Here is a 72,089-nt window from a genome sequence, read left to right on the forward strand (position 1 = left end):
CTGGAGCTATGGGTTCCTCCATGTGTACTCTTTGGTTGATTGTTTAGTCCCTGGGAGCTCTGGGATACTGGTTGGTTCATATTGTTGTTTCTTCTATGGGGCCACAAACCCCTTCAGTCCTTGGATCCTTTCTCTATCTCCTCCATTGGGGATTTTGTGCTCAATTCAATGGTTGGCTGAGAGCATCCTCTTCTGTATTTGTCAGGCACTATTTAAAACACAGAATGAGGTTCAGAAATGCTGATGAACGACAAATCCCTCCCTCTATCAGGCTCGGTCTCAAATAACTTCATTTTCATTATTCAAAATGAAAAATGATAATTATTTAAGCTTGTATGTGTGTGTATGCTGAAAAACTAGATTGTAACTGTTTAGTGAATATTCTTTTTGGTTTATTCTTGCTTTTATCTAATGTTTTGAGTGTAATCTTAAAAATACAACATGGTTTAGTGTTTATTATACTGGACTTTGAAAATATGTTAGTTTCTAGCTAAATGAGTTCCTTTCTGTCTGTAAAAGAGTAAGGGGGTAGATAAGGCATTCTAGTTGCTTAAAACTCTTTGAACAATTTGTAAAAACAGTAGAGTCCCAATAATCTGAGTGTCCCAGACGAGCATTTGTGATTCACTTTGGACACAGCACATCATCTCAAAGTTTTCTTTTTTCAAGATATTCAAGACAGTGCCCAACAACTATTTTTGTCTGTTTGCGTTTGTGTGATGTATATCTGACTCTGCTGATGACTATGGACACACCCTGATGAGCCAATGGTAACAGGACCCACCTTCTGTACTCAGAAGGTGTTCCGCCTCATTCTCATCAAAGCAGACCTTGATGTTTGTGGCAACTGAGGTAGCTGGCTACAGCACAGCTACATATTCTCACAGAATGTACTTTCAGACTGAAACTCCCTACATTTCCACACATGTCCCACTATATACTCAGAGACCAGTCATTTCACTGGTACTGGGTACATACATTATATCACAAGACAGATTTCCTGGAACATTTCTCCATTAACAATTACAGCTTTGCTGAGACAGAAGCCAGTGACCACAGCTAGGGAGAACAAGGAATCTACAACATAATTTTTAAATTTCATGTCATTTGAAAATGGTGAATGCAGAGAAGATTTTCTTCTTGTTTTTCATTCTCATACTAACTTCTTATGGAGAAAAATGGTGGTTACTCACTTTAAAACACAATTCCTATAGTTTCAAAAGCAAAATCTATTAAAATTTGATTTGGAACTATCAGTTTTTAATCTAATATTATCTGGGGAACATTGAAAGTTAATTTTATTTCACTTTTAGCAATTACCCAGGCCTTAAGTTGGAATTCTTAGTACTGCCTCAGTACTAAGTTACTATGTAGCCATTATTCTTGATATTAAAGAATCATACCCAGGGACTTACTTAATTTCTAGAAATTAATAAAATACCAATTCTAATTGATATTATTATTAATTATTTAATATATATTTCAATCACAGAGTGGCATGGTGTTTATTTAGAAGTTCATTGCATTGGTTGTGCTCTAAAATAAGAGATTTAAATCAACCATTATATCTTTCTCTAGATCATTTAATTCATGCTTCAGTATTTTTTTCAATGGTCTGTTCTGAAGATGAGCTAATGACATTTATATTACATTTGTTCTTAGCAGCAATGATTACATATCACTGTTTTCTGGGATTCATTAACTAGTTGAACACACACACACACACACACACACACACACACCAATTTGTGCATACAGTCAGTGAATTTATTTTTCTAAAGAATTCACTTTAAAGAAATCCAATTTAAAGAAAATTGGAATAAAAGAATTAATCAGAATAGGTGATTTCAATGACTACAACCAAAGAAATAGTGAATGATGATATTTTACCTTAAAACTCTATGGTAAAAGGAATGAAATAGCTTTGTAAATTAATTGGAAATATAAGAAAAGTTATATTGTAAAATGACAAAGGTCAAGAACATTCTCCACAGAGCAGCTTTCCCCAATGGACCAAAGTAGGCATGCGTGAGGGAGGGCTGTGCATCTCTTGCGTTGTTTCATTGTCAGAACACAGAAAAGAACACACTGTTACTATGCCACCATTGCTAATGCTCTCTCGTTTCAGCTTATAGGCATGAAAAGTCACAGAGAGGTAGAAAAGTTTTCAAAAGAAAAGAAAGAACCATTGGAAAATCATGAGCATGCTGAGAGTGCCTTACCCAGAAGAGCTGGTTTATCCAGAACTGTAAAGAAAACTGAGTGCCCTGGAAGCACACCGCTAAGAGTTTCCATACCCTCCTAAGGAGGGGATCAAAGTGCATGCCTGTGGTTTCAGTGTCCCGTAAGAATGGGTTTATAGGTACAGGAGTGTCCGTGAGCTATTTCCCAGGTAGCCGTGTTTATGTTTGTAGTCACTAAAGCCCTCTTATCTGGGCCTAGGTTTTTTTGTTTCATACACAGCTCTTTTCAGTATGATGTTGTTCCTTTGAATATCGCAGTTCAGGTTGTCAACATGGTAAAGAATGCTGACCTCAAAAGTAGAACTGATGCCAGTCACGACACTCTTGTTTGCTAGTAACTGACTTAAGCTTCACTTTGAGATGCACTCAGCACTTCTATGCCCTACCATTCTTAATTATATAATTATGAGGATGAAATAAATGCCTATTGGAGACTTCATACACAAGAGTATGTAAAATATACTGGGTACTTAACCTCGAACTGATACTGCAGAGGGGATTTTATTTCTTTAGCTTCAGTTTAAAAGATATTATAGTGACATGTTTGAGGAGGAAATGCTAAGCTGTCAGCTATGACTCTGTCTTCAGTGTCATTTAAATGCTCAAGGGTCACTTGGCTAGAAGATACATTTCCAAGTGACCAAGGAGAGCCTACACTGACTGCCACAGTGACAGAATTCTTGGCAAACAGACATTTTATCTATACCACCAAATAAACATACATTATAAATTCACACATTACATTCAAAACAAAAGTAATTGTAAATGTTCCTTGTTTGAGTTCTCTTATAAATATAATGAATTATTAGTAAATAATTTGTATTCTAGCAAGTACAGTTTTGATATTCTATTTTGTTTGAATATACATCATGATTAGGCTTTCTTTCTGAATCAATACTTGCCTTCTCATTCTTGGAGTTATTATACAGTATTGCTCAGCAGAGTGTGAATAAAGCATCCATACAAGAGCCAATGAAAAAGGGATATGGGATAGCCATGTCCTGTGATGGAGATTTAATGATGTGCCTACTACTGCAGCATGTTTAAACTCCTTTCATTTAAATATTGATAAACTTCATAATATCAAAACCTCTAAACCATTACTGTCTAAAAACCTTAGTGTGGGGTGAATATTAAATTGCATACATTTATACATAGACACTCACTTCCACAGGTTCATCTGTTCTACAGCAACACAGAGCCAATTCAGTTTTGTAATGTACATGACCAAACCTTATTATGTAGGGTAAAATATATCTATTCTAGAGAAGAGCGGGTCATGGAGAGTGTGAGAATTGTTCACAGCCTGACATTGATAGGAACAAGCTGGACTGACTTAGTCTTCATGTGCCCCTTTTAGAGAAGTTCATCCTTGCCCGAGGGATCTCAGTATGCCTGAGTACACACCAAAGGGTGAGATCTGCCGAGTTTCTGTCTCAAACCACAAAGAATGCAGCTAGTCAACCAAATGAAAACACTAACACATTATTCCCCTGCCATCTGTCCATCCGGGCACCATGCCATGTAGCTTTCCTTTAGAGTTTCAGAATCATGGGTACAGAAAGATTGTTGATTGATGGGAGATGGAGACAGCATTGAAGAAACAAAGAGAGATAATTCAAGTTTCTATGGCACTGTCTCTTCATCCATTTGATTCCAAGCAGCTTTGCCCTAACCCCCAAGTATCTACTCAGCAACGTGTCCAAGCCAGGCAGGTATCAACAGTAGTGCCTTTGTCCTTGATATCTTAGCTCTTCACCTGCTCGGCTATCTCCCAGTCAACCTTTTGTTTTAATTATACCCAGAGTTATTTATTTATACTTTTAATGAGATCATTCTCTACCCCATTTGGTCACTACTAAGGTTGTTGTTTAAATGACATGTCTACAGCAGGTTATTAAACTAGAAAGTCATCCTTCATCTTTGTCATCAGATCACTAACAGTGAGGAATTTAATTTTCAAAGAGAAAAAAAAAAGAGGACAAAGAATGTTAGAATGCTGAAACCAAACCTCCAATGGATTGCACAGATAAATAAATGTTTTCCATATCTGTTGCTTAATCATGGAATTTCGATCATATTTTGGAACTGCTCAGTATCAGCTCCAACAGTCATAGAAGGTTTCCTTTCAGGAAATATCATATTCCCATTAGTGGAGGGTAAACCAGATAGTCCTGTCTGATTATTTATTACTACTGACATCCTGTCAATGAACTCATTCTATGAGAAAGAGAGACATGTAGTCACTTATTGTGTATTTATTAAGCATTCATCTATTTATTGTTTGTTTTTAGGTGTGGTTTCATATTGTTTTTTCAATGAGACTCCCACATCAATCTTCCAAGTAACTGTGCTAATTAAAATATTTCTTTGTATTACAAACCCTATCTTTTCTAGGTCCAAACCAAGCAGGAGGTTCTAGTGAGTTCAAAACACAGTACATTTGGTTACTTGTATTGTTTCAGGTACAGGTCATTATCTTCACAATACCAACCAAAAACTTGTTTGGAATTTTATTTTTATTTTTTCAAGCTGGAGATGTGTCACTGTGGAATGCAAGAACAGGAATATTGGCTGCCATACTTAAATATAAAAACTGATCTGATAAATACAGTATAAGAGCGAAATAATGAAACTTCTAACAACATTCTAATTTCTGATCTTAAAATAATCTGGGAGCATCTAAACCTTGAGTCATAAAATATGTCGAGTAATGTTCTAGAACGTTTTTCCCTAAGGTTGTGTAATGCAATAGTTTCTTCATATTACAGTGAGGTATGATCTGCTAAAACTGTTACATTCCTGTAATAATTATACTCTCATTTTCTCCCAAGAAGTTCCTGTAGTCTCTCTGTTATCTAAGTTGCAAGATATTCTATCTCTCTTGAAACCACTTCTCTACCTTCCTCATTAGTTATTTATTATAACTCAGTCCACAGTGAAAGCTGTATTGTTGAAACCACTACTGATGGATTTAGGTTACTTATTTTCTGATCTATCTTCTCTATGCGTCTATGTCTCTCTTTCTTGTAGGATATCAGTACTCAATCTGACTTTTATTTTTGTCTGCCATATTGACAATGTCTTGATATTTCCTATTTTGAGACAGGGTCTCATTATGTAACCCTGGCTAGCCTAGAACTCACCGTGTGAACTAAGATGCTTTCAAATTTCCAGAGATCCTACTGCCTCTGCCTCCAAGTGCTGGGATTATGAGTACATGCTAATACAGCTCAAGACAATAGCTCTATCAAAGGCTTTCTTTCCATGGCCATTTCCTGGACAAGCCAGGATCTTCATACCATGACCACAAAGGATAGGGAGTTGGATTTGGATGCTTACAGAAGTCATTAGCCTTATGCTGTAAATTTTTCTTTGAAAACTGAACATGTACATGTGGATAGGAATGAGTTCTAAACAGATTAAATCTAGTGAGGAAAAATGATGATAAGAAATAGACTGAAATTCTAGCTAATGATTATGTGTCCAAATTCCAATGAACTGTCTGCGTTCAAGAGCATCTTCCTGCAGGCTGGCAAATTGTCTGTAGAGGACTGGTTTTTTAGCTAAGCCTTAAAATAGAAAAAGGGGCCCAGCAGAGAAAGAATCAAGTCAGGCAGAGCCCTGCCCTACTAATCACTCTAAAGTCTCTTCCTAGCCTCTGTATGACTTGCAGACATAAAGAATGCTGTGTCTCAATGGCTGGAATGATTGCTGTCATTTGTTAAGCATGGTAGCTTCTTCAAGTATTTAAGCAATTCGGAGTGTTCTCCTGTTCTCCCTTGGGGAAAATGTGCCTTTATCTATTCTTCTTTAAGGAGAAATGAGAAATTTGAAAGGCATGCATCTGCGTGTGTGTTTAAGACTTCATATTTCAGTTCATGTATGTGCAATTTTTTTTTATTTGTGGTGCTATTTTTCTTTTTGTTGGGTTCAGACAGAACTATGCAATCTCCCACAAGTTTCCCTCCTACTTCCCTACCGCTAGGCAAATTTTAAAGTTGTGACTCATGAAACTCCATGTAGACATCCAAGTTTTGTAGCTCTGCATAGCAAGATTGTCCACAAAATGGATTCCTCACTGACTTTCCTCAGAAAGCTTTATTTATGTAAGTGTCCTTTACTCTTTGCAACAAAGTACTCCCTTTTCCCCCACAAAACTCAGTCTATAGAGTTTTATTTAAAGAATATATCTTATATTCCATTAAGCTTGGTACACTGGAACTGCATATAAATGTAACTTAGATGTTTCAGTTTCAAGAAAGTTCAGGAGACCTTGAGATTTAAGAAGTACATGAAGCAGTTTTTCTGATCTGAATTTCATTTCCATATTGCAAATATCAAATGCTGTAAAGAATATTTGCCCAAACCATCATTTCTAATCCCAGGGAATTTTCTGTGTTCCCTCTTTACCCAGTTAAGCCTTTATTCTCTTTACTCTGGGCATTCTCTAAGCAAACCTCCTTGTGTCCACAGCAAATAAGCCCTTGCCCCAGGCAGCTGACTTCTTGTTCACCCAGATGGAAATTAAACTTCAATGTGCATATTGCAAGCACCTGCCACCACCTGTTAAAAATGCAAAACCTGAACCAGGAGGCAGGTAGAGAGCTTCAGATGGGGAGGAGGGCTCTCTGGGAGCCTAAGACTCTTTAATTCTCAGGATGGCCTCCTGTAAACCCACAAGCTGAATTTGAATTTTCCACTGCTGTTCTGACCCTGGAATCACAGGTGGAATTTAGAATTGTTCCTGTTTTCACATTTTGCTTATTTTAAGCCTCTCCAAAAAGATTCCTGTTTATGTATCAGATTTAGAGAAAATGTTAGAATTTGCATGTTTGGCTTCAAGCTTAACGACAATCATATTTATGAAGAGACCATAAGCCCTCCCCTGTCCTATGTTGTATTTTGATGCCCATGTCTGGCAGCCTCAAGCCCTTTCATATTTGTATGGATATATAAAAAACCATAAACAACTGAGGAGTTAAGGATGGACTTTCTCTCTACTGAGTTACACTGATGTTATCTCCAATACTTCTGGGATACTGTGATGACACTCTGAGATCGTCTGAGTTATCTAATTTTTAAAATCAGTCTAAGTTTCCTGTCCTCATTTGCTACACTTTTTTTTTTAAGAAAAAGATACTGTGTTATGTAAACCTCAACTCATCTGTTTTCATTGAACTATAGTGTGCTTGTCTTTCAACTAAAATCTAAAATGAGTTGCTTTAAGTAACTTGACAAATCAGAGGTAGCCATATTCCAGGAAACATATACAACAATAAATATTTTTATGACACCAAAAGATGGAGATCAAAGGGTTATATTTTTCCATTTGTTCTTTACAAAACAACAAAGAATCTCTTTCCTCTAAATGTATGTAAAAAAACCTTCCTTCAGCAGAAAACAGATCTAGGCCTAGGCCTACATGTTTCTTGAGATGCACATTAATGAGTATGTTGCAGGAATCTCTACGTCCTATTCTGCAAATGTGACAAGGTAAGTGCTTCGTGGTGGAAACATTCTGACCTATCACTGCCTCCCAAAGCTTTACAGGAGCATTCACCTACAACTGTACACAGCCCATAACCCACAGGATTTGTTGTTTTCTTACAGCTGTAAGGAAAGGGTTTCTCTGAGCCACAGTCTTTGACTGGTGGGTATCTCTCTTCTCCCTGGTCTTCCCCATCAACCTATACTTCAGTGTCCAGTGCTGGCTAGTTTTAGCTGTCATCTTAATATAACTTCAATCTCTTGGGAGAGGGTATTAATGAAGAATTATCTAGATCTGACTGCTTTGTATATATGTGGCTGATTTTCTTGATTGTTGATTGATGTCAGGAGACTAAGTCCATTGCTGGTGGCTTCTTTCCTTTCTCAGATTAAGAAATGAAAATTCTGGCTGAGAGCAAGCAAGCAAACAAGCATGCAAGTATGCATGTGTGTTGGCCTTTCTCACTTTACTTGACTGTGGATGGATTGTGATTAGCAGTTTAAGTTGCTACTACCTTAACTTCCCTGCCATCATGGACTGTAACTTGGAATTATAATATAAAAACCAACCATTTCTTCCCTAAGTTGCTTTTGGTCTGGATACTTTATGAGAGCCACAGAAAGGAAATGATAATACAGAACTACAGAACACATAACTCCAGATGGTCAGCTCCTTTGCACTTCTCAACCCTTTCTTCGATGTGTTTTCCAAACTCCTACTTCTAGGTCTACTATCTCAATTGCTAAATTCACAGCCTATTTTGAAATCTTTTAAAATATGACCATATTGTTTCTTTCTGTTGATGTAAAACAGCCATATCCATTTCAAAGGAGATAGGAAATCTTATTCTGATATCAACTATGAGTGACCCTGGCCTGAGGAACACTAATTTAGGTCACCCCAAATTCTATGGTCCAACATGAAAGCAGTTTGATGAAATTCTTATAGTAATGAAGCAAAGAAAGTTATAAATTAAGATACTTTTCAAATATGTTGGTACATGTAGCGGTAAGTTAGTTAACCTGCTCTGTGCTCCCGATGGGTCATAAACATGCACCTGCCCAAGAGCTCTCTGGATTCTCAAATGAAAGACAGATAGACAGACAGACAGACAGACACACACACACACACACACACCAGTTATTTTTGATATGCCTCAACTAGATTAATGATTGGGCACTTCAAAACTTCCTCTCAGCTAGTAAACATTCCCCTCTGGTATTCCAGAGTTAACATCCCTTAAAATCTGTATTTTGTCTTTGCTACTCCAGACGCAGTTGGGGAATTGGACACTAGGGTCACTTACCAGAATTCTCCCGTGAGTAGCCAGTCCTACACCGCTCTCCTGGTGATTCTGCTTCTTCCTCTTCTCTTTCTCCTAAGCCCAGGAATCCTAAAAGTCCTGCCTTTGTCTGTCCTACCCAGCCATTGGCTGCTTGCATTTTTATTAACAATCAGAACCAACTGGGGGCAGGGTTCCTCAGTGTCTTAAATTCATACCAAAATTAACATTATAACACAAGCACCATTAGGCCAAACCTACTTCGGGTTCAAATTTTTGGAAGGCAGGTTAAGCAGGGGAACCTCTGATCTAGGCCTCAGTCTTTACTTTTTTAGCCTTTGGTTGCTTAGAAACTAGTGCTCTGTCCATACATTCCAAATGACTTCTCTAATGGTCACGAAGTGGTTAGGTCAGGCACAGTGGAGGGCAAGATATGACTCTTAAGAGGGCTCCAAAGATGACCTATGACAATTTGGCTCTGGATTTGCCACATTCCAAACTCTCTGAAGTCAGTGTCATTCTAATCAGCGAATGAGCAGTGCAGAAGGAAGAACTAAAGACTGCTTCACATCCAGGAGACTGAGCCTTTATTGACACTTGCCTTGCTTTTCCAGAATGGATTCCTTGTCATCACGGATGCCTCTCAACTACACTCTTCTGTTAGTTTTATTTTAGAGAGGTTGCCAAAAGAAAACAAACACAGGTGATGTCTAGAACATTTATGGCTTTAGATAGCTTGACCTCTCCAGTTTTAAGAAAATTGAAGTTTTGCTATAAAAATTGAACAGAAAGTCTTGGATCTTCACTAGTCTGGAGTTTTTGTTATTTTGTTTCCTCTCACTTCTTTCGAAAAATGTGTATTTTTATGTGTATTTTCATGTGGCCAAGTTTTCAAGTGCCAGTGGATGCCAGAAGATTCCAGACCTCTGTAATTTGAATGACATACTTTTGACACACAAAGAATTTGCTCCATTCATTGCCCTGCCCCTGCTCTCTCCCCTTATAGATGTCTGGCATTGATATGGTACGTTTGCTGCAGTTGTGAACCAGGGTTAGTACATTATCATGGGCTGTCAGCCCCACTTCTGTTAGGTCACACTTTTCATGTTCTGTGTTTTGCCAAATGTCTGCTATGTATACATAATCACAGTCTCACACACAATAGTTTTACTTCCACAGTAGGAACCTGGCCCCTCATAAACCCAATATTCCCTATAGCCGCAACTCTGCAGAAACCATACTGTTGAAATTATACATACTATACTTGTATTTTTTTCATGTTGGCATTCTTCCAATAGCCATATATACTTAAAATAGATTAATTTGGGTCCTTTTCTTGGTTTGATACAATCATGCTATGCAGCCCAGGCCAGCCTCAAACTCAAAGCAACAGAGTCTTACCTCAGCAAATCTAGTCTTCTCTGATGCCTCTCAACTACACTCTTCTGTTAGTTTTATTTTATAGAGGTTGCCGAAAGAAAACAAACACAGGTGATGTATAGAACATGTATGGCTTTAGACAGCTTGACCTCTCCAGTTTTAAGAGAATTGAAGGAATCAATATCTAACTTCTAACATTCATTTTAATTCTGAGTAGTACTTTGTATGAGTATCACATATTTTATCTCTGTGTACAAATTATTTCTAGAAATGTATACATGTAGACCTGAAAGTAGAGAATGTCTGTTGGGAGGAGGAGGTGGAACTGCATGAGAAGTGGGAACAAGAGCAGATTGTGGGCAGGAAGTTTAAACAGCAGATATGAGATCATGGCTTAGTGATGCTCATTATTTGGTAACATTAATATATACTAGCTGAAATGTTTCTAATTAAAAATCTGTTGATCAAGCAAATGCTGTCTGCTTTGAGTTCATTTGTTTGTTCATTTTTAATCAAAGATTCTGCCACAAGTAGATTGGAATATTATAGAGAAAAACTTTAAAGGAACAGATAAAGGTTACTAAAGAATTTATATCCAGGATCTATGGAACTTAAGCTACCAATAAGAAAGTTGGAATTCCACAATTTTGGATTTGAATAACAGTTTTGCTCTTGGAGAACCAAAATACTGAATTTGACCACTTGACTTACTACATATCTTACTTTTCTACCCCCAAATTTCCTGGGAATTTATCAAAATGAAATTTATCCTAGCACTGCACATGATGAATTCAAATAGTACATGGGGAAATATGGTAACCCATCCATGAATAAAAGGACACCTAAGAGTTACAGATTATAGCCTGGTCCTGGTTGTGGCCACTGATAACCAAAGCATCATGACACTTACTGGCATCTCCTAAGCTTCCCCATAAAAGATAGTAAGCTGTCAGAGTTGTTATATTCTCTGATATTCTATTAATTCTTTTTCTGGAATAGGAAATGTACAGAGACTGAGAGAAAAGATTTTAGTACAAATGTGTTAGTTATTTTTATCTGGTAGTAATTTGACTTATGTTATTAGAATAAATGAAATATAACACTCCTATATAATATAAATGAAATTAAAATTACATTAAATATTATGAACTAAGGACCATATCAATTTCAATAAAAATGAATTTATGCTTGTTATTATTATTACTATTATTACTATTATCATCATGCTTTATGTCACAACAAATGCTGAGTTCCAGAAAAAAAATAATAAAAACTAATAAAAATTCCCAAATGCATCTTGTTTGAAAATGCTCTCAGTTCCTGGTGATAATTTGTCAGTGAGACTCATGCTCAGGCCTGAGACATTGGGTGGTTGTGGTCATCACACACTGTGAGTGTGACCTCTGTTGAGACAACACTAGAGGGAAGGCACATGATCAGGTTGAAATGTACTCAAAGGAAACTACTTTGCCTGCCTGTCCTATCGACCTAGGACTGCATCAACTTTGTTATCGGGAAAAGTGAGCTTTTACAAAATGAATATACTCTTATTAACAGTATCTGCATTTAAAACCAACAACTTAATTACCTTAGTCTCGAAAAGTTACCGCCAATCTTACTGCTAATGTTAAAGGTATTAGGAACTTATGAACACTGCATAAACCATTCTGAGTAGACCAGTAACACAATCTATAGGAAAATTGCTGAAAACTTGAAATGCCAACTCATAATAAGAATAGAGCCAAAGAAAATGTCAATGACATATGTGGTTAATACGTGTTCTTGTGTCAAAGAGTGCTTGGCTTTATTAGTTACTGGAGAAAGGCAAATTATGACAATGTCACAACAGCAGAATACCTAATGTGAAAAAGAAATGACTAATAAACAGCCAGATTTCTCATTCATTGAGGATTGGATGTTTAACTTGTTGCGATAGCTTTAGAAAACACTGTGATAGTATAGACTAGAGTTGAAAGTATATATACACAACCCATTACCTGGAAACAGTATCAAAGATACACATCAACGTCTATAGCAGCATAGTTTATATTAGGCAGAAGTTAAATGCTGCCTGTATTCGTTGAAGGAAAACACATTAAGTAACTTGGGATTTTCTTATTGAACAGAAGCCGTGGAGAAATGTTAATTAAAGACATAATGTACACACCATAATAACATTCATAGCAAGCATGCACACACTCTTAGGATACATGAATATATTGTATGGAAATGTGGTATGGGATGTGTAACTCCTTTATTACATACACTTTTAATTTTATAAGATATGGCAAATTACAGAGAAAGCTGCAATGAAAACTTTTATACAACAGCAAAACATACTAAATGTTGCTTGGCTTCAGAATGGTTTTGTTTGTTTGTTTGTTTGTTTGTTTGTTTTATAAAAGAAATATGTAAATGTGTAGAAAAAGCTGTACTCATACTCTGTCATTCCTTCTTTTAATTGGAATAAATTATAGATTTATAACACATGCTATTGTAAAACAAAATTTGTCTGCCTAACATGACACTGGGTGATTTTTATTACCTTTGTGTTATTATATTTTCTTTCTTAAAAAAAGGTTTATTTATTTTATGTGTGTGAGTGCCCAGAAGAGGGCACCAAGTGCCATTACAGAGATTTGTGAACCACTATGTGGGTGCTGGGAATTGAACTCAGTACCTCCAGATCAGTCAGGGCTCTTAACCACTGAGCCGTCTTTACAGTCCCTTGTTTTCTATTTTTAAACATTTCATTCGACAGCCATTGTCAGTTTGGGTCTTGATTTTGAAACACTTTGCTCTCTGTGGATGTCAGCCTTCTAGTCCTGTTGTCTTCTCATGACCCAACTGTAATGATAAACTATATCCTTTTTGGGTTTTTTTTTTTTTGTTTTTTCTTGTTTGAACATGACCAAAGCCTGGCTCATTTTGCTGGGGACAAGGCAGTTTTCATTCATTCTCTTTTGTTGAATCCATAGTCAGAAAACAAGAGAGTTTATGAAAGGACCATTTGGCAGATTTCTTTTGGAAAGTATTCTTTCCCCTTCAGATTTATTTAGAACTGAAATTTTCTTTCTTTAACTTGGTTGCATGTAGGTGAGCTGTGATTTTCTTAAGTGAGGTTAGGTAAAGAAAAGACCCTACAAGGTCTGAGCTATACTCGTGACCTCTCTATTAGGTTAAAACATGTTTGTTTTTTTTTCTGTTATGTGATGTTAATAAAACTGAACTATACCAATATTAATAATAGTGTCACTAATTAATTCTGTGAGGTATGAAAAGACAGAGGACTAGCATGAGAATAAGAGAGGGATGGAAATGTGGTATGGGATGTGTAACTCCTTTATTACATACACTTTTAATTTTATAAGATATGGCAAATTACAGAGAAAGCTGCAATGAAATATTTGCCTTGTATTTGACATATGTAGAAGGCAAGGGGGAAAAAACATTTGGAATGTCAGTTCCCAAGGCTACTTTATCTTGGAATGTGAGAAACTGAAACAGTGATTTTCATCAGCTACAGACAGTGGGTAAGAGGAGGCTGTGGGAAGTTGGGGATCTGCGTTATGTTCTTTGTGGTTCTGTATGCACCCCGTCTTCCAAAGGAGCCACAAGAATCAAAGAGAGCTCACCAAGAGCCAGGAAGCCCTGCCCTAAAGTCAATTTCCCCCCCACAACTTTGTTTCCTTGCCAGATTTTACCTTAGAGGAAATGAAATGAATATGCTGTGAAAAAGTATTCCATGTGGGCTGCTCTTCCGTCTTCCCTTGCCTTTTCCTCCTGTGTTCTGTGTTCTGGCTGTTTGTGAGTAGGTGAGGCTGGTGACTCACTGCCTTCAAGAAGCAGCAAGGCTGGTGAGTCATAGCTTTGGAGCTGGGGTTGTGGTTCACTCACACGGACTGTTTAACCCATAGTTGGCCCCTTAGGGGTCAATGGAAACATCCTTCGTATGGTCTTAATTTTCATAAATCTGCTTGAATTGCAGTACCAGGCAATGCCTGTGTCCTGGCAAAAGCTCCACTACTGTTCTCAGGACATCCCATTCCACATGACTAATCTTTTCCCCTTTTTCATTTGAGAATTTCCTGCCTTCACATGATAGCTGGAAACTATTTTGGGAAGTTTTATTTTAAGCATCATTTTTCCCCTTAATTCTACCATAAGTACTGGGTTCAGCTTTGCAACTATGAATTTCCTACTATACCCTAAACTCAAATATATCAAGCATTACAACTTGCTTTATGCCCTAGGAAATAAAAACCAAACAAAAGAAGACTATGTGTCTCTTCTACATTGTGAACTCTATTTAAAATCCTTGGATGTTTTCATTTCATAAGGCTGTCAATGTGCAGGAATTCTCCAGCATTCCCGTTACCAAAGTTAGTATAAATAAAAATAGATAAAAATGGAAATTGCTTTGAGTTTATGTAATTATCTTATCCTTCTCGGTTGACAACATAAATATGAGGCTGGGAAGCCAGTTTGCATCTGTCAGGATCAATTTTCCATTATGTCAGTCATATTAATTACTAATCTATTAGTTGATTTTTAGTTTTGACATATACATGCAGCATGTATCAAAAATATCAGTTTGTTTTTTCTTAAGCATTTACATTAATGGCCATAGTATTTTAAAGTCACATTGGCTTCCTTGACAGTGCCGTTGAGTTTTCAATACATGTCATAAATATTGCTAATCTTAAGATAGCATCTACTTTGACTTTCTATTTTCTCTTTTTCTTAGACTTCCTTTTTTTTTTTTTTGAAAAGAACTTACACTGTAGTTCAAACTAGACTATTAGCCACTGTGCAACCCAGGCTGACCTTAAAATCATGGGAATCCTGCTGTTTCATACTCCCCATTTCTAATGAGCTATCATTTTTGGCCTGCTAATTGATTGATTTATTAATATGTGTGTGTGTGTGTGTGTGTGTGTGTGTGTGTGTGTGAGTGAGTGTGTATGTACATGTGGGTGTTTGTTTGTGTGTGTGTCTGTATGTATGTGTGTGTGTTATGTATACATATTTATAGCAACGAGAAGTAAAGCTTAGGTGTCACCTACCTTTTTTTTTTTATAGACAGAGTCTTTGACTTGGTTCAGAATTCACCAGTCAGACAGAACCAGTGCTTAATAAGCCTCAGGGATCCATCTGTCTCTATGCCTCCACTAATAGGCAACACATGCCTCTATGACAAGTTTTAAATTTTAGCTTCTGGGTATCAAACTCAGGTTATTTTGCTCACATGAAAAGTAGTTTACTCAAAAATCATTTGTTGATTTTTATAAGCATGAACTATATAATTACCTGAAAGCCATGTGAAGGAAAGAGAGGACAAAGTATGAAAGTACAATGAGGGCCGGAGAAATAGCTCAGCAGGTAAGAGCTCTGGCTGCTTTTCCAGATGGACTCAGCTTCAGTTCCCATCACCCAGATGGCAGCTCACAACTGTCTGTAACTCCATTTCCAGGGGATCTGACACCCTCACACAGACACGCATGCAGACAAAACACCAATGCACTTAAAATAAAACAATAAATCAGTTTTTAAAAGTACAATGCAAGCAAAATCTTAGTGTGCAAAGTAGTTCAGAGGAAACAACAAATACTATTTTATTCTTTCTTCCTTTCTTCCTTCCTTTCTTCCTTCCTTCCTTCCTTCCTTCCTTCCTTCCTTCCTTCCTTCCTTCCTTCCTTCCTCTCTCTCTCTCTCTCTCTCTCTCTCTCTCTCTCTCTCTCTCTCTCTCTCTCTCTTTCTTTCTTTCTTTCTTTCTTTCTTTCTTTCTTTCTTTCTTTCTGTTTTATAAAGAATGAAGTAAATCACATTGAGGTTCCCGGAAAGAACTCCCTTCATTGCATCAGGTGGGACGTTTCCTATGAGATCTGTTGTGTGGTCATTGCTAATCCATTAATCCTTACAGTTCACAGTTCCGGGTCTTTGGTTATTGTTCAACTCTTCTACAACAGCAGGCCTCTGCTTTTATTCTGTTTATCTGGTTTGGGTCTATTCAAGAATTAAGGAAATAGGCTCTTCTTTAATGCTAATGTTTTTATTAAATGTCATTATAATAACATCTTTAGCATCTATTATTGAAAATGCCAAAAGTAATCTGGCCCTTCACATATTTCCTGTGTCTTAGTTATATGAGTTCCAAAGGCTTGTTTGGAAGGCAGGGGCATTGCTGATGAATTACAAGTACACATTACAGCAGGTACAGGTCTTTTAAAAACCTACAAATAAGTTTTATTTCAATTGTCTACACTTTCTTGAAAATAAGTAGAGCCTTAAAGATTTAACTTCAATACATAAAAATGGTAACAAATTCAGAGAAATAAATTAAGACCTTTAAGTCATGTAGTAATAAGTATTATGGCTGAAGTCAATTCCTCCTCTCCCATCTCCCCCCCCCCCTTTTTCTTTTCTGTTTTAATTTTGTGGTTAATGTGTTTTTTATTTTAATTTCTGTGGTTAATGTGCTTAATTTTAAAGGAATTCCAGTAAGTTCCATCAGATAGGTCAGGGAGCTCAACATAGAGGAAACTGGACTGTGTTGTACCATTCCGGGGAGAAATAAAACCTCAGAAGGAAGAGCAGGGGTGAAATCCATGATCCCTTTTTCTTTCTGTAGCTGAGTTGGTTCCGGGAGTAGTTTTGCAAGACTTGTTTCTCCTTGGTTTTGACCAGGGCTGAGCCAGTTCTTCAAACAAAAGACAGCCAGTTACTAACTTCTGGTTGCTAGGTGTGGCTTCAGCTCATATCCTATAAAATCAGGAGTCCAACCCTCCACTTCCAGTCTGAAACCATTTGAGCAGAGCCTCTCCTCAGTTCCCGGGAAGACAACTAAAGACAAAGGTAAGGCTTAGCTTTTATTTTACAGAGTTCTGCTTGCTGTAGAAACTAGAAAATCAGTCGGGTAAGAACTTCTTGCTTGGTTCGCCTGGGGCTTCACAAGGAAGTGCTGTTGACTGCTGAATTCAACTACAGGATTTATGGCTTGTTTCATTTACTATGTCTTACTAAATCTTGCTGCAAATGTATACCGTATGTTTATCTTTTAGACACTGCAAATTATAAGGTTTTACCTTTCTTAACTAAGAAATGTAATTTTGAAACTATGGCACATTTACTGGCTAAAGGAGCAAAGAGAAAGTTCTCTAGCAAACTTAAGAGTGAGGATTTTCTTTCCTCCTCCTTGGTAATGCTTTCCAAAGAGCCTTGAGTTTTGTGTGAGCCCAGTCCTGGAATGGGAGGCTGGTAGGGTCCCAGAGAAACCAGAAGTGAGAAACTCCCAAGAACTGTTCCAAAGTAGAAGGCTTTCAGAGCTAAAAATATTTTTCTTTAATAAAACTAAATGAATCCCAGCCTCAGAGCGGTCCCCATGCCCTTTTTAATTAACGTTTTGAATCAATGTTATGTTTACTCATAGTTTACGATGGTCCGCTTATTACTTGTCTCCTTTAAGCAGGGAGTGGCCACATTCCCTCCCTATAATCTCTGTGTCATAGACAGGCTTTTCTGGTGTGCATTTGAAAACCTAAGGGGAAAGCAGATTTTTCCAGGGTGAGGTCAGATAAATCATTCCACGGAATGCCGCAGGGGCCCTACAGAAACTCTTCTGCCTAGTGACCTCTTAGCATAGCAGAAGATAAGGAGATAAACTTCCAAGGGGTTGGGGGAGGGAACTGTACAGCCTTGGATCAAATTGCAAAAGTGAGACCAGAGGATTGCTGACGACACACTTGGCTTATTACAAATGTGCCTTCTAGAACTTTTTCTCTTAGCTCACTTAAAAATGTTAACGAAATGTCTTATCTTTTAATTTTAAATTAAAAATGTGCTTCCCCTTGCCACGGATGCCTCAGTCGTCCCATGAATCCTGAGGAATCAAGGCCCCTAATCCTGAGCAGGGACTCTGCTTTGTTCGCCGCCGCAGCTCAGTCCCAGCTGGTTCATATGTGGTCAGAAGCTGGTTTCCTGATTCTGAAATGGCTTCCTCCACATTTCAGAAGTTATGTAGTAACCAGAGCCCAGAAACACATCTCCACCTCCTAGACATCTGATATAAGACCTCTGCTCTTCAGACTATAGCAATTCTCTTAAAGAACCAGCTAATGTCAGATGCTTATTAAATACATTCTCAATCAAAAACTTCTGCAACATTGATATCTGAGCACATTGTCAGCTCAGCAGGCACTTAGTTCCCTCTAGACTGATTAATTTGATACACACTTAAAGTCAGAACAAAACAGTTCTCAAAGTTGAATTTTTTTTTTCCTTTAAACTTGCCCACATTTATCAGAGGTATCAAGCATCTAATCTATCTAATACTTTTCTCCTTTAGGTTAATTCTTCTTTGGACTCAAGGTGAAATGTAAGCTAGGTGATTTGGAACTACAATGGGTTTAAATGTTAAAATGTTTATTTTAACATTCTCATTTTACACATTAAAACCACCTGAAGGCTGGGCAGTAGCGGTGCATGTCTTTAATCCCAGCACTTGGGAGGCAGAGGCAGGCAGATTTCTGAGTTCGAGGCCAGCCTGGTCTACAGAGTGAGTTCCAGGATTTGAGTTCGAGGCCAGCCTGGTCTACAGAGTGAATTCCAGGACAGAAACCCTGTCTCAAAAAAACAAAAAACAAAAACAAACAAGCAAACAAACAAACAAAAAAAACTGAAGAAGTAGTTTCATGTAGGTTTTTTTTTTGTGAAGTCAAAAATTTCCAGTTAAAAGAAACTCACTCAAAAAAAAAAAAAAAGGCCTACATCACTGTGAGATGATATGATTCTTTTATTTAAAATACAATCATTACAGGTAAAATTTATTGGTTAAATCTGTGTAGCTGTTTCCCTATGTGCTGCTTATTTATTTAATAAGATTTATTTGTTTATTTAGTAATATCTCATAAAGTAATATGAATTTCGCATGTCATGAGTTTAGTAATAATTCATAGTGCTTATGGGTTTACAGAATTCCAGGTACCTCTTTGAGGTATTGCAGATCCCAAGCGAATGGTCTGTCTTCCAGAAGACTGTTGGAGGATAGAGGCCAGCATATGACTTAATGCATAACGCCATGAGGGTATTGGATGGGTAGAGACAAGATGCTTTCGAAGGTCCCCCAGTGCAGAGCTGAGTACCAGTGAAACCATGATGGAGATGTGATGAAGCCTTAGCTTAGTCTTCATCAAGCAGCAGTGAGTCAGGCAGAAGACAGAGGTATAGATGAGGTCAGAGCATTCCAGGCAACAGAAACTCCCTGTTCAGAAGCCCAAAGCAAAATATCCAGGAGCTACCTGTGGCTAAATGGCTTTTTAAAGTGATGTCATTGTATATTCTAATTATCTTCTCATGTGGTTATTGAAGAGTCTAATTATCTTCTCTGTGTGGGTAGTTGTGGGAAGGGCTTACAAAACACGTATTCAAGGAAGAACTGTATGAAACACGTGAAAACAAATGAAAATACACGTGAAAATAAATATCCTCAGGCTGCAGTGAAAACTATAGAGTCCCCAATGGATTCTCTGTGGGTTAATCTGAATCTCAAGTGGATTAAAAATAGTGCTGATATTGCTCTCATCTCTTTGTTGACTAATCTAAAGACATATATAGTATTTTGCAGTCAGAAAGCATATATTTATATTTTGAGTACTACTTGCAGGGTATATATCCAAAAATGACACCACATATAAAAATAATGATGGTGGTGACAAAGTTATTTTGTCAAAAAAAAAAAAAAAAAGTCTAGTGATCACTGCTACTGTCATTGTGAAACTGATAGTCCTAGCATGTAACCAGGACATAAGCCACATAGTTGTCATCTCTTGGGACACTATCTTGTGTTAATAAATAAGTTACTCAACAAGATTTTCTTCATTTTGTGCTTTGCAATTAACACAGAAATAATGTTGAAACCAGGAAGGTTTAGAAAACCAGGAAATTCAGCTGCTTTCCATACAGATTCTGGAAGTCACTTTCCACTGACACTCAGAAAGAAGCACCAAGATGGTTATATAATTACAAATCCACAAAAGGCTAATTCTTAAATGTTTCCCACTTAATCTACATATAAGGGGAAATTAACAGACAGTCCTTGTACATACACACAAAAATTGTCAAGTAAAGAAAACTATGAAACAGTATCAACTTCATGTCAGTTATCTTTAAATTAGCTTATTTTAATCCTGGAGATTAACTTGGATTGAGAACTTATTGCTAACTAATTGAAGTAGTGTTGAGATAAAGCAGTATTATAATAAAACAAATAAGATGGAAGAAGCAAAATCTTCCATTTAATTAAGTTTGTCTCTATGAAGAATCTAGGTGATAAGAAGGCAGAGAAGTTCAGCTGTGAATTTGCCTCACATTCTCCCTGTGCTACCTCCACAGTGCTTTGTATGCAAGCCATTGTCTTAATGGAGGTTAATATCTTTGGCACTTAGCAGGCTGTGATAAAATACACAGAACTCTCCTCTCCTGTATGCTTCCCTTTTCTGAACCGTCCTTCTGGCCTCTGCACATACAGCAGGCTAGAATGAGGATGCTCAGAAGATGCAGGTTCAAAGCTGTCTTCTCTAAGGACACTCTTATCAAGTACATTGCTCAACCTACTGCTTCTTCTTCTGTTGCACAATATAATTAACAGAGTCTTTATTTCATTAAGAAGCTTTCTCAGTTTTCGGAAAGGAAGTTGTGCACCATGCAGTTATTTTTAATAGTACCAAAACCATGAAAGCACAGTGCTTTCATAAACTCCCTAAGATCAGTATTCACTTGTCATGCTCACTTTTGATTTTAGACTATCCTCTGATTTAAAGAACTTTTTCTGTCTTAACTGAAAACACCAAAATTACTGATTTTTTTTTTTAAAGAAGCAAACGATTGGATCATTCATTTTGAAGATTCCATTTTACTAGGGCTTGGGTATGGTGGTCAAGATAGCAACTCTGCATGCTGAAACTCCACCAGAAGAGCAATGAAGCTGTAGGTGTGCCAACTTGGCAGTCAAAATGTGAAATACTATGTGGCAACAGCAATTACACCAGATCCGACTATAGTGGGAAGTACAATACCGTGCATGATTGCATGTCATGAATTTACCTTATGGAATAGATTGGAAGGCACTGATGTGGGAACGAATACAGTACTTTGGTGATTGCTCTCATACAAATGACAGAATAGTAATTTGAACAAGCTCCATCATCATTAGGCACAGAATGCTTCTGTTTTGAGTATTCTTTGCCGCTGGTATTGAAAATTAATCATTCTTCTTGCAGATACAGATAGAAATACTTTGTCTGGACATGCTAGCAAGGGACAACTTTATGAGTTTTACTCTTCCAAAGTTTTATGGTGACATACCATGAACTGAAATCCCTAGATTATCTTTACACCCTTCTTCGAAGGCATTCATTGCGTAATCTCCAGAGAGTGTCAGAGACTGATGAGCGTAGATGCTGAATACCACCTTCAGAAAACCATGTGGACTCTGACAAAAGGAATCACCGATGGTAGTTTGTGTTTGTAGAGAAAACCGACCAATGGTTAGCATACTTTAAGATTTAAAAAGATTTTGTTCCATTAAATCCAAACATTACCAAGCTATACGCTGTGCAGGCAGCTTGAGATACCCTTTATGATAGTTGCCAAAAATTTATGCGTATTGCAGCATCGCCCAAATGCTTCTTATTAGAACAGAGGCAAAACAATGATAAAATAATCCTTTTCTATTTGTGTGTACGCATACAAGAATAACGTTTAAGCTGCTCAAATGGGAAGAAATATGAAGATAATTATCTATTCAAATAATTTTACGTCAAGCAATGGACAAGAAAGGAAATAAAAAAGGAAAAAAAATGAAGGAAGGAAGAGGAAAAGGAAGAAGCTGTATATTTTGATAAAGAAATATATAGTTTTACATTGATCCAGTCCCGCAGATGGTTCCAGATTATTTTACTTCATAAGGGAAGCAAATCTTCTCTAGACATGCCTTTAGAACAGGCCCTAACTGAGCCCACACAGGCGCTTGCATGACATACTGAATGGCCTCGCCTTTCTCTTACCCCTTACTGCGATGCCCCAAGATTTAAAAAAGATGCTCCTCCAAACTACAAATGGGAACACACCGCTTTCCGTTCACACACATAATGCTGTTGCTCTGAGCTGTAGACATACATGTCAATTCCTTGTTGCAACTTCTGTTATCATTTATTCACCTAGCAAACTTTATGTGGCCTCTCAAATATGACAAACTTTCCCTCTATTTTTTTTCTCTGAGCTTTCAACCAGATTTGTTTTGACTTATTTCAAGAAAGCCTCTCTGAAGGAACACTTTCACCAAAGATTTCCTTAGCCTTTGTGCTTTCAACCGGAGAGCTCAGACCAGCTTTAGATTCCCAGAGGCAAAGGCAGACCTAGCAAAGCTTTTGCATTCTCCTTGCTTAGCATCTCTGGGAGGTCTGTAAATTTAGATCAGGCATGTGATCATAAGCTCTTCTCAGAACCTAAACTTAGGCGTAGCACTGGAAAGACCCTGGAAATGGCTCATTTCTGAGTAGAGGCTGTGAGTTGCATTTTAACAGTAAGAACAGTCTTTTAAAAAAAATATAAACACTGCACATTTTATGATGCACCAAGGAATAATCACAGCAAATAAGGTAAAATTTGCTTTCTATTGTAGTGTCTTGAATGTAAAGGGCAGTATTTGTAAATGTTGATTTTATGATATATAAGTACCTATTCATTTTCATTCCAGATACTTCTTTCAAAATGGCAATGGTGTCAGAATTCCTCAAGCAGGCCTATTTTATTGATAATCAAGAACAGGAATACGCTGTAAGTAGTCAAAATATTATGAAGCAGTTGCCATGTTAAAAACAAAAACCAACATGGATGAATGAATAAAGACTAATTCATATCTCTTGCACACATAGCAAGCTGTAAAATCATACAAAGGTGGTCCTGGGTCAGCCGTGAGTCCCTACCCTTCCTTCAATCCATCCTCAGATGTTGCTGCCTTACACAAAGCTATCACAGTTAAAGGTGAGTGTGTTTTCATAGAAGAATCTCCTCTTCAACATTTCATAGAAATGACTTGAAGAGTTGTTGGGAAACAAACCTTAGTGATGCAGAGTCTTATGCTGGGGACATAAAAAGATTTAGTCAGCTGCAATGGTTATTAACTAGAACATTAGTATTAGAGAGGCCTAGGCAGGAAGGTTTCCATTTCAGGACTTCATGTGCTGTGGAGTTAGATTACTTCCAAAGAGTAAGATGTCCTTCCTTTAGGTACTTAGGAAAATTTGGTCAGTGATTGAATCTTTGCTGCTATAACAGATGTCCGTACCAGCCTGTTTCTAGTAGAAATCAATGCTTAAATGAGCATCAGTGATTACATCAAGAGTTTGAATGTGTATCTGGAGTGCCAAAGTCCAGAAATCATTGATTGGCTCTTGTTTTCCATTGAAATGGATGAGGTCTTGTCTTCCGTTCTCCAGTTTGATCCAGGCTGTGGTGTTTGCTCATTTTCCAGGCTGATGCAATTCTCTTCCCCAGCTTTGCTATGAATGTGCCTTGAGCCCCACCTTGATAATGAATCTGTTTCTGTCAATTGTGGGTGATTGAGAGAATCAGTGTTAAATCCTCTCACACCTTTTATTTCCAGGTGTGGATGAAGCAACCATCATTGACATTCTTACCAAGAGAACCAATGCTCAGCGCCAGCAGATCAAGGCAGCATACTTACAGGAGACTGGAAAGGTGAAGAGAGTGGTGAACTCAGATGTTCAGTTTGCTCCCATTCGTGTTCAGTGAGCTTCTAAATCACAATTCTCAGTCTTTCTATATTAAATCCTGTTAGCCCATTACCCCCCCACCCCCCAGAAGCAGAAGTTACAATATTTGTCTCTCTTTTTTTGCAATAGGATCACTTTTTAGCAAATTTCCTCAGTTCAAACATTGTCCATCTTGTCATAAAGGATTTCAGAGGTGAAGTTCTATGCTGGAGACAAGCCATCCATTTAAGCATAATAGGCATCAAACTTACTATAGAGGAATAAAAAATGTGTTCTTATTGAAATGCATTATTTTTGTATGTCACTGAAACTAAAATGAGCTGCTTTATGGGGAAATCTAAATATTTTATGCAACCCTATATTGGAAGTAAACTTTATATCTCTTGTGGAAACTATAGATAGTTTGTTTTTAATTGGGTGCAATTAAAAAAATGGAAGGTACAATTTTATTTTTTAAATTATACTGTTTACTAGACCAATGAAAAGCATGCAACAGCTTTCTGTTTTGAGCTTTGTGGTTCCTTTCCTCTAAGGAACAATAAGAACGCAATCCTGTCGGAAGTTAGTATTAGATGCAGTACATTTCATCTAAGCACTCTACATTAAAGGATGGAGAGGACATCCTCACTATCCAACTGGTGTTTAGCATGGATGAAAGGAGCTCTAATGGATGACCCAGAAGTGAGATGTCACTAGAAACAAGACTGTTAGGAACTCACTAATCCTTTTGCTTTTCCAGCCCCTGGATGAAACCTTGAGAAAAGCCCTTACAGGCCACCTGGAGGAGGTTGTTTTGGCTATGCTAAAAACTCCAGCTCAGTTTGATGCAGATGAACTCCGTGGTGCCATGAAGGTAAATTGTTCTCACTCTCTCTCCCCCATTGCCAAGCACCCAACAGGTTTTAAGATATTTTATTTGAACAAAGGTTTTACTTGAATGCATCTATGTCTATATATCACCCGTGTGCCTGGCGTTCTTGGTCAGAAGAGGGCATTTGATCCTCTTGTGTTGCAGTTATGGATGGTTGTGAGCCACTATGTGGATGAGAGGAATTGAATCTGGGCCTGTTGTATGCACACGTGCTTTTAACAGCAGAGCCTTTTGACCAGCCCTCTAAATTACTGTTTTAATGAAAAACAACTTTCCTAAAAAGTTGTGCAGGACAAATCTGTGTGTTACTGTGGCTCAGCCTTCCGTATCTACTAGAAGACTGTCAATCAGTCAGAGTTCAGTGACTGAGCAACTTAATGATTTAATGAATCAATCAGTAGATACATGAAAACAAGTATCAACACTAATGTTTTATGCTTTTAAAATGCATAAATCAAATATATGTATTTTTTAACTTTCATCCCAAATATTGAACATAAACCTACTCTGCTTTAGAAAGATGTTATATGTTTTTTAACATATGGGCAAAATTTACTAAGTGAAAAACTACAGCAAACTTTGTGTGGACAAAACTAGTTGATTTCTTGAGGGAAAAAAACTTTAAATGTATTTTCTTTTCTTTAAATTCAGGGACTTGGAACAGATGAAGACACTCTCATCGAGATCTTGACAACAAGAACTAACGAGCAAATCAGAGAGATTAATAGAGTCTACAGAGAAGGTCAGGCCCAGTGTCTGAGTGCTTGAGTTGGACAGGAAATCAGATAGACATACATCTTTAAAGTCAGCTATGGGTGGTGACGATGTATGAGTTAGAAAACCTACACTCTAAAATGGTCCCTTACTGCTTGGGGCAATATTCCCAGAAGACAGGGTGAGGTGCCAGGGAGAAAACACGTGCCCCAACTCACCTACAACTTGTATCTTAACAGAATATGTCTTCCAGAGCCAACTAGCACAAATGGTTATAAAGAGAATTGAATTCAGAATATTTTTGGACTCAGATAACTTTCTAAAACACATTGTTACTATCCTAAACTACCTGGTGTCTTTTACTTCGAAAAGACTAAATAATTAGAATAAGTACTTCTGATCAGAACACTTTCCACTCATCTTTCTAACCTTTGTTGGAGTTTTAAAAATAGCTTTAATATATATGCTATATATAGTATATGCATATATACTGTAGCTGTCTTCAGACATACCAGAAGAGGGCATCAGATTCCATTACAGATGGTTGTAAGCCACCATGTGGTTGCTGGGAATTGAACTCAGGATCTCTGGTAGAGCAGTCAGTGCTCTTAACCATTAAGCCATCTTTCTAGCCCCTTTGTTGGGATTCTTAATTTTACCATTGAGAGCATAAACGATTCAGTTCCTTTTCTCTCTGGTTACATAGATACTTTGCATGAAACTATGGATGGCTCATTGGACCATGAGGCCTTTGGTCAATGATTCATTCCTCATTGCTGAAGGACTCTGGTTTCTGGTGATTTTCTAGTTCCTCTGAGCTGGTGGCTTATTTTGTCTTGTTTAATATGTAGCTATGTAAAGAATCTCTATCTGACTCTCTTATCAAACACTCACGGGACAGCAATATTGCATATTGCTCTCAATTTAGCACATGAGTCAAAGTAAGGAAATTTTCAACCATATTTTCTTCAGTTCTTATTCCAATACTGATGCTTGCCTTTGAGCCATTTGTCATTAATAATTCAAGAGACGTAATTATTAATGTGTTTGATGAAACACACTTTACAAAGGTAGACAATCACATGTCCCCATGATCCTGAAGACTTAAGGTGCTGTATCTATTTCATTATAAATTCAGTTAATTTTTCATTAAAGCAATACATTTGATAACTAAATGGATGTGTATAGAAATGAGTTTTAAATTACTGCATATACATAAACAACCGCCATTGAATATATAATATACATATCAAATAAGCTGCCAGTGAATATATAATATACATATCAATAAATAGCCAATGTTCAAGCAAGTACTGCCTTTTTTTTCCATTTAAATGCTGTTCTATTTTTTTCTAGCAAATAAATTGTAACATATTATGTTTCAAAATGATTTGGTAATGTGTGCTTAGCAATTCATTGTTGTTAGAAACTATTTGTGACTATGAGTTTCCATACACAGCATTGCTCAGTTTTCTTTTATTGATCTGTAGGCAAGTGTTTTATAGTCAACATGGCAGCTGCTCTCATTTTCCATTCCCACAAAACACATGCAACATGAGTTACATGTCATATGAACAGAGTTACCACAGATATGTAACACGAGTCATTCAACCTTGTAACTGGTAAACTGGGACAATTGTGTAAGATATTAGTTTGTTATTTGCATCATTATTTTTTAATAATTCACTACACAAGTTATTTTTCTTGTCTCGTAGACCTGAAAAGAGATCTGGCTAAAGACATCACTTCAGATACATCTGGAGACTTTCGGAAAACCTTGCTTGCTCTTGCCAAGGTAAAACTTAAATGCTCCGGAAAGGTGTTTGCTATTATACTGAATAAAATCTTAGAGTTGTCATAATTTTCTAGGAATTAGAAATTCTCTCTTAAAATTAATATGACTTAATTGATAGACCATACTTGTATGTATTTGAGGGAACAGTGTGATATTTTGATATATAGGATGTCAATGAATGACATAAAATAAAGTCTTTGTATTCTACCTTCATAACCACTTTTTTAGTTGAGACATTTAAAGTTTATCTTCTGGTCACTTAAAGATATCAACTATGATACAGATTACGTTTCCCTTAATGTATAGTAATGCCACAGTGTGCTCCTGCTTATTAGAGACTGTACCCTTTCATCAGCAACCCACAGACCTGTGTTTCCCACTCTATTATCTTTGCTTACCACCAATGTACTGTATGCTTCTGTGAGTTCAGGTGTTCAAGAAAACACACCTAAGTGAGCTCATGCAAACTTGTTCTGCTCTTTCTTGCCTGTGTTCCCCTGGGCAACATTACTGGACAGTTTAGATGCTGTTTTTCACTCTTTTTCCTCAAAAGTTATTGTCTGATTTTAAGAGAATTAAGCATATGTTGTGATTACAGAAAATCTTACAATATATTGGTGTATTTTTTCAGGGTGACCGTTGTCAGGATTTGAGTGTGAATCAAGATTTGGCTGATACAGATGCCAGGGTAAGCAAGGATATTCCTACTTTCTTACTCTCTATATGTGGAACCAGATCTCTGAGAAGCCAATGGTTCCTTAATGTTCATTTAATTAGATGTAGATTCTTGTAGCACAGGGATACAAAGTGTAGTCTTTTGGTTTCCAATTGATCGTATTATTCAGAAAGCCAATGACAACTTAAATAACAAATTGTCTGTTTTTCCCAATAACTGTTGGGTTAAGAATACTCCAAGTTTTAACTTTATAGTGTAAGAACATAACTATATGTAAGTCCAACCTCTTGTTCAAAATTAATGATGGGTTATTGCCCTTAATAACAATTACTCTTACTTATATTTGTGAATATCTTTTAATTTCCAGACAATTAGCTCTCCTTTATATATATTTACAGAGATTACATGATTAGTACGGCTCAGGATTATGATAGGAATTAATATTTTAGACTTTGTCAAGCATACTTGTCACAGTGATTATTATTTTCATTTGCAAAGGAGAATAATTGTCTTTAAATTATTTCCTAAGACTATATAGCTTTCAAATTTCACAGTTGAAATTTGAGTATAACTATCATAGCATCAGTATGGAATATCCTTCAGTAGCAAAATAATTGTGGATATAGAGGAGAAATGCTAGACCTAGGCAGTGGTTGAAATTCTGATTTATTAATACTACTTGCTAATAATTTATTAGAGCATTAAAGAATAGAAGAAATGAATCTGTTTTAAGAATTCCTTGAGTTGTCCTATATGCAGAATAATTTTAAAGCAATTAGCCAAGAGATATCGTGAAAACATGTGCTCAGTTTTTCACATTAACAAAATGCCTTGAGAGATACTGTTGACTTTATTGTCCTGTCCTCATTTTCAAGAGAGGCCAAGATAAGTGTTGCCTACTCTGATCATATAGAATACAGAGTAATTGCCTATATTACTTTTGTTTAATGTAACATTTTTATGTGCTTGTCATTCAGCGCAGGGTCACATGGTTACTTATCCATTTCTTGACAGGCTTTGTATGAAGCTGGAGAAAGGAGAAAGGGCACAGATGTGAACGTGTTCAGTACAATTCTGACCACTAGGAGCTTTCCTCATCTTCGCAAAGGTAACAATAAATTAGTTTCTCTGGATTGGGTTTAGAGATGATCGCATGTTGCTTATGGAGGATAAGTGAGAGGAAGAAAAGAAAGAAGTCCTTCCCTATGCAATGGCAATAGGTGTACATTTATTGCTCTATGCCTATTAGTTTTGATCTGCCATCATTCACACCACTGAGAACATACTTTCTCACTTTGGAGTGGGGGATATGACTTATTTTCACGGCTTCTATTCTTTCAAAGTTTTGAAGTAGCTATAACAAGAGATATAAATACAGAAAAATGAGACAAAAAATGAAGAAGAAAAAAGGAAAACATCCCGAGGGTCTAAATGAAGGAAAGAATGTGTGGTTGGTCCAGAAACAAGAGAGAGCAAAAGAAAATCTCCAAATTCCCAATGATTCAAAGCTAAGATGTAGTCTCTGAAACTTTTGGGAAGGCAGAGTGTAAGAATACCAATGCAAAGTTCATTATTGTATACCAACACATGATTTCAGTGTCCCCAAGGAACCCCTGAGTCAGTTATTCTGATTTTGCTAAAGTTTACTAGTAGAAAGGATGCTTTGCAAAAATCTTAACTTCGGTTTCCCATTCAGTGTTTCAGAATTACAGAAAGTACAGTCAACATGACATGAACAAAGCTCTGGATCTGGAACTGAAGGGTGACATTGAGAAGTGCCTCACGGCCATTGGTATGTAGAGGTAGTATAGGCGAAGCTTCAAGCCTGACCCCGTACACTTGCATTTCACTGCTGCTCTAATAAAAATAATATAAGAAAAAATCCTGAGGAGATGATGCATCTCTGCATCTATGTTCACACTGAGGCAATATGTAAGACTGATGATGAAATAATAAAACCCAAAGGCTTTTCTTTTCTTTTCTTTTCTTTCTTTTCTTTTCTTTTCTTTTCTCTTCTTTCTTTTCTTTTCTTTTCTTTCTTTTCTTTGCTTTTCTTCCTTTTCTTTCCTTTCCTTTTCTTTTCTTTCCTTCTTTCCTTTCCTTTCCTTTCTTTTCTTTCTTTCTTTCTTTCTTTCTCTCTCTCTCTCTCTCTCTCTCTCTCTCTCTCTCTCTCTCTCTCCCTTCCTTCCTTCCTTCCTTCCTTCCTTCCTTCCTTCCTTTCTTTCTTTCTTTCTTTCTTTCTTTCTTTCTTTCTTTCTTTCTTTCTTTCTTTCTTTCTTTCTTTCTTTCTTTCTTTCTGAGGCAGGGATTTTCTGTGTAACAGTCCTGGCTGTTCTGTAACTCACTCTGTAGACTAGGCTGGCCTTTAATTCACAAAAGATCTTCCTGCCTTTGCCTCCAAAGTGCCTGGATTAAAGGTAGACTCCACCTGGCTTGGCTTAAGGAAGACTTTTTAATGAAACAGATGCTCTTTAAGATATGGATATGCAGAATACATTTTTGAATCCCTGTTTATAAGGCAATGCACCAAGCAGGATGTACCTCCTGGGTGGTCACGAAGAGAAACTCATTGAATTTCTGGTGTAACTTCTTAAATAGTCTTGAGCAAGTCCCAGAGAAACTAATTTAGTAGGTATGGGTTCATTTCTAAAAATCTGAATCTTTTACATGTCTCTCAGAGACATGCACTGCTTGTGTGGGCCATGGTTGTGAAAGAAGATGGTTGTGTTCTAAGAAGAAGCCTGACCTTTATACTGGTTTCCCTATACCCACAGAGAGACGAGAATATTCAGGGTAGAGTCACTACTGAATATTGACTAGAAAAAGAATGTTGAAAACCACCTTGTGTAAAGGTGATTTAGTCTTCTAATAAAGTAAACATCCTTCATTAGGCAGAGGAACAGAACTCTTTTTACAAAATTATTGTCTATTCATTTATTTATTTGTTTGTTTATTTATTTATTTATTATTTGGCTTGGCCTAAATCTGTCTATTTTTTAAATATGTATGTCCATTTTGTGATGAATATTTAAACTGCAATTTTCATCTTTTCCAGTGAAGTGTGCCACCAGCACTCCAGCTTTCTTTGCTGAGAAACTGTATGAAGCCATGAAGGTACTGTTCTTCTTATAGGCTTTATTTAGAGGAGCAATGGTCTGCAGATAGAAGAGCAGGGAGCTTTTTGCTGGAAAAATCGCATCACATATATTTCCTTTAAAGAAAAGTACTGCTTTATTCAATTTGAAGGGAAACACGCTTCTGCATTAGAATATACTTGTTGGATTTGGTGCACTTTTAGAAAAGGTAAAAGGTAAATATGATTTTTGAGGTGAGCTAACCAGAAGTTTACAGGTAATTTATAATTTACTTAACACCCAAATCCCCAAAAGAAGAGTGGTACAATCCCCCTTTTACGAGTGATTTTAATAACTTACGTCAACCAAGGTCGTGAGCTTTATAGTCTTCCACTTTCCAGCTTTATAGTCTGGCTTTCTTTTGACTTGCTAACTACACTGCCTTTCATGCCATAGACTCATAGTGATATTTTAAATTATCATTCCATGGTTAGAAAAGTAGAAGGTGGTATTGGGATGCATTTGAGATACTTGAATCAAGCAAGGAAGTTGCAGTAGAAGAGATTGCCCCAGCACTTGTATTTTGTGACAGAAAGACAAGAATTATGTCACGATCTTCTCTTTGTAACACATGTAAATCGAAGCCTTATGAGAAGGCGAGAGTGATGGAAAGAGCTAACAATATGAATAATTGAGGAGCTCTGTAAAATGTTATCTATGTTTCTCATTTTTATCAATTCAGACAGGCACAATACTTGGATATTAATTAATTCTCCCACCATTCCCCGTGTCAACTTTTTTTTTTGTTTTTGTTTTTGTTTTTGTTTTTTTGTGGGGATTAGCTTGAAAGTTTAAATGAGTATAGAATTATAAAAGACATGGTCTGCCCTTATAAGATGGCTGCTTCATTGTAAAAGAAATGGGAGGCAACTGAGGTTTTAAAATAGCTGAGATTTATGACTTCAGGGAACAAAACATATTATTTGATAGTTGAGATACAGCAAAGATTGGATGGTGGAAAGCCAATTAAAAATCTGCAGAAACCCTTTATACCTTCTGTTAATATAATTCCTGGTGTTTTCTTTCATTCTTTCATTACCACTATGCTCTCTCTCTCTCTCTCTCTCTCTCTCTCTCTCTCTCTCTCTCTCTCTCTCTCTCTCTGGTGTGAATGAGTGTGTGAATGTGTGTGTGTGTGTGGGTGTGTGTGGTGCATTAGAAAGACACACACTCTGAGGGAGGGAAAGAGGTAGAGAGAAGGAGAAGAGAATAGCATATAGGGCTGATTTAACTTTTTTTGAAAACCTGGTGCATTCATTGAGAAGTTTCTTACATGTCCTGAAACCACGATCTATCTGCACAGGGCGCTGGAACTCGCCATAAGGCATTGATCAGGATTATGGTCTCCCGTTCAGAAATCGACATGAATCAAATCAAAGTATTTTACCAGAAGAAGTATGGAATCTCTCTTTGCCAAGCCATCCTGGTATGTTGTGTTTTCTAGCATGGCACCTCATAAAAGAAAGTTCTTTAAACCATATTTTTCAAGAGTAGAGCTGATGTGATATGCTACAGCTATACATTGCATATTTAAGAATAGCTCAGCTTCTTGGTATGAATGATTCATAAATAAATTAAAATTTACATAATTAAATCTAGATTACCAAAGAACTAAGTTCATTTTGAACCATATAGAAATGTCTAGTCTTTTGTGCATAAATAATTCTGGCAGTATTGATATGTGTCATGATTTATTTTGTAGTTAAAATTGAAGGACTAAAAGTTTAGTATTAAAATTAATTTTCAGTGTTTTACTTGTACTTCATATTTTTTGCATAAAATATTCAAAACATATGTTTGTCATGAATTATGGTAATAGAAAATAGCACATTACAAAAAGTCAAGGATGCTGACCCTACAGAAAGATGATCATTTATATTCATATTATTTGTATTTGATAATTAAAATAAATGAACTTCATATGAGAAAATTATAGGCCCATAGCTTTTACCCCTTTTGTTGAATGATTCAGATATTTTCTCCTGTGGGGTACCATATTATATAATACTTCAATTAATTATATTATATATTAATACTAAGAAATAACCTGTTCTAATATACAACAATTAGTTCAGAGTAGATTTGTTCTGATTCTTCTCTGGCGAACATTTAATTTAGATCTTTTAAAGCACAACTATATTAAACACTATAATGTGTGACTTGCTTTGTAACTGGCTCTATAAACACCTCACTACTTCTACAATTAAAATATCTTGTATTCATCATGAATTTGCAACATGTCAAATATATTCTCTTTTTAACCCAACAGGATGAAACCAAAGGAGACTATGAAAAAATCCTGGTGGCTCTGTGCAGTGGAAACTAGATACCCTGACTACTCTGCAAGATTCTGAGGAGAGCATCTCTTAGTTGTGTGTTTTTTTCTGCCACATGGGCTTAAGAAGGAAAGTTTCTTCAGCACATAAGTCTCATCACTTGCTTTGAGTAATATAGCCTATAAATACATTTTACATCATTCCTCTGTACAATAGAGAAATACTTGCTTTGTTAATTATGTTTATCCCAAATTATAAATCCCTGTAAGCAAGTCACTTTGGTAACATTCCTGAGAAAGAAATTTACATAGACTAAAATAAAACAATTTTGTAAGACAATTGGTGTGTCATTGTCTCTGCTTTTGTGATTTTCTTTTTGTGTGTGTGTGATCTAATGGCTTAGTTTAACAAAGAAGAGAAGTCAGTTTTCCTTATTTGTAGATAATTTTGTGATTTGGTGAAGTCACCAAAGTTCTACCAGAAAGCTTGGTTAAATAAGAAGTTTCACCAAATCAGCAAGACTCATAATCAGTTAAAAAAATGGCCTTTCTGAATGTCAATATTAAGCATGCTGAAAAAAACAGGTGGAAGCAGTCTAATTCACAATAACATCTTAAAAATAGTCTAGGAGTAAACTTAACAAGGAACTGTTGAGGTTTGTTCTGTCGCTACGTATACTAATGCTAAATACTGGCCCCCAAGGTCTGGTTGTGCCCAGGGATGAGGAGATCCTCACACACACCAAATGATGCCATATGACCTTGCTCTCTAATTTAAAATTATTGGGTGAATAAAGATGCCCACAGCTGGGCAAAAGAGAGGTAGAGTCAGGGCTTCAATTCCCAGGCTTCAGGTCTGAGGCAGAGTCTACCAGGGAGGAGAGGAGAGGAGAGGAGAGGAGAGGAGAGGAGAGGAGAGGAGAGGAGAGGAGAGGAGAGGAGAGGAGAGGAGAGGAGAGGAGAAGAAAGAAGATGCTATCTTGGAGTTGGATCATGAATAAACACATCTATGAGGCTGGCCAATTAGAGTAGGAGCAGCCTAGGCAGAACATGACAAGTTATATTTCAAGATTATTGACAGGGAAGTAGACAAAATAATATAGAGGGTTAATATCTGCCCAGATCTAGTGCTTTTAAGGCTTAATATAAATCTAAAGGTTTTATGTCTTTTATTTGGGAACTAAATAATCTATGGTAGGGTAGAAATTCCCAAATAATATTCACCATAACAAGGGAACTAAAAGACACCTATGTGCAAAATTTTTAATCAGAAGGAATAGTTTGAAGAAGACACTACAAAGAGGAGTATCCTTTCATAGTCATGGATTAATATTGTGAAAATAATCATCCTACCAAAAACAATTTACAAAATGATGCAAACCCAGTCAAAATCTCCATCTTATTATTCGTAACAGAAACACAGACACAGACACACACACACACACACACACACACACACACACACCAAACCAAACCAAACAAACAATCAAAAAATCCCCCACCATCAACAAAAATCTCCTAAAATACATATGGAAGCACATAAGACTCCAGATAACCAAAATCCTCCAAAGCAGTAAGAAATGACCCAGAAGAATTACTATACCAGATTCCAAGCTAGTTACAGAGCCATGGTAGTAAAAGCATCCTTGTATTGGCCTAAAAACAAACACATGGATTAATTATTCTGCTACATGTCATTTTAAAAACACGCTTCTGCCTTTTCCAGGAGCTGTGATCCTAGAGCTGCTGCCAGTGTTCTGGCCCTTCCTGTTCCTGGTAACCTTTTGCCCCTCTCAACTTAACTTCACCAAGCCTCTATCACTGGCCTGGCTTTTCTTTCCTAACCAACTTTGCTCCTTGGAGGGGTTGTGTTACCAACCCCACCTGAGACATTTGAATCCATGGACAAAAAATAAACACTGAGCTTTATTACTTTGTAACTTGTCACCTAGTACAATTGCTGGGCACAAAACTTCTGCCCTAAACTTAGCAGCTAACCTGTATCAGCTGCCCTCCACGGACAGCCTTGACTAGCCATCCACCGGTGGCGGAGGCTGCTCCCCGTGATGTGATCTTGCACGATTGTTTCCTGCTTCTCGTGCCAAAGCCCCTTCTCTTGCCCTCCATCTCCTTTTCCTCCTGGACCCAGAACTCCCACCTGTTCCTTCCACCCAGCAATTGGCTCTTGGACTCCATTTTTGACCAAATCAAGAACCAAATAGGGAACCAGACCTTACTGTCGGCACCTCCCCCTACATGATACGATATAGAACATCTAATTACTAAGACTACAGAATTTAAGAATATTTGAGAAAGGTGCCAAAAAATATACACTGCAGGAAGGACAGAGCCCTTCCTAAGAAGCTTCTGTATGCAAATGAAACCATCAAGTGAAAAGGAAGATCATAGGGTGGGAGGGAATTTTTGCCAGATGTTCATTTGGTAGAGGATTAACATTTAGAATATAAAAAGAACTCAAAAAGCACAGAATTCAGAAAGCAAATGATCCAATTAAAAACAGAATGCAGGTCTGAATGGTGAGTTTAAAAGAAGAAATGAAAATGACTATAGAATATTTTTAAGATATTTGATAACATTAGCTCCTAGGGGAAAGACAAATTCAGATGACTTTGAACGTATATCATATCTGTTCATGATATCTAAACTTTATAAAGCTTTCCTCACTGTAGTAGCATATTTCGCTATAATTATTGGTATTTTAACAGTGCTATAATAAAAAGATATAGTTTATCTTCATAAAACAAATATTCTTTTTAAAAGGAAATAAAAACAAATGAAAATTAAAAAATGACACTGACATTTAATCTGACTTGAATAATACTGGCCAAAGTAATATAGCATAAAAATGATAGCAAATGCTGGTATGGAGGCACTGAAATAGAGACTGTAATTCACAGTTGGTAAAACTGAAATCGGCCCAACCTTTCTTGAAATCAGTGTGGAGAATTCTCAGAAAGCTAAAAGTAGACCCATAATATAACTCAGGTATTAGGTTCATTGGTTTATTTTAAAGGACTAGATATCCGACTACAGATACTTGCTCCTCTGTCTTCATTACTGTTCTATTCAATAGGTAGAAACTGAAACAACCTAACCATCCTTCAACAGATGGATAAGGAAAATGTGGTAGACAAACCCAATGGGATTGTGTTAAAATGGCATGGCAGGCTAGGCGGTAGTGGCGCACGCCTGTAATCCCAGCACAAAGGCAGGCGGATTTCTGAGTTTGAGGCCAGCCTGGTCTACAGAGTAAGTTCCAGGACAGCCAGGGCTACACAGAGAAGCCCTGTCTCAAAAAAAAAAAAAAAAAAAAAAGCCAAAAAAAAAAAAAATGGCATGGCAGTTTGAATGAGGAAGCCCACCACAGGCTTACATGCCTGAACACTTGGCCCCTAGTTGGTGGAATTATTTAGAAAGGGTTATAGGTGTGGCCTTGGTGGAGGAGGTGAGCCTCTGTGGTAAACTCTGTTTTCTGGCATATGTAACCTATTAGCCAATCCCATTGTTATCCCAGAAGTCCCTTTTCTAGTATTTTCTGAAACCCTACCTCAGCCCACATGACAAACACAGTCTTTTTGTTGGAGGACTTGCTGATGTCAATTAACTTCAGACCTCCATAAGCAAACCCTCACTGTCATTCACTTACATATATTTCTCACTGCCTATCTTAGCACATATTCTTTAATGCAATGACTACAATCGCAATGTATTACAATCAATGGCTAGAATATAGTTCAAGTCAATAATGCATTTTGGACTTAAATTAGCATCTCTGTTTTTATTGGATTGTTTAGGTGTTCTATAATCCTAACTCCAGAGGGGCATGTCACTTCCCCACTCGACACTGCTTTCTATTAGATACAATGACACAGGTAAATAAAATGTTAATTGAATTACAAATGTAAATCTGATCATCACATCATTAGTTCGCTCTCTCTCCCTCCCTCTCTCCCTCCCTCCCCCTTCAACACACACACACACACACACACACACACACAAGCAAGGGGAGGATTTTCTAATAGAATTCTTGTGGGAGACAAGTTACCATAGTCTGGTTCCCCCCAATCCTGATTCTATTTCATTTTGCGGCAGTCTGTTATTGGAGTTGTGTATATTTTACCTACATTACTGTTGTACAATCTCTACACTTGGCATGCACCTGCCTACATCTGGGACTTTTGACTTCTTTGGTCTGAATATTATTGTATTTCATCATTTCAAATGTGCATAAACTTTATAAAAATACTTGAACATAAGTAAAACCAAAAATTAACTAGAATCAGAGTCTATACAACTTAAGGAATTTGTTTATAGTTAGAATTGCCATTCAAGGTTGAAGCTATGAAATGTTACATTGAATTTACTCTTTCAGTTCTGATTATATTATATGCACTTATCCTCCATGAAAACTAAAACATCCTTTACAGAATTAGAACTAGAAAACCAATTACCTTTATATTATTATACTTTGTTTCAGTGTATACCTTGGTATGAGAGTTGGTGTCAGAATTAGGATCTTATGAGAGGTTATACCTATAAATCAAACATAGGTACATGAAAAGTGCCTGAAGATTAGTTATGCTGTATTACTCTACATCCACCACAGAATATTGTCAGTCAAGAAGAAGGAGGAGAAAAGAGATTTTTGAACACTGTCTAAGTGTTTAGGGGTGGGGTAAGGAGTGGAGTTGAGAAACAGCTTTGTTCTACAAATTGAAGCATTATCTCTGGGAAGGAGGAGAAAGGGATGGATGCTCCTAAGATTAAAACAATAAGCAAAACTATGAAGTAAACCAAATTTACAAGTTCTGGATGTGCTTAAGACTTATAAGAATCACAAGGTCCCTACTAAAGGATATAAAAACAGTGAAAAATTGCTAAGCAGAAGATACAGTCTGGCTAGTTGTTTCCTGATGAGGGAGTTCCAGAGGTACAGCTCTTTAGAGTGCTCACATACACTGTGGTGATTTCTTCACAATATGGCGCCTGCTTGAGTCACTCATGCTCTTGTAAGTGACCCCTGAAATGTTACTGTTTGAGTAAGCTAGGCTTGGGTGCAATCCCTCCTAGGTGGTCCTCAGTGTCCCACCTGGGGTAAATAGATATTTGCTCACATCTCCCCAGGAAAAGTCACACTTTCGGTACTGGCACTGTGTTCCTGTTAAATCTCTACTCCTGATTAGCTAAGTTACTGCTTTAGTGATTTTTCTATTGCTGTGAGGAGATACCATAATCTAAGGCAGCTTATAAAAGAAAGAATTTAGGTGGGAGCTTGCTTACAATTTCAGAAGGGGAGTCCATGACCATCATGATAGGGAGTGTTTCTGATAGCTTAAGTAGGATCCGTAAGCAGGAGGCAGAGAGAGTGAGACCTGGCCCGGAGTGAGCTTCAGAAATGGGAAAGCCCATTCCCAGTGACACATCTCCAACAAGGTCAAATCTCTTCCAACAAGGCCACATCTCCCAATCCTTCCCATAGCAGTCCAAATAACTAGGAACCAAGTATTCAAATATATAAACCTATGGGAAGAGGGGATTTTCATTTGGACTACCTTAGCTACCCACTAACCTATAGTGTCCTTTCATAAACCATACTTTTATGACTCTCTAGGATTCTGTAAAAGTTACATTTAACAGTGCTAAAGTGACTCTTAACAAGAAATTTAAAAGAACACCTTATATTAAACCAACCAAGAGAAACTGAAGAAAAACACTGTTATGAAATAATCAAATAATATGTAATAACAGGTCAACCAGTATAATTGGTCAGTTCTTATATATCTACTTGTTGATGAAGATACCATAGACCCTGAGGCACTTAAACTTGGTTCCAGAGTAAATGGACTAGGAAATGCTGGATTTTTCCAAGAAGGAAACTTTATCCTGTTCTGTGTGCATGCTACAGTCTAGACCAGACAAACAAAAGTAGGAACAGTGCAGGAAAACCTCTCATGCTCAGTCACTTGGGAATGCAGATTTGGGTTGTTGACTCAGTAGCCAAAGGAATCGCTTTTCCAAATCTTTTGATTGGTCCTGGCATGAAAACAACATGTCTTCTTGCATTACCATCCTGTCTACAGTTCTGAACACCAGCCCTAACAACAGCCTTTACAGATAAAATCCATTTAGTCTGGATGCTTGTTTCATAATGCAACCCTTCTCATTGATGAAGTCCACCTCAATCTCTCATGGTTTGTGTCTGAGTGTGAAATGAGCACAGTAGTGATGATAAATAAAAAATTAATAAGAATATCAGTATCCATAATGTAGAAAACTCTCAATAAGTATTAGCATACACTGCCATACTTAATATGATCATGTGTGACAAGGCTTATACTATGAGAAATCTCACACCACTTTCCATTACTATGAAGACAAGTGTGATGCAAGTTTGCATATTTAGTAAAATGTTATTGGTTACATGATCTATATTCTTACTTTTGTAAGTTGTCAAATCTAATAGTTCTAATTCTTAAGCAGTGGAATAGTTATACATTATATATGTTTCAGAAAATATGGACTGCAAATAAAGACAATGTAGGTGCAGGAAGAACATGAAAAAGAACAAAGTGGAAATATTAAATATGAGACAAAAATGTAACAAAATACAAGTATGTATTTATATAACAATAATTGCTGGGGTACCATTATTACCAATGGTGTTGAATCTGAGAATACAGAGATGTCACTAGATATGGGATCGGGGAAGGGAATGCAAGATGCTGTCTATGCCCAGACATGCCAACATGACAAATAATGACCCAACATTGTGAGCAGACAGAGGAATTTGTAAGGCATGGGCATGGAGCTGAGCAGGAGTCCACCTGGTGGAAGAAAGAGGAGGTTACACAGAGGAAGTCTGGCGCCTAGCATGCGAGTGTCAGCCACATAACCCAAAATCACTGTAACAACTCAATGTTCATGTGAATTCCTTCTCTCCAGCCTTCATGACTTACATATCAGCTTATTTCCATTCTATGTCAAGTATAACATTTGTTTCTTATTTGTGTGACAAAAATTCCATATGAATCTCAGAGATTTTGGCATCAACATGTAGTTTTTATGCAATTAGCAATGATTTGAGTTTAATTAATTGTGCAATTGAACAATAGATATACCGCATGCACACACACACACACACACACACACACACACACACAGAGAGAGAGAGAGAGAGAGAGAGAGAGAGAGAGAGAGAGAGAGAGAGAGAGAATTGCACCTACTTTAGGCCCTAAGGAGAAGTCTACATAAGCTCAGACATAAACCCAGGCTGAGTCATTAACCAAACTATCCCTCTGCAAAAAGACTGTTTAGGTATGTGCAATGGAAATACAATTTTATACACTTTTCTCTGTCTGGAAACAATGATTGTGGCAGCATTTTCGTGGGGATCGCGTGACCACTAGAACATTTGTGTTGGCAGAATACAAGCCAGCTAATTGATTTCAAATGTTTCAACTCTTATATTTTCAAATGCCATTATACCGTGGATGGGGTATGTTTACCATCTACATATGTTTCTTTTGCGTGCCTGAATTTGAGCTCTAGTCTTTCTAAATCTATTAAAAGTTGAGGAAATCATCAAAGAAGCACACACAAGCCTTATCTACATATTCATAGAAAAGCTGTATCTTATCCTTATTTTTAAATAAAAATGAGGAAAAACAAAAACGATAGGGGAGGAAGCTGAAAGAAAAGATGGGCACAGTAGAGGAGAGAGAGAGAAGAGAGAGAGAGAGAGAGAGAGAGAGAGAGAGAGAGAGAGAGAGAGAGAGAGAGAGAGAGAAGAAAGGGAGGAGGTAACATTCTGTTTTATTTATACTGGGATGATACAGTGACATCATGGAATAGTTTGAAATGTCAGAGAAAGCATAGTTGGTACATGTGATGTATAGTTTTGCCAAGTTGACACAAACTATAGTGATGTTTGAAGAGAGAATCTATGGAAACTCAGCATCTCAGATAAAGAATTGGCCAGATCAGTTTGACCTTTGACCAAGTCTTTGAATTATCGTGGGAGGTCTCAGCTTACCACAGGCCATACCTTCTCTAGGTAGGAATATATGAGAAATCTGGCTGAGTGGGTTAGTAAGGACTCTGAGGAGCAGAACTGGTAATATATCTGTATTAAAAGGAATTTATTGTGGCTTACAGGCTGTGTCGAAGTGGTCCAACAATGGCTGTCTTCTGACAGAAAGGTCAAGGATCCCAGATTCTGTCTAACCTGCTGCTGGAGTCCCAGAGCAGTCCTAGACTCCTTCTTGTCATTGCTTTCCTTGGAATCCTGAAGAATGTAGATTCTAGCACCAGCAAAGCAAACTAATGCCCCATAAACTGGGTAGGTGAACGTGCTAGTGCGAGTAAGGACGAGCAGTCAAAAGCAAAGACTTCCTTTTCCTGTGTTCTGTAGGATGCTACCAGCAGGTCTGTATGGTTAGGATTAGGGTGGAACTGGCCACTTCAAATGATTCCATCTAGAAAACCCTTTACACGTATGCCCAGCTGCTCATGTTTAGCTGATTACAGATATAGTCAAGTTGACCATTGTTTCTTCTCTCTCTATTGTGATTTAATGGATTTAATGGAATGTGGCCTTTCCAAGACCATTATGAATGGTCTACATTTTATATGTATTTATTGGTTCTTTTCTATCTTCACTTAAAGATTCAAGAATTCTCCAAGTTTGAAAAATTGCAAAATTAGTAGTGTCTAGCCTAGTATGAGTCCACTGCATTGAATGCCACAGTAAGCTAAGGATGTCTCTAAGTGATTGAAAAGATGGCTCTGATGTTAAGAGCACATGATGCTCTTAAAGAAAACCTGGGTTTCATTTCTAACACACATGGAAGCCCACACAATCTGTAACTCCCATTCCAGTGACTCTAACGCCCTCTTCTGGCCTCCACATGAACTACATACACATGTTGTAGGTAACTTTGCAGACAACACATATTTACACATAAAATAAAATAAAAAAAAAAACAGTTTTAAACAATAAGTACCAGCTGATATTTAACTGGACAAGGCATTAAGAACAGATTGAGAGCAGTTGGTTAAACTGTCTGAATTCCAACATTCTTTTCTGTTGGTAAACACGTTCGCTCAAGTACTACAGGATCTTAGAGTTCTGGTCAAATAATGTGAAGTTATCTAGAGTTCAGGGACAGTAGCTAAAATTCACTAGGTTATCACATACATTTGAGAGCAACACTTACTATTTATCAGAATAAAATGCTGATATAAAAGTGAACAACTGGGGCATTATTGAAAATATCCAAAATATAATGCTAAATATATTTCATTGCAGAGCTTCGATTAGAATCACTACATAACATCTTAGTATTGTTTATTTTTATCCACATGTTACAGAAAATTAAATAAAAGTGATACAAAGAAAAAAGCTAAGATACAAAGTGAGGAAATTTCACCATTTTTGGAAGTTAGCAATCTTATATCAACAAGAAAGGGCAACATTAAGCTGTGGTGTCTTAGGGACGATTCTCTCTCAGTAGGAAATGCTTATAAGTTTTTGTCATGGGGGTTCATGAGTACACAAATGTCACATGAACATGAGGATTAAGTTTGGCACCTTAGTAACTTGAAATCAAGTTTTCCACTATTTTTCCAGCTAATTCACCTTTAAAAACTAGTACTCAGAGAGCACATATATTTAGATACTTTCTAGATATATATTATGGCAATGTGCTATTCATATTGGTTTCAGATGGGCACATTTATGAATGTGTTTTAAAATGATTACTTCTGTTTGAAGACTTGCCTCTGTGTTCATTCATCTTTCAATCTTCCCTGCCATCTAGTGGTAATACTGTAGAATTTCCTCTAGTGTAAAGATTCAGCATTAAAACACAACAGAACTAGAAAAACTATTCTATATCTCTCTAGGGTTTACAATATAGCCCAAGACAAATTTTAAAAGAATTTATGGAAAGTACACAATTATTATAGAAAGAATATGATAGAAAACATCACCAGTGGGGAAAAAGTAGGCACTGAAATTGAAATAGGTATTTATTATTGTTCTATGCTATGTATGGATGACGAGTGTATGAGTGTGTTTCAGAGGTCGTGGGGATCAGAGAGTGACTTCTGCATCGAATGGGGTTTGGGCTCAGATTGCAAAGCTCGCACAGCAAATCCCTTTATCTACTGCACTATTTCATCAACTCTAAATTATACATTTATATGCACACGGCTGAAATAGGAAATAATGGCTTCTACATATATGTTATTTTTATTTGAAATAAATCATTAATAAACTCATATTTACTCATTTCCCTATTTAAGGTCTACAACCAACGTATGATGTTCAAAAGTTAAAAACCACATTAGTCATTCTTCTCTCCTCTTCCTCACAACTCCTGCAAGTCTGGAGTTCCTGGTCCTTTCCTTTTCTCCATTCATGCTTTTTCCGTGATACTCCATTGATATAATCTTGAACAAGCCTCAGTGACCTCACCATCAAAGTGTAGCCACTTCCAGGTCCATGATGCTTCCTCATGTCCCAAGATTCTGGTCTGATTCTCTATTGGTTCTCTGTCCGTCCTTCTCTCTACTGGGTTCTCTGATCGGGAAGTGTATTTAAAAGATATTGAAAAGACAAGACTGTGTATGTTGATTATCCCGGCAGTAACCGAGAGAAAGGCTGCAAGAACACCATGCCAACAAATGAACTGGCCGGGAACACAAGCAGAACGTCCTGAGTCTCAACAGATACAGTGCCAGTGAAAGCTAGTGTTACCTCCACCTGGAAGCCAGCAATTTGAAGAGTACTTTGACAGAAAGTATCCCAATCTTTTGAATGAATTCCTGCTTGGAGTTGTATTCACTGTAGGTCATCCGATATGGGGGTCACAACTAAAGGCAGTTTCTGAATGCTCAGGAATGTTATCATCACATCAAGGATATATGCTTGATACTTAGAGAATAGATTTAGAAAGAGCTGTGAAAGGGAAATACAAGGGGGAGAAACATGTCTGTTAGGGGTTCATGAAATCAACTAATTGTTCCCTTGGCTTATTTCCAGGGATCTTTACATTTCAAACATCTTCCCCAAACACTATTTTCTTTGTATTGAAAAATAACTATTCTTCCCAGGTTTGTGAGGATAAAAGACAAATATGTTTCTTGGCTTGTTCTTTAGAAATAGAGAATAAAACAAGTCACAGAGTCCTAGGGAATACAGACAGCAGTTATAGCAAAGAAGGGCATGATAAACAGAGAGTAATAAATATATGAAATTTTCCCTCATCACATCTGGAATTCCTTTGATTCATTTGTTACTTTTTCTAGTTTGGTACTTTTTTCCCACATTTATGAATGCATTTTAAATATTCATAGTCTTGAGAAGTATTGAACTCATGTTTCCCCCTAAAAGCCTATAGATCTATTTTCTGTTAATTAAATATAGAAAATATATGCTAAGGATCTTCTGTAAAATATGAAGACAGAATCTCACTCTCTTTAATATTGCCTGCTCTACAAATGTCTGATAATTATATCGTAATTTTGAGTTTCTCCCATAATTACATTTGCATATTTAAATGTGGACTGTATTTTTAAATGATTTTGGGTCCTTGTGAAAGAACCCCTGATCTTGTTATTGTGGATTGAGCACATCAGGATTAACGTTCTGAGCATAACAGGGAATCTGTAGGTGCTTCATCATGGGTTCCATCAAGGTACAAGCTTAATGAAGCCCCTGGACAGTGGCCTCTTGTGTTTTGCCTCCAAGGTTGAATGAATAACTTAAGATTCCGGTTTTCCTTTGTGCATTATTTGAGGTGGCGTAGTATAGCCAGCTCAAGGACCCAGGCTCAGCAATCTTAGCTTCAGTTTTCACTGAATTCTGTGACTGGAAGTCCCATGTTTCACACCTCTCATGGTCTGATTTGACAGGTTTCTTTGGTGTGTCACATGAAGAAATGTTCACCTTTCTCTCAGTGTCCATGATTTGAATTGCCTTGTATAGTCTAATATTCAGTGCTGTAGAAAGTCCAAATTTATGTGGCTGGTTGGTGTCATCTTCTCTTCTTTGTAGTTTGTAAGTAATACCAGTTTGAGTATGTCTGTTGTAATATTCATGGAGATTAGGAGAGGACTAGATGAAAATTCCCATTTTCCTACACAAAAATTCTGTAGGCATAAGTTTAAAGTTCCTCCTTGTAAACTAAACGTTGGGGAAAGTTTTTATTTACCTCATCATACCACATGAGATTCAGCCCCATTGCATGTAGTGTTGCTCATCACATGCACGCCTGGTGCCCACGGAGGCTGGAAGAAGGCGTCCGACTTGATGGCTATGGAGTCACAGACGAGTGAGGGTCACCATGTGCTGAGAATCAAAATCAGGTCCTCTGAGAGTGCAGACAGGGCTCTGAATGGCTGACCACTGCTGAAAATTATTCTTAGTATTATGTTCCAAACAATATATTTGTAAAATTTTCTTATTTTGAATAATTTCAGACTGATATAGAAGTTGTAAATCTGGAACATCAAATTTTCCAAATTTTCTAGTATATTTATTTAAGATCCCTTAATTTTAACATTTCCCATTTTCTATCCTTTCTTTTTCTACACACACACACACACACACACACACACACACACACACACACACACACAGAGGCATGCATGCACACATACAATTACGTGCATGCATGTAATATACACACATGCATGCACCTGCTAGCACATGTGTTTGCTCCCACAGAGACACAGCAAGCACGAGAGAGAGAGAGAGAGAGAGAGAGAGAGAGAGAGAGGAGAGATCCTAATTGTTCCTTGCTTCCTAAAAACTTTCATTCTACTTTTGTGTCATACATTCATACAAGATTTTTCATCAGTGTAAAGTTGGGGTCTACAAATGAGAGGAAACATGTTATGTTTATCTTCCTTAGTCTGATCTAATTTATTCAGTATTGTAATTTAGTTGCAACCATTTTTTAAAATATATACTTGTTCTTTGTCATGGCTAGATAAAAATTCATGTATGTATCACATTTTTTATTCCATTCTTCTCCTCCTCATCCTCTTCCCCTCTTCTTTCTCTTCTTTCCTTCATCCTCTGAGACAAGGTTCCACGTATCTGACCCCGTCTTGAATTTGCTGTATAGGCCAAGTATGGTCTGGAACTCCAGACTTTCCTGCCTCTGCTTCCCTAGCACTCACTGATGATAGGAGTTTATATCATGCATAGGCTTTGTGGTGCTGGGATTGCAATGTGCCAACCTTTCTTTATCCATTCATCTTTGGCAAAGACTTCAGTTGGTTCCATTGCTTAGTTGTGAGTAGTGCTGTGGTGATTTTTCTCTGTTATGTTACCTTGGGGACCTTTGGACAAATACAGCAGTGCTTTACTTTTTCCAGTCTTTCATTTGAAGAACTTGAAATATTCAAGTGAAAGTACTTTGTAGTACTCTCTTTTACCCCAGTGGACTTGAGGAATCCAGTAGTCAAACATGTGCAGAATGCCAGGTCAAATTGTCAACATCATGCCAAGAATAGACTTGACTATACACACATCACAACTGCTGGATAGTCCTAAGGTGGAAAAATTGTAATATCCAGGTAAAATGACTGCATTAACTTTAATGACTTGGACAGGAATGAAGAACAGGGATAGTAGAATAGTTATAAGTCATTAACATAGCATCTGCCAAAATCCAGTATGAGAAAACAATTTCCTTTTGGTCAAGATAGGGAAATTCACTGGATTTCTCTCTATATATTCTATCTCCCCTTTGTTGGGTATTTTGGCTAACATCCTACCTGTTGGGTCCTGGGAATCTCTAGCGCCCCTGGCATCTGGGACTTTCTAGTGGCTACCACCAGTTCCCCTCCCCCACTGCTACACACCTACTTTCAAATTCCTGACCCTTTGCACATCTTCCCCATCTCTTTCCATATCTGAAGTGCCCCACTTTTCCCCTCCCACATCCTCCCCAGATTCCTCTCTCCCTGTACTTCCCAGAGATTATTCTCGTACCCAATATCATCATATCCAGTGGATAGGCATGACCCCCAGTTGAGGGGTGGGGCCACCCACCCACCTCAAAAATATTAATCCAGAATTCCTCCTGTCAAAAGGAAATGCTGGGACAAAGAGTGCAGCAGAAACTGAAGGAAAGGCCATCCAGAGACTGCTCCACCTAGGGATCCATTCCACCTGCACATACCAAACCCAGACACCATTGCTGATGCCAAGAAGCACCTACTGATAGGAGCCCGGTATTGCTGTCTCCTGAGAGGCTCTGCCAGAGTTGGACCAATACAGATGCAGATGTACAGAGCTAAACATTGAACTGAACGCAGGGATCCCAATGGAGGAGTTAGGACAAGGACTGTAGGAGCTGAAGGGGTTTGCAACCCCATAGGAAGAACAACAATATCAACCAACCAGACCCCTCGAAGCTCCCAAGAACTAAGCCACCAACCAAAGAGTACACAGGGGCTACCCATGGCTCAAGCTAGATATGCAGCAGAGGATTGCCTTATCTGGCATCACTGGGAAGAAAACTTCTGGGTCCTGTGGAGGCTTGATGACCCAGAATAGGCGAGTGCTAGGCCACAGAGGCAGGAGTGGGTGGGCAGGTGGGAGAGGACCCTCACAGAAGCAGTGGGGAGGGAGGAGGAGATACGGGACTTATGGAGGGGAAACAAGGAAAGGGAATAACATTTGAAATGTAAATAAAACAACAATAATGACGACAGACAGACAGACAGACAGACAGACAGTGAAATCCCTGGCTCAGCATTCCTGTGGGGAATGCCAATGACCTGGTTAAGGAACTACTTGCTCAGAAAGGAAGAACCATCCCTAGGAAGATAGGTTCACTTTAAAGTTTGCTAAAGCAATAGGAATGTGCTAATGTACTTCTCCTACCCAGAATTTGCAGCCTCTGAGTAAAGTCCTTACTAACCACAATGAGGTTAGATTTGGTTGGACTGCCTTTCTAAGCCATGCTTCAGACAGGTTTAACTTCCCCTATCATCATCAATCTCCTCCTCGTCCTCCTCCTCCTCCTCTTCCTCCTCCTCCTCTTCTTCCTCCTTCCCCCTTCCTCCTCCCCCCTTCCTCTTTCTCTTCCTCCTCCTCCTCTACCACCTCCTCCCCTCCCCATCCTCATTCTCTCCTTCTCTTCCTTTTTCTTTTCTTCTTCCTCCCCCTTCTCTTTTTCTGTTCTGTGTTTGTTCATTTGTTTTCCTGGCCAGAGCCTACAAATGTGCCTTCCGGTACTTTGAGCTTGCATCTTCATCTTCTAGCACTGCCTCACTGCCCTGTTGCTGCTTGTCCATCAACCTTTCTGACTTCTGAAGCAGCTTAATTCAAGTAACATTCATCTTTCCTGTCTTCTCTCTTCTTCTCTTTGGAGCTGCTGCCCACATTTACAAATTTCCTGACCTCTTTTTCTTTTTAATTTCAGACACTAATAAATTATCCTTAATCTTCCATTTGAGCCAGTTCTTAAATCTTTTTATTAAGTGATCACGAACTCCAAGAGAGGACTCTATTTCCATAATAGATTATAGTAATTTGGTTGGATTTCCTCAAATTTTTAGTAACAGTATTTGTTACTATTAAGGTAAGGAATGGAAGGGCAATCGTAAGGAAAGATGAGAGATAGCCTTTTATCATTTAAAAATGGTGGAAAAATTGATGAAAATGTGTTAGAATATTGTTAGGCTATGTGGAGTGGAAAGACTATAGAAATCATGAAAAATCAAGAGTTTAGTATCAAAAACCAAAAGGAATGGGGAAAGGATAAAGGGAGGAGATGAGGTTGGGATGTGAGGAAATAGATGGTTTGTACATAAGTAAAATGAGGAGGATACAACAATGGGCAAAGAGACACACAGACTAGTCATAAGACCTAATCATCAAATATAAAACTGAAGAAAGAGCATTGAGATATATCATAGAGGAGTGGCAAACCAGGAAAACAAAATGAGAAGTAGAAGCGAAAGGGAAATGAAAACGCAGTAGATAAAACATGAACTGACACCATAGGCAGTATTTGTTTTAGTGGGATGAGTTTGAATTTTTGAATTTTGTTCTGACCTCTGCTGATTCCTGTAATAGGCTGTACTCATAGGTGGGTGGAGGTTGCAACTCCAGTTCAGACCTGTAAGAGCAGACTCGTGGGTGTGTAGCACCCCACTGGAGGTGAAGCAGATCACCTTTGGTCTGAGTTTCTACACAGTGTGCTTTACAGTTATCCCAACCTTTCTCACTGAGGCAGAGACAGGACCCTCCATGGTGCCCTGGAGGCTCAATTCTAGGGTCACATCCACACGCCAGCTTCTCATCCACTGTCTAAATAGATCAGTGTATATCCAGCCCTTGGTTATGTCTCTGTCAAACCAAATATATTTGCTCACAAATTTGCTCATAACAACATGATTAACATTAATATTGACCAAGTGTGCTATTTTATTTATGAACCACTTCAAGAAGAGTTGTCCATCATCTGAATGGACTTATATTCCAGGGAAATAGAATTAATGTGTACTATTAAGATGATTAAAATCTCATATTTTTAGAATTTACAAAACAAACTAAGGAGAGTATCAACAGAAAGACCATGACGATTAAGAAAAATTGCAATGTACAAGAAGTACATGCAAATTGAATTTCACAACAGCTCAGATTGGTAATAAATTGGATATTTATTTGTGTATGTATTTATTTAGTTCAGGAACATGAACTCAAGTTATCTTGTTTTCACTTCTTTATGAATTATGTATTTCTTTGGGAATCTTACACATATATAAAATGGAATAAGACTATCTCCTCCTCCAATTTCCTTCTCCAATTCCTACTATATTCCTCAGCATGTGTCCCCTATGAATTCATGTCTTCATTTTTTTAAATAACCAATCATGTCTAATCAGTAGTTGGCATATGTGCATGGTGTGGGGTCATGCACTGGAGTGTGGGTGTCCACATCCTCAAAAAGGATGGTTCTCCCTTGGGTCCTCCGGGAAGTGTGTGGTCTGGATAGCACATCTTCGTCTATCCCAGAATGTAGGCTGTGCAGAATTTTGATCTCATGTAGGTCTTCTGAAGAGATACACGGAGTTTGCTCTGAATTCATAACTGCAATAGCATGTGGTGTCCTAGAGGCATTTCACAACGTTCCTTCCTGTGTTCCAACTCTTATATTCTTTTCACCTCCTTTTTTACACTGTTCATTGAGCATTGACAAGGAGGCATGGGTGGGGTCAGTGAGGTTTATAAAGGGTGTCAAATTTAACCCTGAGTGCTCACTTATTTGTGCTGACTTTGGCCAATTTATGTGTCACTGTATTGTTTGATTACAATAAAACAAAAACAAAAAACAAAAAAGAAACAAAACAAAAACCAAAAAACCCCTCCAAAAACAGAAGCAAAAAAAAAAAACAACAGCAAAACAAACAAACAAACAAAAATGCTAACAACGCAACAACGATAAAAACAAATAATGCAACTTTTCTGTCCAAGGTTGAACACAGCTAAAAACTATGAATATAAACATATAGATTTAGAAGGCAATTTGAAAGCATAGCCATTTAGCAAATTAACAATTGCAAAATATATAGTAGGAAATATGACCTTTCCAGTCATGATCTTTTGGTCAGAATTAAAGTATCAGACACCTTCCAGTCTGAGCTGGTTTCCTGAGCAGACCTTGGGTGATAGCTCTGCACCTGACCCCACAACACCCAGAAGAAGCTGGACTCCCAGGAGCTCTAACATGCCCAGGATCATAGGTGAGAAGGCTATAACATCTGCCCCAACACCTGGAGTTACTGGGATCTGTGGGGATTCAGGGACTCAGGAATCCCTGCCCAGCCAGTGGCACAGGTTCCTTCAGGTCTGAGCCAGTGCCCTGAGCAGACCTTGAGCACTAGCTTCACACCATGTTGTACAATACCCAGAGTAAGTTCAACTCCCAGGTGCTCTAACACACCCAGGATCATAGGATCATTGGATCACAGGATTTTAGGAGCTTGGTCATAGCAAGATTTCAGGATCCCAGAGGCAGCTTGACTCCCAAGATCTCAGGACCTCAGGATCATAGGGTGACGGAGACAGTTGGACTCTGAGGAGTTCTGACACAACCAAGATAACAGGAGGGACAGGCTCCCGTGAGAGACAGAGTGCAGGAAGCACTAGAGATAATCAGATGGCGAGAGGCAGGCATAAGAACGTAACCATCAGAAACCAAGTTTACTGGGCATTATCAGAACCCCGTTCTCCCATCACAGCAAGTCCTCAATACACCATCACACAAGCAAAGCAAAGTTCATATCTAAAATCACTTCTCATGATGATGATAGAGGACTTTAAGAAGGACATAAATAACGCCCTTAAAGAAAGACAGGAGAACACAGGTGAACAGGTAGAAGACCTTAAAGAGAAAACACAAAATCCTTTAATGAATTACAAGAACACACCACCAAACAGGTGAAGGAATTGAACAAAACTATTCAGGATCTAAAAATGTAAAGAGAAACAATAAAAAAAATATAAAAAAGGGAGACTACCCTGGCGATAGGAAACCTAGGAAAGAGATCAGGGGTCACAGATGCAAGCATCACCTTCGTGTTTTTAATATACTTTCTTTGTTTTGTGCATTTGGTATTTTGATTATTATGTGATAGGAGGAATTTCTTTTCTGGTCCAGTCTATTTGGAGTTCTGTAGGCTTCTTGTATGTTCGTGGGCATCTCTTTCCTTAGGTTAGGGAAGTTTTCTCCTACAATTTTGTTGAAGATATTTACTGGTCCCATAAGTTGGAAATCTTTGCTTGTTCCATCCCTATTATCCTTGGGTTTGGTCTTCTCATTGTCTCTCGGACTTCCTGGATGTTTTTTTGTTAGGAACTTTTGGCTTTTTGCATTTTCTTTGACTGTTTTGTCAATGTTTTCTATGGTATCTTCTGTACCTGAGATTCTCTCTTCTATCTCTTGTATTCTGTTGGTGATGCTTGCAGTTAGAACTTTCTCCTGATCTCTTTCTTAAAGTGTCTTTTATTTTAGAATCCCAATGATTTTATTTCAGTTTCATCTTCTACATAGTATGTATCATAATTTACTATAAATGAATACCCTAAAAGATTCACTTGAACATACCATTTCTCAGTTTACTAATCTGTACACTTAGCTGAGAGAGAGAACACAGTTAAATGAGGTAATCTTTAAAATTATTTATGAAGAAATAAAACTATTATATTTTATTATATTAAAATGCTTATTTTATATTTGTATATAAGTAAAATTTTTATTATATTAATAAATAAAATTAAAACATGAAAATTATTTATCAATAAATAAAAAGCATTGGGAGAAAAGTTGTAAAGAAAAATAAAAGAGAGAAGAGGTAAGACATCAAAGATAGAGAAAAATGAAGAGACAAAATTATTATATAACTTAGGGTCCCAAACAATCAGGTTAGACCACCTGCCCTTGATAATATTAAAAGAATCAAAATAATAGGAAAAAGCGGAACTAGAGAATTTGTTTTTGTTTTTTTTATTCAATATATTCTTTATTTATATTTTAAATGATTCCCCTTTCCAGGATTTGTTAATGGGCCCACTTTGGGATGAGGGACAAAGAGATCCAATGACCCCCTCCAGGCTGTCTTTGAAGTTCTGAAGCGAAGTTTAACTAGCAGGCCAGCGATATTGACATCTAATTAGTCTTGGCTAAGCTACGGCCCTATGTTCTGCTGATGTTTCTGTAAGGTTACACGTCTCTTTCATGTGTCGGAAAGAAGAGTGTTGTTTTTCTGCTGTGCCTGGCCCAGAATTTTCTCCTCCCAGCAGATGCTCTGGGAAGTTGCTCTGTCTTGGGCCCATTGTTCTGCGTGTCTGATAGCTAATCTATCGCTTTAGAATGAATTCATTTCTTTCTGGCAAATTACAAAAGGAAACAAACAGAAAATAGGAAGGGAAGAAAGTGGAGGGCGATGAAATGGTATTGGACTTGACATAAAGAAAGATAAAAAGGTTGTCAAGGTCACAGACACAGTCAAACTCCTAGGTAATCTACCCCAGGGGTGTGTGTGTGTGTGTGTGTGTGCGCGCGTGCGCGCGCGTTTTTGTGTGTGTACATTCGTGTAAACCTTACAATATTAGTCTCAGACAAGACTCTACGTACTTCAGTTTTACACTCATCAATCAGCATTCTGGGATCCTCTGAAGGTACCATCTATCTCAAAAGACCAGCAAAACTGGCTTGGGTTGCTGTGCTCAAAGCTCAGAAAAAGGATCTGGATCCATTTGAAACAGTCCAATGCTGCCCCCTGGTGGCTGAGCTAGGCACTTGCGTCCTGATGACAGTTGCTCTATTCAGGAAAGTATGTTTAGTACTATAAGCCGTTTAATTCGACCAGTAGATAAAACAATCTTGAATTTGCATTAACAAATAACAATAATGTGATCAAGAATATTTGAAAAAAGAATTTTAAATTACTATATTCATACCACAACAGTTTGGAGACTACAGTTGTGATAAATTATTTAAAAAATATTTCTCAGCAAGCTGATCTAGTTTTTATTTTTTCCAGTAAAACAATGTTTATTTATTTATATGTGCATAATATACATTAGTTTCTTTGGGTGTAATAGCTGGGATGTTGATGACCAATCATTTAATAAGAGATGTGAGATTATTGGGTAATTTTCTTCTTGACCAAATACAAACTAGCAAATGAATTCAATTTGTTATTTCATTTCATTTTCTAACTTCCTGACTTACAATGCTTGTAAGAATCATGGTTAAGATTTTTCTGAAAGATAAACTTTATTTATGCTATATCAGGAAAGATAAACTTCCCTCTAATACAGTGTCGTTTTTCTCTCTTTTTATGACTTTTATCGACAAAATTATGAAGTGGAGCAGAAATGTCACTTGGTGAACTGTTATTCTTCTTCGGAAAACATTTTATCATAAAGGCAAAGCAGAGTTCCTTCTGAGACAAATTTAACAGACCACTTTATTCAGCTGATGAGAACGTAGAAGGTTGGCCATGGGACCACTAGATGGCGGTATTGTCATTTACAGAAGGCAGCCATGGCTGCAGGGGTGGGTGATTTTTCTGCCCTCTGAGTAAGAAAATTATATATGTCCTCTGTGACCCACAGCATGAATTTACTATCACCTACTGTCCTCCAACACGAGAGAAAGAGAGAGAGAGAGAGAGAGAGAGAGAGAATATAAGAGGCACAGAGAGAAGCTAAAAGACAACACACCGTCTCAGGAGTTAATAATGGATTGGCCACAACAGAGCTACAAAATAAATTCAGAGAGAAATATCCAGCTCAGAGTCTGACATTGTAATTACAGGAGTGGAGTGAGGTTTCTCTTGAAGCATCAATGCATTCTACATGGGTAGGATGCAGCCGTAATCCGATCAGCTGCGACCGCCACAGCAACAGACGGACCCTAAAAATAGGCCCCCTCTGGTAATCTGTCTGGATTACTAAATTCAGTGATGGCTTGGCAACAAATCAGGGAAATGTTTGCGGAAAAGGATTTAAATATATCATGAAGTTCTATCTGCTTTACAGAGACACTCACAAGGCCCCGATTCAGTGACTGCTTCAGGGCTGCTTTCAAACAACCAAGCTCATTTTGTCAAAACATCACCTTCCTTGCAGTCCTGCCGTTTGCAATTTAATCATCTTAAATCCATTAGTGGGGGCAGAAAAAAAAATAGGGATTTCAAAGGGGTTCTCCGGATATTGGTGCCTATATTATACACTACAATCTTATGGGTAACAGCATTATTAGTGATGTGAAGGTTAGTAATTAGGAGATAATATGGATCCCACTTGAAGTAGATGAAGGTAAGATTTGTTCTTAACTATACCGTGATGCCCGTGACACAGTCACGGGTGTATAAACAGAAACTAGCTTAATGCGTGGTGTGTGCTAAGTAGTGCTGACTGGAGAGGAAGACACTTGGGTTGACAGTGACTTCAGATTCAGAATTTAAAATGAAGCAATGGTCAGCATTTCTGGTGGACGTACTCCTAGGCATTTAGGGTTAATTATTTTATGAGCTGTCATGACAGGTTGTTTTTTACCAGGTCAATACAGACCTTTCCCGACATAGCCCCACATTCTTTTTCCGGATGCAGGAAAGTACCTCGGGTCTATAATGTTTAGCTTCTTCCGTCATTCTTCCTGTGCTTGGTACTAATATAGTCTGTCCTCTCTCCACTAAATGCTGCAGTCTCCCACCTTCCAAACAATGTCACTCGCTTCTAGTCTAAGCCATTCACACACACACACACACACACACACACACACACACACACACACACACACAAGTCATACCAGGAATCGGCAAGTAAATAAATAACAAAGGCGGGGATGCTTCTGAGAGAGCCGGTAAGTCTGTACCTTCCATACGCCCCTGAAATGACTGAACTCCCTGAATCCTAGCATTTCTTAAAATTCACAATTTAGAATAAAAAACAAACAGAACTGGGTTAAAAAATAACAACAGCTACTGTACAGTGTGTTTACTAGAAACATCATACTGATGTTACAGATACTAAAAACTAGTTTTTGGTTCACATTTATGATAAAATGACACCTTTAATGAAATCCAGAATAATAGCCTATAAGGGTTACAATCAACCAGTCACAGTAGTTCAGAAGTATTTCCTATATCCCCATACTATTAGCCACTCATCCTTACTGTAGTTTGTAGCGTTGAGCTGGGGACTAACATTAGATACGTGAATGCTTTATTTTTAAAGTATTGCATGGAACTCAATTTTGATATCTGTACTGTTATTTTTTAACCTACCTAGATGACATATGCCAAGAATTTTACATGATGCTCAGAAAATTATAAAGTTCATAAAATACAGGGAAGTCTGAGCACTGACTCTATTTAACACTTAAATATGTGTGTATGTATTGAAGTCTCTATTTTGAGAGGATGAGAGGTGTCTTTTGTTAATCAGGAATCACATTCTGTGATTACCACTACCTTTGATTTAACAAGCCCACTTACTTATAAAATCTTATCACTGGAAATTTTGAGAGCAGCCAATGAAAGCACTCTCATCATTGATATGAAATTATACACACGAGGGAAAGGATAATGAACCACTAGCAACTAGCAAGGAGTACAAAGTATACCAGGCTAGAGCAAAAGTTCTTCAATGCTTAATTTTCATTTTATTTATTATTTAAAATGTTATCTTTTAAATTTCTGAGATAATATAAATATGCCTGTGCTCACATATATGAACAACAGTTTTAATGATAAAAGATCTATATTTTTTAATATAGCACAATATTTATGACTTTTGACAACACTTTAGGTAGGTAATGATGTTAACACAGATGAGTTTGTACAGTATAAAAACCTAATGGATGGCATTAGTTAAACATTAGGGCACCGTGACTCTGGAAACTGTGATGATTTTATCTGTGTGGCTAGTAAGGCTTAGCCATCTCACAATTTACACAGAATGTACACAGCCCTATAAGTAAAATAATGAACTCTAAATTGTTTGCCACAGTAGCTTTATTCTGATGTTTTTGCCTATTCACCTGGGCAGTTAAGCTCTTATTTTATTTTTAATCTAATCTAGAAGAATAGTTTTCTGGTGACTCTTCAAAAAAAGATGCTATTATATATATATATATATATATATATATATATATATATACATTAAATATTGTTATTATTAATATCAGTCAATAGCAAAAGCTATATGGCTTAGAAATAATGACTGTTTCTTTGTTCTTCTTTCCTTTGGTTCTTAAAAATAAAGATTGTTTTTTCATTATATATATATATATATATATATATATATATATATATATATATGATTTCATTTGTTTAAAAAAGTGGTGCTAAGCTACTTACAGGAAAATACAGAAATTAGCAAAAAGTCAAATCAGGAAATATTACCTAGGCAAATATATAAAACAAATTTTAAGGCATGCTTTATGTGTGATATAAAAGAACAAATCTAAGATCTTCAGTGCAATGACTGATAATTGCCCAGCATTTGTAAGGGAAGGCAAACTGGAGTGCTAATGCACACGGCACTGCAGTTTCTCAGGTGCACCAGGGTCCCTCCTCAGCCTTGCACAGCACGGCCTGAATATCAGTTTTTAAGGCATTCTATTCATTTGTAAGTTCCATTGTATTTTCTTCAGTGGTTCCAACACTTCTTGGTTCACATTCTCTCCTTCCCATTACCGCCTTTCTCTATTTTTCAGAAGCACAGTCTAGACTTTATGAGATGCCAGCACCACAAGCACACATAGTTTTCTAACCTTGACTCTACAGTGTCCACAAGCCATATGTAGCTGAACTAATTTAAATTTATCCCAGGCTAGCTTACAAATGAAAGTGACTCGGACTATTATTATTTTGCTTGACTTTGGCAATCACTTGAGAGTAACCCTAATCAACTTTTCTAACTGCTGGCCTGGCTACTTCCCCCAAAGGTGAACCCAAAGTCTTACTGTTTCTCCTGGCCATGTGCTTGTGGTCCATTTCCTCTATGGTGGATTCCTCCTCTTTCTCTTGAACTTCTGGGCTTCTTCTCTCTCTGCAACCTCTAACCAGGTAACTCAAAACCTGCCTACATCTAATCCCTCCAGTAATTGGCTGCACCATTTTTATTATCCAATAGTTTTAAATTAAGGAACAAGATTGGCACAACAAAAATTGGTAAATCTGAGAATTTACTTGGAGGCAGCTAAACTTTCCGCTACAGAATTTAGCATTACAATACATAGAAACAGACCAAAGCTCAACACCCAGGGTCTTCAGAACATTTTAGCCAAATTAAATTCACTTCTACCTACAGACATATATGCTCTCATGCTGAAGAAAGCTGAGTTTACTGATTGAAGTTGTAGGACTGGATTCCAAAGTTTAAAGTTACTGAGTATATAGTGAAATGATTTTTATGACCAAGCTACAGTGGAGAATAAAAACATTAACAAGTAATCTTTACCTTCAATATACCTAAGTTGAGCTAAGAGGGAAAACAATAGCGGCTATATTATAGCAAGAGAGAAAGTTCTAAAAATTGTAAGAAGAGGAAAAGAACACCCATGGTTGAGGAGTTTAGAGGTGCTTCCAGAGGCAACGCAACCTGTTACAGACATCTGCTAATTCAGACTCTGCACGTATCAACAGGGAACATAGCTTTGTCTTCGAGTTGTTACATTCAGGATACACAGGATGTCCAGGCAATTATTTGGTATCAGATTAGTATGATCATGTATAAAATTGTGAGTAGAACACACACACACACACACACACACACACACACACACACACACACTCTCTCTCTCTCTGTACACACATACACATATACACACACGTGTTTATGTGTGTTACTACTAAAATTTACTATTATTTTAATATATATTAAAGTAATATACACACATGTGAATGAAAATTAAAGTTATGGACATGCTGATTCACACCCATTATTCTAACATTCTGGAGGCGAAGAGTCACAAATGTAAGGCCAGTCTGGGCTATACAGCAATATTAAAAATGAATAAGTAAATATAATTCAGGTTTCCTCTCTGTCTCCCTCTCTCCTTCAGCTGTTCTCTTCCCTTCTCTCTCTCCATCTGCATGCATGCATGAGTGTGTGTGTGTGTGTGTGTGTGTGTGTGTGTGTGTGATTTGTGCAGTAGGATGCTCTGATGCGACAGCTTATGTATTCAGGGAGCTCAACGTTGTGCACCTTGTAGAGAGATTTTAATTTTGACAAGCCTTTAAACCAAGGAAACATAGGCAAGCAGATCTCCAAGTTCAAGGCAAGCCTGGAACAGAGCAAGTTCCAGGTACAAAAACATCTTAGATACAGGCATGGTGGTACATTCCTTTAATCCAAGTACTCAGGAGTGGCTTGTGAGGTGGCACAGAATGTGATTCAGTTCATGGAGTTCAGAGGCAGTTTTACTGGGACAACTTTACAGAGATAGGTTGCAGAAGACAGAATAGTCAAAGAATGAGGAAGAGCCAGGGAGTTAGAACAAATTGCCAGAGTCAGTTTGAGCTCAAGCAGAGCAATTCAGTCACAGGTGGAGAGAATCCAGTTTGAATCAGTCAGCTTGGAGAAGAGTTTGTTTCAGAACAGCTGAGTTGAATCAGCCAACCAAAGGTCAGAAAGAAGTAGAAAGGATGAGCTTATTCAGCAGTAAGTCTTTAGGAGAATAATTACTTCAGATGAAGAAAAGACACATTTATTTATAGCACCTTAATATGGGTTCCAGGGATTGGACTCAAGACATCACACTCTACCTTCTATGCCATCTTGCTATATCTCCTAATTTAACATCTTTTTAAAATTTTTAATAAACCATTTAAAATAATGTGTATAAAGTTACTTCTCTAATTCTTGCAAGCAAATAGCTGTCAAGGAACAATTTCATGAAGGCAAATTTTCTGCTCATTGTTGAAAGTCAAGTCCATCAAAGCAGAGAGAGAATGGTGGTAGGTGTGTGTGGTTGCTCATTCACATACGAATACATCAGGAACCAGAGAGTGGAAGAAATTGATGCTCATTAGGCTTTTTCTCCTCTCTGTCTCTGTCTCTCTGTCTCTCTGTATCTCTCCATCTCTCTCTTTCTCTCTCTCTTTCTCTCCCTCTCCCTCTTACCTGACCTTAGCCTGTAGGATGGTGCCACCCATACTCATTTTCTCCTCTCTGTAAATACATTTTAAAACACACAAGAAAGTATGCCTCACAAATCCTAGCTATTATCCAATCAATAAAAATTAAAACTATTATAATGGGAACAGCCATGAGAATCTCCAATGGGAAAAAAATTAAAAAGTAAAGAAAACATGATGAAGTTTCAGCATTTCAGCAAAATAAATTGTCCTCCTAGGCCTTAACGACATGCCCTTCAGTTTATTTAATCATATACACATACTTTAAATAATATATGGGATTTATAGATTTACAAGTCTTATAGTTCACAAGTCAACTATAAGTGCATGACTTCCAAAAAACTGTTTCAAAGATATGCCATTATAACAATGATGATTAGCATTAGATAGCAAATTTTCCCTGCCCCTGCCCTGAATGTTCTCCTTGAATTCTTGATTTACCATCCTTCCTTATTCTCCATATCTCTCCATTTATTTTTTTCTTTTCTTTTGAATTTTTCTTCTTTTTTGATACTGCCTTACATTATAGCCTACATAGCCCAGATTGGCCTTGGGCCTTGGATTCTCTGCCCTTTCCTGCTTTGGTTTCTTGAGTTCTGGAATCATAGGCATGAGCCACCATGTTTAGCTACTTTAATCTTTTTGTTGGCTTGGAACTTTTCTGTGACTTGCAAAATTGAAACTATAGTTCTCATTTTGAGCCTAATGTTATTTTCTTCTTTTGTGTTTTTCGAGACAGGGTTTCTCTGTGTAGCCCTGGCTGTCCTGGAACTCACTCTGTAGACCAGGCTGGCCTCAAACTCAGAAATCTACCTGCTTCTGACTTCTAAGAACTGGGATTAAAGGCATGCACCACCACTGCCAAGCTAAGGAAATATCTGATGAATTCCTGCCTGTAGCTAGTCAACAGGCTAGTTAGAGTTCCCTTGTTATTCTTTGCATTTTGTTATTAGATATTGAACATAAAATAGAAACTATGTATTTCAGTGTGTTTTATTTTTACTGAGAAACTCTTGGATTTAGAACCCATGATAAACTGAGCTAAAATTTTGGTTGCTAGGAAAAGAGAAATATCCTGCTGCTTTATTACCTTGGTAATGGAAAACTCAGTAACGTGAAATATCTGGGTTTTGCTAATGTCCTGTATTTTGTCAAGTGTGCTATGCTTAGCCAGGAATTTCCTTCTTGCATCTTAGGTTATCCCCTTCATGTCGAGTCAATCAGTTAATAGGAACCTGAGTCTTCTAGTCTAGTATTTGATGGTTTGCTGTGATTGGAAGTAACATCGAGCCAAGTGTCTCTAGTATCAAGTGGATCCATTTTCTTCCATAACAGCTGTAAGAAAAGCAAGACCCAATACACAATCACTTTTCAAGCTTTTGCATGTGGCATGTTACTAACAACTGAGACCCCATGTAAGTCACAAAGACTGCCTAAATCTTGGGGAAGTATATCAGACTGGCTTTAGTCTTGAATGACAGATATCAAAAGCAAGAACAGAGAATTGGAGATTATGCCTTTGCATTGGTCATCTCTGCTGATTTTAAGGTTTACCATCTCAGTTTTGATTTGTATTAAATTTTGAACATTTTTCCTTAGTTACAGTGCTACACATCCTGAGAAGTATAAAAAGTAGCCAGTAGATTAAGTGATTATAAATTCAGCATCTATAAATTAGGAGGTAACCATATTAATAATTGTTCAACAAATGCCCATGAAGTAACATCATTCATTCCATATTTGAAGGCATCTTCCTTTTTCTCTACTTACCATTCATATGTGTTTCTAGTTTTACTATGCACATAAATAATCTACTTTATTGACCTGCACTTGTACTTTATGTATGCTATAATATATAATACTATGTATCTTATATTGTGTTCTTGTTTGCTTATTATCATTTGTATTGTTGAAAACAACTACATCTATTTGGCTAAGTACGATATGTGTTTCCATAGGCATGACAAATTGATGGACATTTGGGATGTTTCCATGCTTTGATTGCTACAAACCACGTTGCTACTACTTTAAAAGCCTTCTTGAGAGATATTTAAAGTGAAGTTTTAACTGAATAGAACTGTCTATCATGGTTGTAATTGGTAGTGTATCATTTCAAACATGTCAATTTCTCCAAGTCAATTTATGTTCTTGAGTGGCCATCTCATTTCTCTCTAGAAGTCCCTAAACAATGCTGCCAAATTCATACACCTTAAGATCAGCTTGCATCCTGTCTTCCTCCACTAAAGCTTTAGTGATTTCCCACTCTCTAATACCCTCATGTGGCCACTTAAATTTAAAATTTAATTAGTGAAAGTTAAATACAATTCATATTCACTTTCTCAGTTGACACACTTCAAGAGCTCCATAGCACTGTGCAACTGCAGCATGGGGAAGGGCAGATCGAAAGCTCTGGCCTTGTGCTAGCAAGTTCCCTTCAGAAGATCATGTTCTAATGAGTATTTGCTCAGTCCATTTCTTGCTTGCCTAAAGCACCCAAGTCAAGTGACCCCTGTCATTTTTTCAGTCTGAGTCCTGTTGGATAATCAGTGTTTATTATCTCTTATTAGTGATTAGGTCATATTCTAAACAGTAACGATAATCATCCTCAGCATATCTTGTTTGTTTATTTATTTATTTATGTATTGGGCAGCTGTATCTATGTGTGCTGGTGATATTGGTGTCACTATGATAAAGCCAATAAAAATTCAGGAAGTGTACTCACTGGTTTGAAATTCAAGTGTTTTCCAAATAGAAGAGGAGAGTTTGCTTCCATGTTTCTATTATTATGAACTAAAATATTCTAAGTTCACAAACTTGTTGAGAGGTATTTCAATGGTGAAAGCCTGATTAAACAGCATAATCAGCTGTGTTCACAATTAGAAGAGTATTATCAGAAAGATGCCCATCTCCTCCAGATCAATTTACACATTCAATAGAGTCTCAACAACTGTAAAGGAAGAAACATTTATTTTTGCCTCATGATGTCTGAAGTTTCACTTGGCTTTGCTTGTTTGGGCCAGTGAAGAGCAGAATATGCTATTGATGGGAATCTGACAGAGAGGGATGGCAAAGAAATAGAGAAAGGAAGGGGAGGGGAAGGGATAGAGGAAGAGGGAAAGAGAAGAGACAGAGGAATGGAGGGATTGAGGGTGAGAGGGAGACAGGCAGGGAGAAAAGGTGGGAGGAAGGGGGGGTTGAGAAGGAAAAGAGCACATAAGAGCATTCACTCAGGGGTTGGGTTCTAAATGTCTGCTTCAAGAACTTTTTTGTCACAAGACCCTACATATTAAAAGCTCCAGTACCTTCCACAAGTGGTACCCTAGGGTCTAAACCTCTACTGTACTGCCTTTGCCGGGGGGGGGGGGGGTGGTGTTTTGAGTTTCAAACCTCTATATTTTGTTGATTATTTTTGTTGTTTGCAGATGTTCAAAATGATATAGTTTTGTCTTGAAGGAAAAACTTGCTGCCTGTGTGTTTTTGTATACTACCTTGGCTGGGCTTAAGAGTTCTAGAATATGGAACAATGATATCTAATTATTGGTGACTTGCTTTTCCAATAAAAATACTTAGCTTTAGCAGAAACACACTACATTTCTCTGGCTGATACAAATCTTCATTTTCTGTGACTATGGAGTGTATATATCGAGGCCCTGGGAGAACACTGACAAGGCCCCCTTCCAGAACTCCAGAAAGCACTGAAAGTTCTATCATTCTCTGCACTAAACTCCTTCATTGAATTCCTGATGGTGACAATGGTTTCACTCTCTTCACCAACTGTGTCACATTAAATTACTTGTGTATTGCTGCTAAAGTTAAATAATAAAAATTGTTAATGGGTTAGTATGCCCTTCATATCTAATTTTCCAAGTTAAATTTCTATCCGTCATTATTGGCCAAATGTCAGGAGTTGATACATGCCATATGTAATATATTCAGAAAGCTTTGTTAAATGTTGGGTTAAAAGAATGGGTAAAGTCTGTACATTTTTCAACAACTCAAGTGTCCACGTCACTGACAATTTTACTGGAGTTGACAGTAATATGGCCTGACTTTCTCCTTTATCATTTTAGCAAGGCCAGAAGAGATTATACTTAAAGCTTCAAAATATATTCTCTGTAGACTGTCTCCATATTATTCTTTGTTTCTTTCCTCTTCTTTTTGTCTTTTATAACACAGGATATCATGTTTTTCAGGCTGGCTTGAAAGCCAATGTTCTGGGACTCCCTATACTCTTCCCTGCCCACTTTTCACATTCTGGGATTCCAGGCATGGGTACATCAGCCTTTGTTTTATGCCATCTGGACATCAAACCCAGGGCCACACATGCTAGGCAGTCATGCTACCAACAGGCCTATATCTCTAGCATTCAATCACTAAAGATTTGGTCACACATATGAGAAAAAAGATGGAAATGTGAGCTATTAATGTGTCTGTCACCTATTTTTCTATTTCTGTATAGCACTTTACAAGAAAATGGACCGCATTGACTCCTAAGGAGGTCTGGCCTTGATGGAGTACCTGTGGCTTTGTTGGAAGAAGTGTGTCATTAATGGGTGGGCTTTGATGTCTCAGAAGCTCAAAACCAGACCTAGTAGCTCACATTTCCCCCGCTGCTTGTGATAAAGATGTAGAACTGTCAATTCTCCCTCCAGCACCATGTCTACCTTCAGGCTGCCATGCTTCTTGCAATGAGGATGATGGCCTAAACCTCTGAAACTGTAAGCCAACCCCAACAAAAAGTGTTCTTTTATAAGAGTTGCTGTGGTCATAGTGTCTTCACAGCAATTGAAATCATAACTAAGACTGTCAGAGAAACAGCCACTGCACTAAGTTACAGAAAAACTATCAGAACAGGTCATTGTAGTTGAAATCCTTTGTCCTAATTTGATGAGATCTAGGGAGTCAGTTTCCTCCTGCCTCTGTATTATCTTGGATGCTATGTCAGGTCCTCTGAAGCTCAGATTAAAATGGGAAAGGAACCAAAACAGAGGAAAATTTAGTGCTTTTAGAAAAATACATATTTTTAAAGAATAGATTTATCTGGATTAAAATGGATGAGTAAATCTCCCAGAGACTAATACCAATATGTTGAAATTGACGTTTAGGTACTTAGTGGCATGTGATACTGATAAGTTCAGTGCAAGCTTCTTGCCAAGAGAAGGTTCTCATTACCTAATGTGATGACTGTTTTCTTCGACTAGGCATTATTCTCTCTCCACTATAAAATCTTACTTATTTCTTTAACAGGAATGTCCTTGAAAGGACAGGCATCAGATGCATTTGTCTGCTGCCCAACCACATGGTTTGATTAGTAGAATCGTGTTTTCAAGGGTGTTGTCTTAATTTTCTCTTCTCTAATCTATCTCAAACTGAACCACCAGCATATGACTATAGAATAACTACATCATAACAGGCTCAAATTTTTGTATAGGGTACTAATTTTACATCCCCAAACAAAACTTTATTCACAATTATTCTTTAATAGTTACAAGCTCTAGTATTGCTTTCAGTCTTTTTCTTTTCCCACTTCTGTTTTCATATCTGAGGAGAGCATTTGTGTTCAAAGTTCTGATTTTTTTTGAGATGTTTTAATTTGCAACATTGAAAATATTCTTTTAAAATGAACATTACTACTAATAATTTTGCAAATAAAAGAATCACATCACAATATTTTTATAGGATGTAGAAAACAGGAACAAAATGATGTATATTTATTTCTTCATTGGTAAGTGTTAACAAAAATTATACATATATACATATATATTTGTTTGAAGGGAAGTCTTAGTGTTTCTTTAATTTGGACATATGGTATAGTGTATAGGATATCAACATTGTGGAGTAGAACCTTATTGTAGTGAAGTGTTTATGGTAGAATTGCTGTGTGAATATCCACAAACTTTTGCAGTATTGCTCTCCAGGGATAGGAGCCTATAGCTTGAGGTTATCTGTAGAAGCAAGTGTGTTTGCTGGGTTTGTCCTTAATTAGTTTATGTAAATTGTACTTTGAAATAATCCCTTAAAACAATCAATACACTGCAAATTGTGTCTTTTTCTTATTTACATTCTTATTTAGTAAAGCAGTTTCTCTAATGAAGGCTTCCAGGCAACGTTTTATTAGCCTAGTGTGAAGTCCCGAACACACTCAAAAGGGAAAAAAGATGACATTGACTTGGACATAGTCATTAATCCAAGCCACTTCCCTTAACTTAGTAAAAATTGGAGAAATTTGCTAGGCCTAGTGTTTATTTTCCCCACCTCAACACATACAATTAACTACCCTGAATTACACCTACATAGAAAGCTTCAAATGTCTTCCTTTTTTGAAATACCAATATGACACTGTGCAAAGTATATAGTATCTGAGAGTTTGACAGTACTGAGTCTAAACAAATAGATGAAAATGAGTTTGTTTCTGCTTTCTAATAGATATGTACAATGGAAAAGTAAAAAATAAAAGATCATAGTTTTCTATCATAATGCATGTCCTTTTGTTAGCAATACTGCAAAGATAGAATATCTTGAGATATGAACTTCATCTTTGTGTGTCTATTGTGTATAACTATGGCTGTCATTGTAAACTACTTATTATATCTGACTTTGCATGGAGACTTAAGATGCTTTTGCCTGATTATGTGGGTTAGATTTACTGATGCATATATGTCTGTGTGTGTGTGTGTGTGTGTGTGTAAATATAGACAGATTCATTTTCTTGTTGTCTAAAGCCAAATTAATGGGGCAAGAAGGATTAATTTCATGTTATCTATTTCACCATTTACAGAGTTTTTACAGCAACGTGGTAATCCTAGTATATGCTTCTCAATGTCTAATTTATGAAATTGCTAATTGAGTAATTAGGCTAATTTCTACCCCTTTAACCCTTAATCTCAGGAGTACAAACTCAGGCTGTATTTGTCCTACAGTTCAGTATTAAACTACTCAACAGAAATGGATGTTCCTTTTATTATAATAGAGTAGTGGTAACTTTTCTCCTTTTTTCTAGCTAGTTAGTATTTCTTAACTTTAAATTGTTATCTTCACTGTGACCGTGGTTGTCCTGGTTAGCTCTACCTGATACAACCCAGAGGTGTATGGGAAGAAGGAATGTCAGGTGAATATTTGCCTCAGTCAGATTAATCTTTGATCATGTATGTGTGGAATTCTATTGAAGGAAAATAAATGTGGAAGAACTCTGCCCACTGTAAGTAACACCATCCCTGGCAACTGAATGTAGGCAATAAAGGAAGATCTACCAGAAAAAGAGCCAAGGGGGAGCCAATGAGCAGTGCTTCTTTATGGTTTCTGCTTTAGTTACGGGATGCATCCATGTCCTGACTTTCCTCAATGAAAGACTATGACCTGGAAGTATAAGATGAAATAAACCCTTCCTTCCTTGAAATTGCTTTGTGCAATGGTGCTTATTACAACAACAGGAAAGAAAATTACAGCAATGGTGACAGTATTAATCAACTTCTACATGGCAATAGAACTATTTCTTCCAACCTCTAAAAAGATCTACGTTGCAAAGTCACTAAATTGGTGAAAATAGATAAATTGGACAGAAAATTATTAATTCATTCTAGGTCTTCTGTGTCCTTTACCATATATCTTTGTATGTCTACATGTATATGCAAATAACTATGTGTGAGTATGTATCTAGGTATGCATGCATGTATATCTGCCTGCCTCTATCTATCTACCTATCTATCTATCTATCTATCTATCTATCTATCTATCTATCATCAATCTATTATCTATTTACTATGTATTAATCTATCATGTTTCTTTGTATCCATCTATGTATGTATGCATCTATCATCTGTCTGTCTATCTATCTATCTATCTATCTATCTATCTATCTATCTATCTATCTATCTATTTTATCATCTGTCTGACAGTCTGTGTGCCTGTGTGTGTCTGTTATTTTATCCAACCTAATTTTATAAGAACAGCTATAGATATTTTGGAAAGTCACTATTCACTTCAGCTTGTATAGACTTTGGAATTTTCTGGTTGCTGAAGAAAATATTCCCTGGAACATTTATTATCAGTGAGTGGAGATTTAAACACAAAACAAAAACAAGCCAAAAAGTGTCTTATACCTATGGAATGTTGTTCTGTACTATTTGAAGTTTCAGCTGTTTTTTTAGTGGTGACGATGAGCAGTTTTAGTTCTTTCCTGTTCTCTGCATGGTATTAGCCTGAGGTGAGACATGTAATCTTGGCATCATGATGCATTTCAAAGATGATGTGTTAGAATGCTCTCAGAATGTTACTTGGTTCTGGAAAGGCTCAGTGCAGCAGTATAGGGCAATACCAGAACAGGGAAGTGGGAAGGGGGACATGGGGGAACACGGGGAGGGAAGAGGGCTTATGGGACTTTTGGGAAGTGGGGAGCCAGGGAAGCAGAAATCATTTGAAATGTAAATAAAAATATATCAAATAAAAAAGAATATATCCATTGTTATTGATACATTCTATTTACTTATTTATTTATTTACTTACTTATTTATTTTTATATCTAAGTACACTGTAGCTGTCTTCAGACACACCAGAAGAGGACATCAGATTTCATTAGGGATGGTTGTGAGCCACCATGTGGTTGCTGCAATTTGAACTCATGACCTTCAGAAGAGTAGTCAGTGCTCTTAACCGCTGAGCCATTTCTCCAGCCCCATATATTCTATCATTCTCTGGCCTGCACAAAGTAAAAGAAGGCCATAATAAAACAGTACAAATGGACAGAGAGATAAGAATGATGCCATTTTCTGTGGATATTTCAATACTATTTGTTGGGAGAGTTTTAATCATTTGTGTGTAATGTCAACCACCATTTAATAACTGTTTTGCCTTTAGAGTCTATGAGCCTTTGAAAATATAGATTATGTGCTTTCTTTGTTTCTTTTTAGAACAGAAAACACAAAGCATGTAGGTATCCACTTGATCTCACTCATTTATGGAAGTTAAAAGAGCTGATTTCACAGAATTACAGGGAATGATAATATTTAGCAGAAGGAAAGAGGAAAAGATAGTGCTCAATGAGTATAGTATAATATTTAGGAAGAATTAGTTTGGATGATTATTATTAACCAGATTAACCAGATAGAGAAATTTTGCTGTCCATACCACAAAAATTCACAGATATTTAAGATGAGTAATGGACATTTTAAATACTACTACACAATCATTTATTGAATGTGTATCTAATGTGTTTGAATGTGTATCAAATATGACTCTGTATCCTATAAATAGGTGCCTTTACTTTATTCCAGTTGAACAAAATGAAGTGAAATACATAAATATCATTAAAAGGGATGTGCTTGGTATATTTTAGATGATTGACCAATGTTGTTATTATACATAATATGAACCAAATAATTAACTTAGTATCTACAAAATAAATAGCACATATACTTACATTTGATGATTAAAAAACAGGGGAAAGAAGCTAGAAAAGGAAAGATGGCTGGTTTTAGTATAGCGTCTTAACAGCAAATCATCTACTTATTGCTTTAATTTGGTTTCCTTTTACACTTGATCTTAGCCAAAAGGCTGAGAAGCAATTGGTTTCCTTTTAAAGAAGATGTACTGAGGTGGTCCACCTTCACTGGTAATGTGATTAGGTGATTCCAGGTATCATTAGAAAGAGAGCAGGAAAAACTAAACAGAAAGATCACCTTCTGATCAGAAACACATTATCAAACAAGAACACATTGTGACTAAGTCTGGAAGACAGACAAGAACAAGTGCTGTTGATTTATTTAGTCTAATGGGCAAGAGAACTTGATATTGATGTATTGTCTTAATCTGTTCAGACAGCTATAACAACAACAACAACAACAAATCTCATGTGCTTAAAGGCTTTCTAATGATAGAATTTGTTCTTCTTTTCTCAGTTCTGGAGAAATCAAAGATGAAGGCACTAACAATTTTATGTCTGGGTATCCCTACCTAATTCATAGATGGAATGTTTTTCTTAACCTCCATGGAAGAAGGGATAATGATTATCTCTTTGACTTCTTCAATAGTACATCAATTCTATCTGTGAGAGATCTCTTCTAATGACCAAAACCCATCTCCTAAAATATCTCTACTTGGAGAGTTAAGTTTTCAACATACAACTTCTAAGAGAAACAAAGATTTCAGGTCATAGGTTTCACACCTCGCGCTAAGGTCTGTTGTCAGACATTAATGTTCAACTGCGGGCTTTAAACTTCTCTATCAAAGGAACGAATTTTGGTAATGGGAAGTAGGATTAGTGTGAGTTGTTCCCCACAAAGAACATTCCATATTAAGTATTGTTTAAGAAACAAGCCTATTATGTTTCATATAATTGAGAACTACTATAACTTTTGATTGTGAATGCCCTGGGAGTACACAGATTCTGGTTTCTAAGTTTAGACACAATAGTTAGGAAGTAGAATGCAAATATGTATTAGTTTTACACAAGGCACCTTATAATGTAAATAAACATTAAGGTTTTTAGCAATAAAGCTTGAGACATTGTGAATTGCTTCTTTTAAAAGCCATGTGCATTCTTATAAGAACATTGTTCCTGGGTCAAGTCCATAGCTGTATGTGTGTATAGGAAAAGATAGAAAATCTCATGTGACCATACATCCCAGTAAAAGTGACACACACATGTCATATATTACTATAACTTACAATTTTGGTGACAGAATAGAATTTTATTGAAGTTATGGCAAAATTATCTCTAGATTGTCTCTGGTCCTCAAATGGTCTAGAAGATCATTTTTGGCTCAGAAGAAATTCACAATTTCTCCCCTGTCACTTCTCTTCAGATTAAACATGAAGCCTTCTTTTGGCTGAAATGTTGCCATTTGTACAGTCAAGACAAATGTGAAGATTGTCATGAAATGTGCTTCTCTGTCCATTTTACTCTTCTCTTTCTCCCCAGTTTTGTATCTAAATTTTTACAGGTTTTATTATGTCTTAAAATAAACTTCTATGGTAATAAAGAACTCATTAAAAAGCACAAAGATTCTTGCTAGGTAAAAGGAGCATCTAAGCCAAGAAAACAGATTTAATCATAATAAAGTTATGTGTAGCCACAATTTAATAAGGGTTATTGGATCAGGCCCTAAGTGTCTTGTATGTGCATATCTAGAACATGCTAGTAGGCCTCTGATGATATAGATTTTATCATCGTTTTTTGAGTCAATCTCTTATAGCAAAGACTACTTGTCTTCAGTTACTTACCACATATTCTGCACCTCTTTTTTTCCAGTCTCTCTCTCTCTCTCTCTTTCTCTCTCTCTCTCTCTCTCTCTGTGTGTGTGTGTGTGTGTGTGCGCATGTGTTTGTGTGTGTGTATGTGTGCTTGTCTCTTTGTGTATGAGTCTATACACCTGTTTCTATGCATTTGTATATGTCTGTTTCTATACATATCTGTCTGTCTGAATGTGTATTTGCACCTGTCTCTATGTATTGGTATGCCTGTGTTTTTACATGTGCATGGGTGTTTTTGTCTGAGTTTATGTGTCTATGGGTGTATGTATCACACAACACACACACACACACACACAGAGAGAGAGAGAGAGAGAGAGAGAGAGAGAGAGAGAGAGAAGGGGACTTGCCTTCCACTGTTCCTCAGGTCACCATGGTCTTCTAGAAGACCCCAGGCTACAACACCTCTGTGAATGTATCCACATAGGTAAAACTACCAGATCAAAACTGATATAAATTGTTAAGGAAGTACCATTTCAATCTTGTGT

The 72,089-nt window shown here is 37.2% G+C and overlaps 1 protein-coding gene across 1 annotated transcript; it reads left to right on the forward strand.

Moving 5' to 3' along the window:
- The first annotated feature begins 17,124 nt into the window (after positions 1-17,124).
- On the forward strand, positions 17,125-33,994 carry Anxa1 (annexin A1). The gene is made up of 13 exons (XM_052188494.1): positions 17,125-17,251; positions 23,151-23,230; positions 23,329-23,437; positions 24,060-24,154; positions 24,929-25,042; positions 25,712-25,802; positions 27,490-27,569; positions 28,201-28,257; positions 29,260-29,353; positions 29,942-30,037; positions 31,301-31,359; positions 32,683-32,805; positions 33,649-33,994. Exons 2-13 carry the CDS (start codon positions 23,165-23,167, stop codon positions 33,703-33,705), a joined length of 1,041 nt encoding a protein of 346 aa, XP_052044454.1. The 5' UTR covers positions 17,125-17,251; positions 23,151-23,164; the 3' UTR covers positions 33,706-33,994.
- Positions 33,995-72,089: the final 38,095 nt, after the last annotated feature.

This window comes from Apodemus sylvaticus, chromosome 1, assembly GCF_947179515.1.
Source record: "Apodemus sylvaticus chromosome 1, mApoSyl1.1, whole genome shotgun sequence".
NCBI classification, from domain to species: Eukaryota; Metazoa; Chordata; class Mammalia; order Rodentia; family Muridae; genus Apodemus; species Apodemus sylvaticus.

Bases quoted from the DNA above. Each gene is read 5' to 3' on its own strand.
- Anxa1 (XM_052188494.1), top strand. From the start codon at position 23,165: ATGGCAATGGTGTCAGAATTCCTCAAGCAGGCCTATTTTATTGATAAT. The intron at 24,155-24,928 runs GTGAAGAGAGTG...TTGCTTTTCCAG, and splicing joins ACTTACAGGAGACTGGAAAG to CCCCTGGATGAAACCTTGAG. The intron at 25,803-27,489 runs GTCAGGCCCAGT...CTTGTCTCGTAG, and splicing joins TAATAGAGTCTACAGAGAAG to ACCTGAAAAGAGATCTGGCT.